The sequence below is a fragment of the Oncorhynchus gorbuscha genome, linkage group LG01, assembly GCF_021184085.1.
Source record: "Oncorhynchus gorbuscha isolate QuinsamMale2020 ecotype Even-year linkage group LG01, OgorEven_v1.0, whole genome shotgun sequence".
Lineage (NCBI taxonomy): Eukaryota > Metazoa > Chordata > Actinopteri > Salmoniformes > Salmonidae > Oncorhynchus > Oncorhynchus gorbuscha.
This window is the reverse complement of record NC_060173.1, coordinates 92,468,225-92,539,990: the sequence shown is the minus strand read 5'-3', so window position 1 is coordinate 92,539,990 and position 71,766 is coordinate 92,468,225. Positions and strand designations below refer to the sequence as shown.

The 71,766-nt window shown below is 43.6% G+C and overlaps 3 protein-coding genes and 1 long non-coding RNA gene across 7 annotated transcripts; 2 read left to right on the top strand and 2 right to left on the bottom strand.

Annotated features, from left to right (window-relative positions):
- Nucleotides 1-13,929: 13,929 nt before the first annotated feature.
- LOC124024813 (V-set domain-containing T-cell activation inhibitor 1-like) lies at nt 13,930-20,338 on the bottom strand. The gene is made up of 5 exons (XM_046338611.1): nt 20,218-20,338; nt 19,971-20,035; nt 15,861-16,235; nt 15,509-15,763; nt 13,930-14,353 (listed from the first exon to the last, which is right to left on the bottom strand). Exons 1-5 carry the CDS (start codon nt 20,247-20,249, stop codon nt 14,226-14,228), a joined length of 855 nt encoding a protein of 284 aa, XP_046194567.1. The 5' UTR covers nt 20,250-20,338; the 3' UTR covers nt 13,930-14,225.
- A 6,463-nt stretch (nt 20,339-26,801) lies between these two features.
- Nucleotides 26,802-57,501, bottom strand: parp4 (poly (ADP-ribose) polymerase family, member 4). 4 transcript variants are annotated; one of them, XM_046365868.1, is made up of 34 exons: nt 57,148-57,501; nt 46,667-46,794; nt 46,322-46,535; nt 45,571-45,679; nt 45,166-45,244; nt 39,588-39,695; nt 39,290-39,448; nt 38,925-39,062; nt 38,628-38,813; nt 38,284-38,432; nt 36,615-36,746; nt 36,438-36,536; nt 36,094-36,277; nt 35,819-35,969; nt 35,286-35,431; nt 35,030-35,161; nt 34,856-34,942; nt 34,444-34,608; nt 34,312-34,355; nt 33,900-33,981; nt 33,678-33,815; nt 33,353-33,557; nt 33,137-33,207; nt 32,635-32,922; nt 32,323-32,493; nt 32,139-32,219; nt 31,826-31,906; nt 31,314-31,409; nt 30,757-31,212; nt 29,313-30,658; nt 29,099-29,195; nt 28,716-28,818; nt 27,860-28,001; nt 26,802-27,656 (listed from the first exon to the last, which is right to left on the bottom strand). In XM_046365868.1, the coding sequence occupies exons 1-34, from the start codon at nt 57,188-57,190 to the stop codon at nt 27,458-27,460; spliced, it is 6,009 nt and encodes a 2,002-aa protein (XP_046221824.1). In that variant the 5' UTR covers nt 57,191-57,501; the 3' UTR covers nt 26,802-27,457. The 4 variants fall into 4 exon arrangements, with proteins under 4 accessions (XP_046221824.1, XP_046221796.1, XP_046221806.1 ...); XM_046365840.1 differs by having other exon boundaries at nt 29,099-30,658; XM_046365850.1 differs by lacking the exon at nt 57,148-57,501 and adding an exon at nt 48,699-48,851 and having other exon boundaries at nt 29,099-30,658.
- On the top strand, nt 47,460-50,980 carry LOC124046000. Its single transcript, XR_006840939.1, has 2 exons — nt 47,460-48,284; nt 49,295-50,980. It is a non-coding gene; the product is annotated as an uncharacterized LOC124046000 (long non-coding RNA).
- Nucleotides 57,475-70,803, top strand: LOC124045991 (centromere protein J-like). The gene is made up of 18 exons (XM_046365878.1): nt 57,475-57,915; nt 58,449-58,876; nt 59,015-59,141; nt 59,261-59,455; nt 59,536-59,707; nt 59,834-59,939; nt 60,121-60,813; nt 64,385-65,222; nt 65,337-65,466; nt 66,052-66,217; nt 66,288-66,575; nt 66,708-66,795; nt 69,070-69,215; nt 69,407-69,490; nt 69,664-69,804; nt 69,930-70,014; nt 70,129-70,249; nt 70,409-70,803. The coding sequence occupies exons 2-18, from the start codon at nt 58,469-58,471 to the stop codon at nt 70,599-70,601; spliced, it is 3,981 nt and encodes a 1,326-aa protein (XP_046221834.1). The 5' UTR covers nt 57,475-57,915; nt 58,449-58,468; the 3' UTR covers nt 70,602-70,803.
- The last annotated feature ends 963 nt before the right edge of the window (nt 70,804-71,766 follow it).

Here is a 71,766-nt window from a genome sequence, read left to right as displayed (position 1 = left end):
TGTTTCAACATTTGCAATGATGAAGAACTTGTGGTTCATCTCTTGGAGCCCTGAGATGAAGAGCCTATCAGCGTATGACGTCATTCACAGGGTTGTCGTGGCGATATGTTGTAGCAAGCTCTTTACAGGAAGGATAAAGATGGAGTTATCACCTCACACACACATATATGCAAAGGATCGATGAGTGATGGTCACAGCTCAGCACACCAACAGAAAGGGGGAGAGTCCATGAATGAACCAGGTAGATTCTTTGTGACAGAAGGAATAAAAATACAAGGAGGAAGACAAAGGAGCGGAATGAGGGAGTGTGAGACAAATGATTGTCCATCACATTTTTCTGTTATGTTGTATTAGAAGAGGTTTTTAAGCTTACAAGACACGTTGTCTCAGTTTCCAATCATGGGTTTAAAGCGTTTATGTAGGACATAAACCTCTTCTCTCCCAGGTCCATTCCGCAGACAATGCTTTAATGTGTTGTAATGTGTAATTGTAATGTGATTTCAACACTTGTGTTCTCAAGATCAGGTAACAGAGGTTAGTATTTGAGTCATCCACCCACTCAACATCATCATTTCATCACCTCCCTGCTCCCACCCAACAACTCTACAGAGGAGGGTCAGCTACCTCAGGGAAGTTGAGAGTGTGTTTGTTTGTTTAGTCTAACACAATGATACCAGTAGTACAACAGCTTTTCAACCAACATGTAGTGGTACAGCTTCCACGTAAGCAACATCAACAACTGTACAACAAACTAAACATGATAAGGGTGATTACATTATTACTCAATTACAATACAGTGTAATTAGATAGGTATCACGCTTGATTTGCCACTGTCCCCACTAATAAGTATTCTCTAAGGCGCTCATGTGTAATGGAATATTTCCATTAAAATAGTATGATGGGCTGAAGTTGACGTGAATAGCACACTACTGTCATCAAGTGGTGGAGAATGGAACTGCAGTGACAACAACCTTTCAGCTTATTATTCTAAACCATGACTACATTTATTATGAATGTTATGCTTTGTATTCAGGACGGAAATGATATAACTGTTGCTAATATTGTACCAACACATCAAGGGATTTTTTTAAGATGAAAGAGAATGGTCTTTCAATTACATTCATTCTCCCTTTTATCCCCAACTGTACCACTTCTTTCCCACTATTTCGTTAATCATCTGAAATGGTTGATTTGTAGACCCATGACTGGTGGTGTTAGGGGTGTCCTGGTCCTCAGAGCTGCACTGTCCTCAGATGGCCCCGAGGCGAGCCCGACCCAGTTGTTTACAGAGAGATTATTTAACTTATTTAACACTGTCACAATTCAAGTGGGTCAGAAGTTTACATACACTAAGTTGACTATGCCTTTAAACAGCTTGGAAAATTCCAGAAAATTATGTTATAGCTTTAGAAGCTTCTAATTGACATCATTTGAGTCAATTGGAGGTGTACCTGTGGATGTATTTCAAGGCCTACCTTCAAACTCAGTGCGTCTTTGCTTGACATCATGGGAAAATCAAAAGAAATCAGCCAGGACCTCGTAAAAAAAATGGTAGACCTCCACAAGTCTGGTTCATCCTTGGGAGCAATTTCCAAACACTGAAGGTACCACTTTCATCTGTACAAACAATAGTATGCAAGTATAAACACCATGGAACCATGCAACCGTCATACCGCACAGGAAGGAGACACGTTCTGTCTCCTAAAGATGAATGTACTTTGGTGCGAAAAGTGCAGAACAACAGCAAAGGACCTTGTGAAGATACTGGAGGAAGCAGGTGCAAAAGAAATGTCATCTGGTCTGATGAAACAAAAATAGAACTGTTTGGTCATAATGACCATCGTTATGTTTGGTGGAAAAAGGGGAAGGCTTGCAAGCCGAAGAACACCATCCCAAACGTGAAGCACGGGGTTGGCAGCATCATGTTGTGGGGGTGCTTTGCTGCAGAAGTGACTGGTGCATTTTACAAAATAGATGGCATCATGAGGGTGGAAAATTATGTGGATATATTGAAGCAACATCAAGACATTAGCCAGGAAGTTAAAGCTTGGTTGCAAATGGGTCTTCTAAATGGACAATGACCCCAAGCATACTTCCAAAGTTGTGGCAAAATGGCTTAAGGACAACAAAGTCAAGGTATTGGAGTAGCCACCACAAAGCCCTGACCTCAATCCTATAGAAAATGTGTGGGCAGAACTGAAAAAGTGTGTGCGAGCAAGGAAGCCTACAAACCTGATTCAGTTACACCAGATCTGTCAGGAGGAATGGGCCAAAATTCACCTAACTTATTGTGGGAAGCTTGTGGAAGGCTACCCGAAACGTTTGACCCAAGTTAAACAAATTATAGGAAATGCTACCAAATACTAATTGAGTGCATGTAAACTTCTGACCCACTGGGAATGTGATGAAAGAAATAAAAGCTAAATAAATAAATATCTCTCCTATTATTCTGACATTTCACATTCTTAAAATAAAGTGGTGATTCTAACTGACCTAAGACAGGGAATGTTTACTAGGATTAAATGTCAGGAATAGTGTAAAACTGAGTTCAAATGTATTTGGCTAAGGTGTATGTAAACTTCCAACTTCAGCTGTACCTAGCATTCTGCTCCTGTAGTAGCCTTTACTCTGCTGCACCTACTTGGCACACTTCCCATAGAGGACATACTGTTATGCAGGTGAGTGAGGACCCAAAAGCGATATAACGGAAACAGTCTTTTAATGTCCAAACAGGGAAAACATAAATCCTCAATCATTACAGGGGAAGTCCAAACAGGGAAAACACAAATCCTCTAGTTAAACAGGAGAGTCCCCCTTCTAGTTGTTGAGGAGAGTTGCAGGGCTAGCGGCAACAGACTGCAGGTCCCTTCGGGTAGGCGCGGGCCGTAGAGGATAGACACACCTGCTCACACGTAGTATCTGATGACGAGGCAGAATACAACTGGACGGAACAAAAGCAAAGCAAACAGCAAACAAGAATCCGACAAGGACAGAAGCAGAAACAGAGAGAGAAATAGAGACTTAAGAGGGCAAAATAGGGGACAGGTGTGAAAGAGTAAACGAGGTCGTTAGGAGAATGAGGAACAGCTGGGAGCAGGAACGGAACGATAGAGAGAGGAATAGAGAGAGAGAGAAAGAAACCTAATAAGACCAGCAGGGGGAAACGAAGAGAAGAGAAAGCACAGGGACAAGACATGACAATACAATACATGACACATACCTAGCATTGTCCCTACACCAGTACTAGATGTGGCCTCGCCATTGAGTTCCATAGATAAGTATATACAATATTTCCCATTTCAAACATACCTAGCCAAATACTCTAGTCTGCTGTACCTACCTGGCATGGTGCCGGTACAACCATAGCGCGCCTCCTTAGAACCCCCACTGGAACAGAAAGAACATCAGTGGAACGTTCCACAGTGCCACTGGACCTTTCTCTTCACATTTAGGACCAAAGGGGAAACCTGGCTTAGAAAGGAAGTGAAAATAAATTAATGACAGAAATGAGAGTAAGAATAATTGAATACAAAATGGAAATACAGGGCCATGCTGACCCCTGACCCAGGGTTGGTCCCACACAGAGTAGGACCCTGGCTCTACAGGGGTGTAGGAGATGGAATACGAGCCATCACTGTTATCCACCACCGCCACCTCCAATCTGCTGCAGAGAACACAAGTAACCCTTTTCTTAACACCAACAGATATAATGTATTATGATGTAGTTATAAGGAACAGTAAAACGTTCAAACCTTGTATGACCCCTTTATTAAAGCATAAGCAGACTCCTTTACTCACATGTACATTCACACACATGTATACACCCATACTCACAAACACACACACTCACAGCCAACGCTGCTGTCCCATGTACACAGAGACTACAAAGCACAACCCCTTTTTGCCCTCAGAACAGCCTCAATTCATCGGGGCACGGACACTACATCAGTGTCGAAAGCTTCCACAGGGATGCTGGCCCATGTTGACTCCAATGCTTCCCACGGTTGTGTCAAGTTGGCTAAATGTCCATTGGGTGATGGACCATTCTTGATACACATGGGAAACTGGTTAAGCGTGAAAAGCCCAGCAGCATTGCAGTTCTTTACACAAACCGGTGCGCCTGGCACCTACCATACATACCCTGCTCAAAGACACTTCAATCTTTTTTCTTGCCCATTCACCCCCTGAATAGCACACACATACAATCCATGTCTAAATTGTCTCAAGGCTTAAAAATCCTTCTTTAACCTGTCTCATCCCCTTCATCCATACGGATTGAGGTGGGTTTAAAAAGTGACATCAATAAGTGATCATAACTTTCAACTGGATTCACCTGGTCAGTCTATGTCATGGAAAGAGCAGGAGTTCATAATGTTTTGTACACTCAGTGTGTATAAAGACATTAATCACTGGACACGTCCTGTTTCTTTTATACTATTTTTCACACTGTGTATTCAAATACAGTGCCTTCAGAAAGTATTCATACCCCTTGACTTATTCCTTATTGTTGTGTTACAGCCTGAATTCAAAATGGATTAAATATCCCCCCCCCCATCTACATACAATACCCCAGAATGACAAAGTCATAACATGTTTTTAGAAATTGAGGCAAATTAATTGTAAATTAAATACAGAACATTCACTGTCTTCATAAGTATTCCCACCTTTGAGTCAATACTTTGTAGAAGCAGCGTTGGCAGCGATTAAAGGTGTGTCTTTCTGGGTAAGTCTCTAAGAGCTTTCCACACCTGGATTATGCAACAGTTGTCCATTATTATTTAAAACATTCTTCAAGCTCTGTCAAATTGGTTGTTGATCATTGCTAGGCAACCATTTTCAGGTCTTGCCATAGATTTTAATGTAGATTTAAGTCAAAACTGTTACTTGGCCACTCAGGAACATTAACTGTCTTCTTGGTAAGCAACTCCAGTGTAGATTAGGCCTTGTATTTAGGTTATTGTCCTGCTGAAAGGTGAATTCATCTCCCAATTTGGCCTGTGCTTAGCACCATTACGTTTCTTTTTTGTCCTGAAAAACCTCCTAGTCCTTAACTATTACAGGCATACCCATAATTTCATGCAGCCACCACTGTGCTTGAAAATATGGAGAATGGTACTCAGTAATGTGTTGTTTTGGATTTGCCCCAAACATAACACGTTGTATTCAGGACAAAGTTCATTGCTTTGCCAAATTGTTTGCAGTATTACTTAAGATTCTTACTGCAAACAGGATGAAAGTTTTGGAATATTTTTATTCTATACAGGCTTCCTTCTTTTCACTCTGTCATTTCAGATAGTATTGTTGTGTAACTAAAATGCTATTGATCCATCCTCAGTTCTCTCCTATCATAGCCATTAAACTCTGTAACTGTTTTAAAGCCACTGCATGGTGAAATCCCAGAGCGGTTTCCTTCCTCTCCGGCAACTGAGTTAGGAAGGACATCTGTATCTTGTATTGTTGTGATGTCTCTCTTGTCGTGATGTGTTTTTTGTCCTATATTTATATTTGATTTCATTTACATTTTTAATCCCAGCTCCCATCCCTGCAGGAGGCCTTTTGCCTTTTGGTAGGCCGTCATTGTAAATAAGAATTAGTTTTTAACTGACTTGCCTAGTTAAAAGGTTAAATTGTCACGCCCTGGTCGAAGTATTTTGTGTTTATCTTCATGTATTGGGTCAGGCCAGGGTGTGGCATGGGGTTTTTGTATTGTGGTGTGTTTTGGTGTGTATGTATTGGGATTGTAGCTAGTGGGGTGATCTAGCAAAGTCTATGGCTGTCTGGAGTGGTTCTCAATCAGAGGCAGGTGTTTATCGTTGTCTCTGATTGGGAACCATATTTAGGCAGCCATATTCTTTGAGTTTGTCGTGGGTGATTCTGTAACGGTTTTCTAGGTGTGGTGAAGGAGAGTCGGACCAAACTGCAGCGTGTAGATTGCGATCCATGTTTAATGAACAAAAAACGTAACACGAATCTAAAACACAAACACTACAAAACAAAGAACGTAACGAAAACGGAAACAGCCTATACTAGTGAAAACTAACATAGACAGGAACAAGGACACTAAGGACAATCACCCACGACAAACTCAAAGAATATGGCTGTGTTGGCCAGTGACGAAAAATCCAAATCTAAATTGAAAACATTTTAAGTAAATTGAATACATTTTAAGTAAGACAACAAAATGTGGAAAAAGTTAAGGAGTCTGAATACTTTCTGAAGGCACTGTACTGTTTTCTTACACAGCTCATTCTAATTTATCTGTACATTACATTTTAGTTACACTGTTTATATACACCACATATTTATATACACTATTATTGACATGGCTCACTGTAATATAACTACTGCTGTACATATTTTTTTTTATTTAACCAGGCAAGTCAGTTATAAACAAATTCATATTTACAATGACGGCCTAGGAACAGTGGGTTAACTGCCTTGTTCAGGGGCAGAACGACAGATTTTTACCTTGTCAACTCTGCGATTCGATCTAGCAACATGATTTTGATTCTATTTTTTATCACATCATGATCGTGACTAAATAGCACCTACTGGAATAATCAAGACCTTGATTAACTCAATCAGATGTGTTAGCTGGGATGGAACAAAACCCTGCACACCCAGTACTACAGAAAAAGAGGTAGATGTGCATGCTGCAGATCAGATGGTTCCTCACCTGACTTTCTTCTCCTTGTGGACCATACTGACCAGGACCTGCCGATGAAAAACATACCCACACCATGATGCTGCCAACACCATGCTTCACTGTGGGGATGGTCTTCTCAGGGTGATGAAAAGTGTTGGGTTTCCGCCAGACATAGCGTTTTTCTTGATGGCCAAAAAGCTCCATTTTAGTCTCATCTAACCAGAGTACCTTCTCCCATATTTTTGGGGAGTCTCCCTCATGCCTTTCAGTGAACACCAAATGGGTTTGCTTATTTGTTTCTTTAAGCAATGACTTTTTTCTGGTCACTCTTCTGTAAAGCCCAGCTCTGTGGGGTGTGCAACTTAAAGTGGTCCTATTGACAGATACTCCAATCTCTGCTGTGGAGCTTTGTAGGGTTATCTTTGGTCTCTTTGTTGCCCCTCTGATTAATGCCCTCCTTACCTGGTCTGTGAATTTTGGTGGGCGGCCCTCTCTTGGCAGGTTTTCTGTGGTGCCACATTATTTCCATTTTTTAATAATGGATTTAATGGTGCGCCGTGGGATGTTCAAAGTTTATTTTAAAAAATTATAACCCAACCTTGATCTGTACTTCTCCACAACTTTGTTCCTGACCTGTTTGGAGAGCTCCTTGGTCATCATGGTGCCGCTTGCTTAATGGTGTCGTAGACTCTGGGGCCTTTCAGAACAGGTGTAAATATACTGAGATCATGTGACACTTAGATTGCACACAGGTGGACTTTATTTCACTATTTACGTGACTTCTGAAGGTAATTGGTTGCACCAGATCTTATTTAGGAGCTTCATAGCAAAGGGGGTGAATACAAATGCACGCACCACTTTTCCATTTTTTATTTTTTTGAAACAAGTTATTTTTTAAAATTTCACTTCAACAATTTGGAATATTTGGTGTATGTCCATTACATAAAATCCAAATAAAAATCTATTTAAATTACAGTTTGTAATGCAACAAAAGAGGAAAAATGCCAAGGGGGTGAATACTTCTGCAAGGCACTGTATACCCACAGTCTAGTCTATGGTCTCTAGAGACACTGGCCGTGTGTGCTCCAGTAAAAGCTGTGCACCGTGGCTGTCACACTGCACCAGCACCTGTTGCTCTTAACACAGTTTACTGCTTCACCTGTCCTATAGGCCTACTAGAGTGGGCCAAACCGCTGACTTAAATCTCTTATCCCAGAGCCTGTGTAGTATTCACAGACATGAACAAAGGCACACATTTACAAATATGTTTGATAGGAATGGCTTAAGCCTGGATTTTCTGATGTGTCGATACTAAAGCCTTGTGTAATTTTCAGCCAAACGTTAAACATGGGCACTAATCCTAAAACAGCCTTACTCTCAGGCACAAGAACTTGGAAAGTAAAGAAACAGTGACCTGGGCTGCAGGTTCTTTCTCCAACCTTATAACAAACAGTCTTCAAGCTCTGTGACAGGCAGAAAGACAAAACACACACACCTGCATTATGTATTAACATTACATGAATACGACGAAGGTCAGTTTACTTTGACACAGAGAGATGGTTTCTCAGAAGCCTCTATTTGCTATAGCCCTGCATCCCCAGCTCAGCTCAACAGGCAACCGTTAGTCACAGCAGAGAATAGCTGTTTGCATTATCACAGTGGGCATGCTGCTACAGAGTGGTGTGTGAGTCTCAAATACCTGTCATCTGACAAAGGAAATGCCTGCCACTTTAAATGTTTCCATAGAGACAAGGAATGTCACCAGGTAGTTATCCATTTACATTTACATTTAAGTCATTTAGCAGACGCTCTTATCCAGAGCGACTTACAAATTGGTGCATTCACCTTATGACATCCAGTGGAACAGCCACTTTACAATAGTGCATCTACATATTTTAAGGGGGGTGAGAAGGATTACTTTATCCTATCCTAGGTATTCCTTAAAGAGGTGGGGTTTCAGGTGTCTCCGGAAGGTGGTGATTGACTCCGCTGTCCTGGCGTCGTGAGGGAGTTTGTTCCACCATTGGGGAGCCAGAGCAGCGAACAGTTTTGACTGGGCTGAGCGGGAACTGTACTTCCTCAGTGGTAGGGAGGCGAGCAGGCCAGAGGTGGATGAACGCAGTGCCCTTATTTGGGTGTAGGGCCTGATCAGAGCCTGGAGGTACTGAGGTGCCGTTCCCCTCACAGCTCCGTAGGCAAGCACCATGGTCTTGTAGCGGATGCGAGCTTCAACTGGAAGCCAGTGGAGAGAGCGGAGGAGCGGGGTGACGTGGAGAGAACTTGGGAAGGTTGAACACCAGACGGGCTGCGGCGTTCTGGATGAGTTGTAGGGGTTTAATGGCACAGGCAGGGAGCCCAGCCAACAGCGAGTTGCAGTAATCCAGACGGGAGATGACAAGTGCCTGGATTAGGACCTGTGCCGCTTCCTGTGTGAGGCAGGGTCGTACTCTGCGGATGTTGTAGAGCATGAACCTACAGGAACGGGCCACTGCCTTGATGTTAGTTGAGAACGACAGGGTGTTGTCCAGGATCACGCCAAGGTTCTTAGCGCTCTGGGAGGAGGACACAATGGAGTTGTCAACCGTGATGGCGAGATCATGGAACGGGCAGTCCTTCCCGGGAGGAAGAGCAGCTCCGTCTTGCCGAAGTTCAGCTTGAGGTGGTGATCCGTCATCCACACTGATATGTCTGCCAGACATGCAGAGATGCGATTCGCCACCTGGTCATCAGAAGGGGGAAAGGAGAAGATTAATTGTGTGTCGTCTGCATAGCAATGATAGGAGAGACCATGTGAGGTTATGACAGAGCCAAGTGACTTGGTGTATAGCGAGAATAGGAGAGGGCCTAGAACAGAGCCCTGGGGGACACCAGTGGTGAGAGCGCATGGTGAGGAGACAGATTCTCGCCACGCCACCTGGTAGGAGCGACCTGTCAGGTAGGACGCAATCCAAGCGTGGGCCACGCCGGAGATGCCCAACTCGGAGAGGGTGGAGAGGAGGATCTGATGGTTCACAGTATCGAAGGCAGCCGATAGGTCTAGAAGGATGAGAGCAGAGGAGAGAGAGTTAGCTTTAGAGGTGAGGAGCGCCTCCGTGATACAGAGAAGAGCAGTCTCAGTTGAATGACTAGTCTTGAAACCTGACTGATTTGGATCAAGAAGGTCATTCTGAGAGACATAGCGGGAGAGCTGACCAAGGACGGCACGTTCAAGAGTTTTGGAGAGAAAAGAAAGAAGGGATACTGGTCTGTAGTTGTTGACATCGGAGGGATCGAGTGTAGGTTTTTTCAGAAGGGGTGCAACTCTCGCTCTCTTGAAGACGGAAGGGACGTAGCCAGCGGTCAGGGATAAGTTGATGAGCGAGGTGAGGTAAGGGAGAAGGTCTCCGGAAATGGTCTGGAGAAGAGAGGAGGGGATAGGGTCAAGCGGGCAGGTTGTTGGGCGGCCGGCCGTCACAAGACGCGAGATTTCATCTGGAGAGAGAGGGGAGAAAGAGGTCAGAGCACAGGGTAGGGCACTGTGAGCAGAACCAGCGGTGTCGTTTGACTTAGCAAACGAGGATCGGATGTCGTCGACCTTCTTTTCAAAATGGTTGACGAAGTCATCTGCAGAGAGGGAGGAGGGGGAGGGGGAGGAGGATTCAGGAGGGAGGAGAAGGTGGCAAAGAGCTTCCTAGGGTTAGAGGCAGATGCTTGGAATTTAGAGTGGTAGAAAGTGGCTTTAGCAGCAGAGACAGAGGAGGAAAATGTAGAGAGGAGGGAGTGAAAGGATGCCAGGTCCGCAGGGAGGCGAGTTTTCCTCCATTTCCGCTCGGCTGCCCGGAGCCCTGTTCTGTGAGCTCGCAATGAGTCGTCAAGCCACGGAGCGGGAGGGGAGGACCGAGCCGGCCTGGAAGATAGGGGACATAGAGAGTCAAAGGATGCAGAAAGGGAGGAGAGGAGGGTTGAGGAGGCAGAATCAGGAGATAGGTTGGAGAAGGTTTGAGCAGAGGGAAGAGATGATAGGATGGAAGAGGAGAGAGTAGCGGGGGAGAGAGAGCGAAGGTTGGGACGGCGCGATACCATCCGAGTAGGGGCAGTGTGGGAAGTGTTGGATGAGAGCGAGAGGGAAAAGGATACAAGGTAGTGGTCGGAGACTTGGAGGGGAGTTGCAATGAGGTTAGTGGAAAAACAGCATCTAGTAAAGATGAGGTCAAGCGTATTGCCTGCCTTGTGAGTAGGGGGAAGGTGAGAGGGTGAGGTCAAAAGAGGAGAGGAGTGGAAAGAAGGAGGCAGAGAGGAATGAGTCAAAGGTAGACGTGGGGAGGTTAAAGTCGCCCAGAACTGTGAGAGGTGAGCCATCCTCAGGAAAGGAGCTTATCAAGGCATCAAGCTCATTGATGAACTCTCCGAGGGGACCTGGAGGGCGATAAATGATAAGGATGTTAAGCTTGAAAGGGCTGGTAACTGTGACAGCATGAAATTCAAAGGAGGCGATAGACAGATGGGTAAGGGGAGAAAGAGAGAATGACCACTTGGGAGAGATAAGGATCCCGATGCCACCACCCCGCTGACCAGAAGCTCTCGGGGTGTGCGAGAACACGTGGGCGGACGAAGAGAGAGCAGTAGGAGTAGCAGTGTTATCTGTGGTGATCCATGTTTCTGTCAGTGCCAAGAAGTCGAGGGACTGGAGGGAGGCATAGGCTGAGATGAACTCTGGCTTGTTGGCTGCAGATCGGCAGTTCCAGAGGCTACCGGAGACCTGGAACTCCACGTGGGTCGTGCGCGCTGGGATCACCAGATTAGGGTGGCAGCGGCCACGCGGTGTGGAGCGTTTGTATGGTCTGTGCAGAGAGGAGAGAACAGGGATAGACAGACACATAGTTGACAGGCTACAGAAGAGGCTACGCTAATGCAAGGAGATTGGAATGACAAGTGGACTACACGTCTCAAATGTTCAGAAAGTTAAGCTTACGTAGCAAGAATCTTATTGACTAAAATGATTAAAATGATACAGTACTGCTGAAGTAGGCTAGCTGGCAGTGGCTGCGTTGTTGACTTTGTAGGCTAGCTGGCAGTGGCTGCGTTGTTGACACTACACTAATCAAGTTGTTCCCTACATACCATTGCCTCAGGGCGCTGTTTGAGTGTGTGTGTGTGTGTGTGTGTGTGTGTGTGTGTGTGTGTGTGTGTGTGTGTGTGTGTGTGTGTGTGTGTGTGTGTGTGTGTGTGTGTGTGTGTGTGTGTGTGTGTGTGTGTGTGTGTGTGTGTGTGTGTGTGTGTGTGTGTGTGTGTGTGCACGTAGGTCTGTGGAAAAAAAGCATCAACTGAACATTTTACCCCCAAGAAATGTCTGAACTCAAGCCCCAAGCCTCTGTAACCAGTCTGGGGTCAAGAATTAGGAATCATTCCCTCACCCCAATAGTTTCTACTAGAAGTCCATAGAAAACAGAGAGGATAGTATGAAGAGAAAATTGACTATAGTTAAAGAGATAAATTCATGGCTATTAAAAGTGGGACAGTGGAACTGTCTCGGAAGTAGGGGCTAAGGGAAATAGGGTGTAGGAGGCGGGGCTAAGGGTTGTTTCAGGACAAAGCCTTGGTCTAGGTCTCACCTTCCCCCTCGATGGTACACCTGCTGAGCTCCAGTGTCTTTGCGTGATCACCTCCACCACCGAGTACCCCCCCACCTTCCCTGCACTCTCACGTGGCAGGAAGCAGATACTGCTACCGTTATCGGGGGCGATGGTTGCTGGGTGGGGGTCGTAGTCAGTCTCCACCAGGTTGTCCAGCCTGCGGAGGGTCACGCCCTTGGCGCTCAGGTTCTCTGAGTCCGACCCGCACATCAGCAACCGCTCTGTGAATGCCATCCCCCCACAGGCGTCTGACAGGGCCTGCTGTAGCTGAGCCCTTTGTAGGTGGGTTCTGGTTCCTGCACTGCAGACGCAGCTCCACTAAACACTGTAGCAGCGACAGGCAGTGTGACTCCACAGCACTAGCGTAGCCCCTCGCAAAGGAACGCACCTCATCCGCCGTCGCATCTATCCTGGCCTGCAAGACCTCCTGGGATAGGTCCACCTTCCGCAGCGACTCCTCCAGCCGGTCCAGCCGTGACAGCAGGAGCCTGGTAACCAGCTACCGGATACAGTCCCCATGGCGGTCGATGACGTCAAGTGTCGGGAGGCAGTAGTGGTCACGGTGGAAGGTGGCGGCACACACCAGGCAGATGGGCAGGTCGCAGATCTCACAGAAGAGACGCAGCTCCTGACCGGGGTGGAGGGAACACAGGACGGGCCGAGAGAGACAATCCTGGGTCTTCAGGTCCTCCAGACATTCGACTGTGTGAGTCGACGTTCTCTTCTGTCTCCTGGGGAAGATAGGAAGATGGATATGGTGAACTCATATGGTAGGTCACAATAAACCACACAAATTATAATAATTTCAAAGCTAAAACGAACCCCATTAAAGCCCTTTTTATTAGTTAACTTGCAACAAATTGGACATTGGTCATGACTCATGAGTTTGGCCTACAAATTATTGCACTCACCTTTGTGCTTGACAACAGAACTCACAAAGGTTGACACAGCAAACCTCACAATGTTTCTCTGTGTCCCAGTCGCTGCACAGGTCGCATACCACAGAGTTTACAATCATCAGCGTCTCCAGAAACACTTCATCCAGGGCCAAGTGGTCAGTGGTCAGCCATTCTACCCCGGACAACGGGATGTCCACCTCAGAGTCACACTCGGGACAGAGACCTTTGACGGCAGAGGAGGGCGACTCGCCTTCCAGATGTACCGCTTTGCCATTGTGTACACCAGACGACACCGAAAACGGTTCCAGTTGACGAACGCAGCCTGCGCAAAAAGTGTGTAAACACAGCAGAATTTTAGGCTCACGATATCAACGTCTACAAACGCTGCACGCTGCCCTCGCATTGACCACCACGCCCCCCTTATCTCCGTTGTTAGAGCTCGAGTTTGTGGTCGGGGTTGGCGGGGAATCCACATGGTCCTTCTCCAACTTTTTGTCTGTAGGTGACATGATCTTTTTATAGTCTTGTCTTGTTGTTTTCAAAACACTTTGTACAGGTTTTGTTGAAGAATTTACCGGTGTCCGAAATCGACCAAGCCTATTTGAAAAAAAGCTGGCTTGCCCCACCACCACAGAAAGCATTGAGCTAGGCTGAAGCACCTGCATTTGGGAGCTGCCTTAGTCAAGAAAAAAGAGACCATGTTTGTATGCAGCTTTAATAACTCAATTATATATATTTTTTTTACATTGTTTGCAAACTGATATGTGACACGTAATGCCAAAATAACATGCAAAACAGGCAAGCCTCCCCCAAAAAATTTTTGCTACAAATGTAGGGCTCAAAACAGGTGGGGTACTGCCCCACCTGCCCTGAATGCCGGGTCGCCACTGAGCCACACACACACACATACACAGTTTGTCGCCACTTCTTAATCCAACACAAAATCCATCAGACTCCAGGCAGACCAAGGCAAGTGGAAAGTCATCAGACCAGTTCACTTCACCACAGACAGTAGTTTTAGTCATCTTGCCTGTAGGCTATGAAGAGTACTTTGTGTGCATGTGTTAATCAGGTTAGTTGGTAGATCCAGAAAAAGAAACTGGTTGTAGCTGCTAGGATGTGCCGTTGGGGTAGTAGTATGGGCGGTGCAGCTGCAGTAGAGAAGGAGAAGAAAGTCGTCGTTGATATCTCTATATCTGTAATAAAAAGGAAATATGCTGACTATACAGTAGGCACACTACCAAACGCAGGGTTGGGCAGAACATGTAAACAAACAAAAAAATAAACTTTAACTAATCAGTTACATTACCAGCAAAAATATTGTAATCAGATTACAGATCCTTTTGCAAAACTAGATGATTACTTTTAAATCTAGATGATTACTTCTTAGATTACTTTTACATTTTGGTAGGATGTTTGTTAAAAAGACATTGACACCTTTCTGTTTTCTCAATGACATTCAATTCAGCATTGAAAAAAGGTGTATGTTTACATTTGTTCCACTTGAGTGAGTCTTGAGTGAGTTAGAGACCACTATTATGACACACCAAATGCGTTTGTTGGATCCTTTTTGTTTTCTTCTAATGCCTCTTAAGGGGAAAGAAATCCAAAAGTAACTGAAAGTAATCAGATTACATTACTGAGTTTGGGTAATCCAAAAGTTAGGTTGTGTTACTGATTACAATTTTGGACAGGTAACTAGTGACTGGCCGTGACTGAATATCCATACCAGCGCACTAAATAGTATGTGACAAAAGAATGTTTCATAGTATGTGAAATAGTACTCCAAAAATAGTACTCCGAATGCATCATGTAACGCACGATTGTGTTGACCCCCGCCATTAGTTTATTTTGGTACAGCGTGTCAATTTATCTGATTATCAGCTGTTGTCAAGCACATGAGTCGGAAAAGATGAGTGAATTTTACTAAATCAAATGCCGAAATTAGTATGCAGTTTAAGTGTGTAGTAGTACTCTAGTATGGGTATTTGGACATGTAACGGATTACATTTAGAAAGTCACCTACCAAACCCTGGCCACCAGTCATTATTTGTCACTTTATTTTTTGTTTAGCTGTCCTGGTTGGTCAGGTAGTCATGGTGATATAGACTGAAGAGACTGTAGGGTTAAATGCCACATCAATTGTCACTTTATTTTTTGTTTAGCTGTCACGGTTGGCCAGGTTGTCATGGTTAGACTGAAGAGGATGTAGGTGTCATCACTTGAGGGAGTGACTTCACTTGTGTAAATGTTTTTAAACTGGGAGAGAGTCGTCTAACATGCCCTTCTCATCCAGATATTTGTTCAGTATAAAATACTATTTTCTTTGCCCCGAACGGTGCTTACTGGACCTTTGATGGTTGCCCGGGAGACAGCCTTCACCAGATGGTTTTGGATGATGCAGGTGTAGCTGTCATTCAATGTCATTTGCTGAAGGGAGCTGATGAATCGGGTTATCCCGGCGGAGTTGTTGAAAAAGCTACTTTCACTCTCGTTTAGGACGTTGTCATTGACGTCCAACCAGAGGACATCTGGTTTTGGGAACCATCTCTCTCCCTCTGCCGTCAGGGTAGCGTTGACCCACTTAAATTTGGGGGCCGAGAAAGCTGAAATTAAGCATATTTTAAGAGAAAGCTACTTTGTGTGTAGTTCTACAAATGTGAATTGTGAAATATTGAGAATGCCTAAGACTTGTCTTCTTACCTGCAACTCTGAGGTTAACAATGTCAGTCCCTGAGCCACTAGGGGCATTCACACTGCAGTAGTACACCCCCTCATCTTTCATTTTCACGTTCCTCAGCAACATAGAGGCATTGCCTCCACCTATGGCGTCTGAGAACAGCTGGGTTCTATCTTTAAACTGGGGGTTCTGCTCCGTCAGCTGGACTGCTCCTTTATTGTAACTGTACACCACTTCGCTGAGTCCCTTCTTCCATGTGATTGACACCTGACTGGTCGATTCCCCGCTGTTAGTTGAAGTCTTGAACTTGCAGCTCAGGATGACATCCTCCCCCAGGTTCCCGATGGGCCACTTGTTATTGCTATGCACAGTGCCCTGGGAACCCCCTAAACCCTGAACTAAAGGACAGCACACAGCAAAAGAGAACACAACATACAGGAGGTTTGATTAACACAGAGATACTGTGTGCAGTTCATAGAGACTTTTGTTACCCACATACACTGGCACACACACACAGACAGGTATGCATGCACTCACGTATGCTCAAATGCATGTTACATGTTTACAGAGACATGACATGGATATTGACAATGAGGATGACACAATTATGTACACAGTATTTTAAAAATAAAGGTAAAAAAATAAAATAATAATAATATATGGGTTTTTCTATAAACTATTGTACCAGTGAGCATATCTTGTAGTAGACAACTGTTTGGAGCTGTTACAAAGTCATTAAGAATCATTTGTATTTTTTTTCATGTGAATAAATTAAGATATAAAGGGGGAACATACATTCAATAGAATTGATAACTTGAATCAAAACCTATGATTAAACCCATTCTCGTGCTTGGAGTCTTCACAAAACTAGTGTGACAAAACAACCTTTTTTTCCTTACATGTATGATACTGTTGTTTGATGTTATATCATATAGTAAGCAGCATTTAACTATTTAATCACACATTGACATTGATCCTGTGAAATTCATGGATATTGCTGTCAGACACTTTTTATATGTCTATCTCAAAGTGTACTGTAACCTAACATTTCGTATCTCCGTATGTTACGGTGTGAATACAGTTTTCATATCCAAAATAATGTATGTGATTGCAAAATCCAATGTTTCAAACAGAGAGAAACTTTAACATGATTAATAAAACAAAAATGTATACTGTGTTTAACAGGGTTCTTCAATAATAATGGATAGTTGTTTGATGCGCGTCTGATGTCTATCTGTTTAATTATGTGAAGACATTATTAAACAACATCTGCTGATTCAGGAAATAATTTACTGAATGACAGCCAATTGACAAGAGCATGTGTGATTCTACAAGCGATTTAACAACAGCCAACGAGCGGGAATTAATGCTGATCTCAAGCCTTGGCCGAACATTTTGGGGTGTATGTTGTTATGGTGGCCAAGAAAAATAGCCTACTTCCCGGACAACATTAAATCAAGATTCCTGAGGTATCGTGCTGAGCGATTAACCGACATTTCGATTATTTTTTGTTTTTTTAAACAACTAATTGACATTGCTTCAATTATTTGAATTATATGTTGTTACGTGTTTTTATGTGATTTCAACCGCACATTGCACAGTTTCTATACGTATGTCAGATCCAGCCAGAACACTGTGAAGCAGGGTGTTGTAGTTTCCAACAGACCAATATTGTACATAGCTTTAGCGCATAAAACGTGATAATTAACTACAATGACCATAATCCCTCGGCATCTACTTGTCTGGTCTCTTTTTACTTTGCCTGCAATGAAAGAGGCAGAGTAATGCGCGATCGTGAGGGGATATAGAGAGCAGCTGTTGCTTCGAGAGGTAAAGCTACCTGAAAATGCATGATCTAATTGATTGATAAAAATTGATAAAAATATGCCTTATTTACTTTGAATAACTCCAAAATAATGATCTTGTCAGACAGCATAAGCAGCAACTCTATATAGATGAAATGATGACTTGGAGTGAAATAATGAAGTCATCAAATAAATATAATATACATAACTGAAATATATATTTTTAAAGTAATGTGAATAAATAATGGTTAATAAGTGATCAGCAGTAATGGGCATTCACTACCATCATGGGACTTGTATTAATTGTTTTATTCTGCGTTGTTACAGCATTCAACCCACATGATATATAGTGCATTTAATGTTTTTTTATTTATTATTGAAATCGAAAACCGTCATTATTTTTTTTTAGAATCTTACCGAAACTGAACCGACCTCAAAAAGCACGAATTGCTCAGAAGTACTGAGGTAAAATTACGGTCCGTTTGTTTTCTGAATTAAAACGGAGCAATCTGGAATTTGAAACTTCCATATTTATTTGTTTTTTAATAGAAAATATAAAAATATTTTTTGGGTTTATGCATATAACACCCCAAAACAACTTGATATTTCAATGTTCAAATGTGGGTGGGGTAAAGTGTGGAATGCCTGTTCAAGTGCACAGCCAACACTTCCTGTCCTTTCAAAGTAGGAGGTCACCCTTCTAACTCCATTATATGAATCTATGAAAATATGATCTATTAATTAATTGATTAATAACTTCCCATACCGTACCACAGTGCCAAGATAAGGTAAGATTAAAACATTTCTGCACTAGATTTAGTGTACATTGACTTATTAATGAACTGCTTTTCCTGTAAATAGTTAGCTGACTGATATATCCTGGCTACCTAGCTAACCATTGGTAATCTTATTAAATGATGCTATACAACCAAAACAACAGTACATATTACTCGACTAGAGATATGCCCTAGCTATAGTTAGTCAGTGGTTGCACATCTAACTAACTGGAATGAAACAAATAGTAGACATGTAAATAGACCTGTCTGATCAGCCTGACAGGGTGCTGTGGGTGTGTCCAGTTTACACCTGTGCACATCTGTGTGTGTATAGCAATGGAATTAAACATCGAACCAATGCCTCAAGTGTCATGTTGCAGGTCCACCACTGACCCCAACGGTTGTAGGGTCCTGTCCATAAACAACCCCTAGCCCCTACCCCTACTCTTAAACATTTGTGGAGATCTGAGAAAATTGGACATTTGTAAGCAATACTGCCAAAATTCCACCAAGCCTATCAGAGGGTAAGGTGGAGCTTTCACCATGTCACCACTCATCAATCCCTCTCAGATCTCCACAAGTGTCTAGAATGGGCAGTACGGACTAGGAGTGGTTTCTGGACAGGCCATGGGGATTATGGTTGTTCAGTCAGTCAGTCAGTCTGGCACTGTCAAAAACATTTCATATCTATCAAATACTTGCTTCCTCTGTCCTTGGGAGAATCTCATTTGCATTTCGCTGATTCATTGCATCCTCTCACCTCGTCTTCTCCCCTCATCCAATGGCTATTGAGAAGGAGGCAAGGAGAGAGGATGTTAGGAATGAAGGAAATGCAATTGAGGTTCTCCTCTTGTTTCATCCATTCCTCACCTCCCTCTCAAAGCACATTGGGGAAGAGGAGGGAAGGTTCCTCCGCTCCTGCTCCAATCCAATTTGCAAATAAATTCATAAAAAATCTTACAATGTGATTTTCTGGATTTTTTTCCCTAATTTTGTCTGTCATAGTTGAAGTGTACCTATGATGAAAATTACAGGCCTCTCTCAACTCTTTAAGTGGGAGAACTTGCACAATTGGTGGCTGACTAAATACTTTTTTTGCCTCACTGTAGCTTGAAAAGTTTACTGATAATAAGGATTCCATTATTAGTTATTGTCCATGATTTTGTTGACAGAACCCATTGTATTCTATTTTTATACTGGAATAAACTCTTTAAAAAATATAGAAATGCTGTTATTTAACTTTTTCTTTCTTCTGGAATGTTTAGCATGGATTATACATTAGAGATAAGTTGACTAAAGCACAAACAGACCTGGCTAGTAGGCATGACAAAGAAACATGCAATCTCCATGTTTCATGTGACATTTTGAATGACATGTAGATGTTCTGTTGTTGCTAGGAGTTATGGTCTCATTTTCCCTATATACTATTATCCCTGTAACTACAAATGTGAAGCTGCTAGAAAATCTTATTTAAATGTATATCAAACCATTTAGAAATGTTGACCCCGATGGCCCCTTTGTTTGTAGAAATATCCATATGTTCACTACATACCTGCAAATGACACAGACAAGATGAGGATGATGAGTCCAGCGGCCACAAAGATCATGACTATCATCCTGGAAATGTAGATGAAAAAAAATCAAGCAAGATCTAGCAAGGACCTTCCAAGTCAATTGAACATCACAATATCCAATGATAAGTTCAACTGACTATGCACTTGTTGGTGATATGAAGCAAAGCTGTTGCTGGCCTCCAACCACCATATTTTTTAGAAAGACATATTGAATAGAGGCCTCACCCCCAGAAGATGATCTGTCCAAGGGAGGCCATGGCTCCTTGGTAGCTGTGTCTTTATTTACAGGGTTATGATAGTTCCAGCTGCTCCCTTGACCAGAGTCCACATACAGTACCATATGATGTGTTGTCTACCGCAGCTACATATGAGATTGACAGAAGCTCCACACCCACCGTAAGGTATTAATGCAATATCAAACATTGAACTCTTCTTGAGTCAATATTGTCACTGTTAGTTACTAGTTACTTGTCCACAATTGTAATCAGTAACCTAACTTGGATTACCCAAACGCAGTAATGTAATCTGATTACTTTCAGTTACTTGTGAATTACTTTCCCCTTATTAAGAGGCATTAGAAGACAAAAAAGGAACCATCAAATGTAGTTGGTGTGTCATAGTGGTCTTTGACTTGTGTTCAGACTCGCTCAGGAGGAACAAACTCAAACTTGCGCCTTTTTTAGATGATGAATTTAATGTCATTGAGAAAACAAAAAGGTGTCGTTTTTTTTCAGTTTTTTTCTCACAAGCATCCTTTCTGAATTTAACAGTAATCCAATAACTAATTATCTAGTTTTTCAAAAGTATCTAATCTGATTACAGTATTTTTGCTGATAACGTAACTGATTACAGTTACAGTATTTTGGTATCAGATTACATATAATTTATTACATGCTCATCAGAGGCTGCGGTCATAGTGGCTGGGGACTTTATGGCCAGGGACTTTAATGCAGGGAAACTTCAATCCATTTTTACCTCATTTCTACCAGCATGTTGAACGTGCAACCAGAGGGGGAAAAAACTTGACCACCTTTACTCCACACAGAGAGACGCATACAAAGCTCTCCCTCGCCCTCCATTTTGCAAATCTGACCATAATTCTGTCCTCCTGATTCCTGCTTACAAGCAAAAACTAAAGAAGGAAGCACCAGTAACTCGGTCAATAAAAAAGTGGTCAAAGGAAACAGATGCTAAGCAACATGACTGTTTTGCTAACACAGACTGGAATATGTTCTGGAATTCTTCCGATGGGATTGAGGGGTACACCACCAGTCACTGGCTTCATCAATAAGTGCATCGATGACTTCGTCCCAACAGTGACTGTATGTACATACCCCAACCAGAAGCCATGGATTACAGGCAACATCCGCACTGAGCTAAAAGGTAGAGATGCTGCTTTCAAGGAGCTGGACTCTAACCCGGAAGCTTATATGAAATCCCGCTATGCCCTCCGACGAACCATCAAACAGGCAAAGCATCAATACAGGACTAAGATAGAACTACACCGGCTCCGATGCTCGTCGGATGTGACAGGGCTTGCAAAGTATTACAGACTACAAAGGGAAGGACAGCTGCGGGCTGCCCAGTGACACAAGCCTACCAGACAAGCTAAATTACTTCTATGCTCACTTCGAGGCAAGTAACACTGAAACTGTCATGTTTTGTCTTATATTGTCTTGTCATTATGCTTTCCCTTCTGTTTGTTTCCCCCTGCTGGTCTTATTAGGTTCGTTCCCTTTTTCTCTCTCCCTCCCTCTCTCTCCTCTCTCTATCGTTCCGTTCCTGCTCCCAGCTGTTCCTATTCTCCTACTCAATCATCTAGTCTTTTCACACCTGTTCCCTATCTTGTCCTCTGATTAGAGTCCCTATTTCTCCCCTTGTTTTCCGTTTCTGTCCTGTCGGATCCTTGTATGATGTTCGCCGTGCTGTGTCTCTGTCTCGCCCTGTCGTGTCTTGTTTCCCTCAGATGCAGCGTGTGAGCAGGTGTCTGAGTCTGCTACGGTCGGTGCCTTCCCGAGGCAACCTACAGTTAATGGTCGAGTCTCCAGTCTGTCCTCGTCACTACGAGTGGAATTAAGTTTTTTATGTTTTGTTTTCTGCTCTGATTGTCCAGGAGTATTGCCTATTTCCTTTACTGGAATAAAGACTCTGTTTTCGCCAAAGTCGCTTTTGGGTCCTCATTCACCTGCATAACAGAAACATGCATGAGAGCATCAGCTGCTCCGGACTACTGTGTGATCACGTTCTACATAGCATGTTAGTAAGACCTTTAAACAGGTCAACATTCACAAGGCCGCAGGGCCAGACAGATTACCAGGACGTGTACTCTGAGCATGCGCTGACCAACTGGCAAGTGTCTTCAATGACATTTTCAACTTGTCCCTAACTGAGTCTGTAATACCAACATGTTTCAAGCAGTAACCGTAAGGTTGCAACTTCAAACCCCCGAGCTAACACGGTAAAAATCTGTCGTTCTGCCCCTGAACAGGCAGTTAACCCACTGTTCCCAGGCCGTCATTGAAAATAAGAATTTGTTCTTAACTGACTTGCCTAGTTGAATAAAGGTAAAAAATTAAATAAATAGAAAATGACTACTGACCCGTAGCACTCAAATCTGTAGCCATGAAGTGCTTTGAAAAACTGGTCATGGCTCACATCAACACCATTATCCCATAAACCCTAGACACACTCAATTTGCATACCGCCCCAAAAGATACATAGATGATGCAATCTCTATTGCACTCAACGCTGCCCTTTCCCACCTCGACAAAAGGAACACCTATATGAGAATGCTATTCATTGACTACAACTCAGCGTTCAACACCATAGTGCCCTCAAAGCTTATCACTAAGCTAAGGACCCTGATACTAAACACCTCCCTCTAATACTGGATCCTGGACTTCCTGACAGGCCGCCCCCAGGTGGTAAGGGTAGGTAACAACACATTCACTATGCTGATCCTCAAAATGTGGGACCCTCGGGGGTGCGTGCTCAGTCCCTCCTGTACTCCCTGTTCCCTCATGACTGCATGGCCAGGCACGACTCCAATCCCATCATCAAGTTTGCCGATGACACAACAGTGGTAGGCCTGATCACCAACAACGATGAGACAGCCTACAGGGAGGAGGTCAGAGACCTGGCTATGTGGTGCCATGACAACAACCTCACCCTCAACGTGATCACGACAAAGGAGATGATTGTGGACTACAGGAAAAGGAGGATCGAACACGCCCCCATTCTCATCGACGGGGCTGTAGTGAAGCAGGTTGAGAGCTTCATGTTCCTTTGTGTCCAAATCACCAACAAACTAACATGGTCCAAGCACACCAAGACAGTCATGAAGAGGGTACGACAAAGCCTTTTCCCCCTCAGGAGACTGAAATCATTTGGCATGGGTCCTCCGATCCTCAAAAGTTTCCACAGCTGCACCAAAGAGCATTCTGACTGGTTGCATCACTGCCTGATATGGAAACAGGTCGGCCTCTGACCGCAAGGCACTACAGAGGGTAGTGCGTATGGCCCAGTACATCGCTGGGGCCAGGCTTCCTGCTATCCAGGACCTCTATACCAGGCGGTGTCAGAGGAAGGCCCAAAAAATGGTCAAAGACTCCAGACACATAAATCATAGACTGTTCTCTCTGCTACCGCACGGCAAGCAGTACCAGAGCGCCAAGTCTATGTCCAAAAGGCTTCTTAACAGCTTCTACCCCCAAACCATAAGACTCCTGAACAGCTAATCAACAGGTTACCCAGACTGTTTGTATTGCTCCCCCTCTTTTACGCTGCTGCTACTCTCTGTTTATTATCTATGCAGTCACTTTAACTCTACCTACATGTACATATTACCTCAATTACCTCAACTAACCGATGCCCCCGCACATTGACTCTGTACCGGTACCCCCTGTATATAGCCTCACAATTGTTATTTTACTGCTGCTGTTTAATGTGACAATTTTTGGGGGATTTGATGCAATCACTTACTCCCAAACCCTGGATATATGGATACAATCAGACTTACCCTTGAATCCATAGACACATAGGCCTTTGACGAATGTCCATCTCCCTTAGTTTGGGCGAGCAATTTTTTCCAGGTTGCACTAGTTTAGGCCGCTCTCTTGTCATTTCTGCCTGGACATCTCTCCTCCAAAGATTTCTGGGTCGACCCCTTCTTCTTCCCCCCTGGGGGTTCCATTTCAGGGTGTATACAATCCAACAACACCTCTTTTTATTTGTAGTTTAATGGGTTCCAGTTCAGTTCCCCTTTAGAGGACTCGGTTCGACATCTTTGTTATCGTCTGTTTGTTTAATCTCCATGTTTCTGATCCATACATCACCTGTTTCACATTGGAGTTGATGACTCCAGTTCTTTCAATTCAGAAAGTAGCCAAAACTGGAATCCCAATTCCAATTTTCCTCAATGCTTCTCTACGAGGAAAATGTGGAATTGTTTTATTTTCTGAATTGACTGTTACATTTGATTTCAATCACTTTTTGACCGCACACCTTTTGATTTGAATGAAACTTTCTTTACATTGTATTTATACAATTTAATGTGTTATCACTATGCTTCTTCTAATAGCTTAACCAAATGACCTGGATTGCAGTTGAGATAACATTAAAAGTAATTGATATGTTGGATTCACATCTCCATCTCAACCAAGAATCAAAGTTAAAGAACAGGACAAAATCAAATCAAGATGTGGAACTGCTGCTCCATGTGGGATTATGGTATCATGTGGACAGTGCATGTAAAGTGTTTATGCACTTCACTAAGATAATGTACTTAGACTTTATTTGATTGTGATTAGATGTAATTCATTTTATTGTGAGATAGACTGAACCTGATTGTGACTTCACTTTGCTGTGACATCACCCTAATTTATCTTATTTGATATTTTACACTTTGACAGAATGAGCAACCACAAATTAGTTTTGTGTGCTGTGCTGGCTTTATTTCCGCCAGGCTACACAAGATATCGCTATTTAAGAGTGTCACACCCTGATCTGTTTCACCTGTCTTTGTTCTTGTCTTCACCCCCCTCCAGGTTTCACCAATCTTTCCCATTCTCCCCAGTGCATTTATACCTGTGTTCTGTTTGTCTGCCAGTCTGTTTTGTTTTGTGAAACCTACTACCGTTTTTCCCCTTGCTCCTGTCTGTTCTAGTTCCTAGTTTTGCCCATTCTGCCTACCCTGAGCTTGCCTGCCATTCTGTACCTTGCCACACCACACTCGATTATTGACCCCTGCCTGTTCTGACCCTGAGCCTGCCCTGACCCTGACTGCCAATCTGGACCTTGCCACACCACACTGGATTATTGACCCCTGCCTGCACTGACCCTGAGCCTTCCTGCCATTCTGGACCTTGCCACACCACACTGGATTATTGAACCCTGCCTGCTCTGACCCTGAGCCTGCCTGCTCTGACACTGAGCCTGCCTGCCATTCTGGACCTTGCCACACCACACTGGATTATTGACCCCTGCCTGCTCTGACCCTGAGCCTGCCTGCCATTCTGGACCTTGCCACACCACACTGGATTATTGTCCCCTGTCTGCTCTGACCCTGAGCCTGCCTGCCATTCTGGACCTTTTTCACCCCATCTGGATTACTGACCTCTGCCTGCCCTTGACCTGTTTTTTTTCCTGCCCCCTGTTCTAGTAATACACTTTTGTTACTTCGACACTGTCTGCATATGAGTCTTACCTGAAACGTGATCAAGAGAGCCTCAATAATATAACACATCAGCCCAGAAGAGAGCAATATATTTTCTCCTTTGAACATCTGCAAATCCAGTAATTCCTTCTCAGACCATCTGCAGAACTACAATACTCTTTATCAAATATTCAGGGAATCAACAAAACTGTCCCTCAGACCTTCATAGAATCAAACTACTATTTTGAATAATTCTTTGTAGAATTGTGACTTTTTTTCAGCCACCATGGCAAATTTTCAGTTTTGACATTCCTTAGACTTGTCTCCCTGTTGACCAAAGCTGCCAATGTTTTAGTTTTCCTGTTTGTCTTCATTTTGGAGTACATTTTGAACCTTCCGTGCATCTTCAAGCCTGCATGGTACAGCATACAACCCATAGGCCCTCATGGCATAGTGCACATGCTGTGTCCACCTATTATAATAACTTGTGTTATCATGCTAATTGTTAAGATCTAGCAGAAGATGTTTTGCCGCAAGAGATGCAGTGTGTGTTTCAGGAATTATAGCTGCTGCAATTGCTTCTGTTCATCTACCAAACTTGTGATCACATTTCTGACTTTAGTACTCATCTGGATAGGTACTCTCGTAAACTGAGACTGGTTTGTGTGCTATAAGACCAACAACCACCGCAAACATATGGGACTTCCCAGTAGAACAAACCTGACCTCTGAAGAGAGACTTGTCATCACTGAATACAAGACGGACTCAGTTGTGACAATTTATATTATGTTCAGAATGTTGTTTTTTTATAAAGGTTGTACGAGGAAATTCTGTCAAAAGAAGTGAACAATCATTTGAAGACAAAACTGGACAAAATAGCCATAGAGAAGGCCAAGGGGATCTTCCTCTGACATCTTCAGGTCATCAGGGGTCAGAAGAGACAACAGGAAGGGGGACTGACAGTGATATGGATGTTGTGGAATCATGGCAAGCTAACTCAGATTTTTTGTTGTTGTTGTCAGAATATTAAAGTTATGGAGTTTCAGCAGCTAGTGGATCCAGAACACAGAGGGTCTTACTCAACCAGCTATCTGTTGTGTAGTACTGTATGTAGTAACTGAAGACCTTACTCAGTAATAGAGTCCAGGCTGAAAGGTAAGATGAATGTGACTTTACTGTATGGCGTAGGCATCCATCTTATTCTTCTCCCAGTATGCATTGATTTACATCTTTATTAATAGTCATTAACCTTGACCTTTCTTATAGGGACACCTTGTGGTGAACACAACACTAGCGAGTCGGATTCTTTTGGATTTGACTTTCGTGCTGTAACACACACAGATTCAAGCTGACTATGTTTATATATTGTGAAACAGACACTTTAAATCAAACCATTCTTTTAGAAAGGCTTTAAGGTGTGTGTGTAAAGGATCGAATAGGAACCCGAGTGACCAATAGCATGACCACATTACCCTGCTGTTCTGCTTATCCATCAGAGGATTATTTCAGTCAGACAAAGAAAACAGAAAGAACATTGGAGCAAGGTCTGAAATCACACAATGACAGCTGTATGGATATAGAACATGGCCATAGATTGAGGAGTATCAATACATTTTTAGAAATGATTGCTGTTGTATTTTGAGAAAACATAAAATCACACCTTTAAATGCAAAGATTTGTAATTACAAAACTGATTTGATCACTGAAATGGTTATCAGTATAGCATAGTACCTTAACCTCATAATAAGTGAAATAGTAAAAGCAATAGCTGCAGATGTATATACTGGTCATACACCTTTATCCTTCTGGAGGTCATTGGGCCCTCACTCCCCCTGTGGTCCCGAGGAGGATGAGGGGAGAGAGGGGGTGCGGGGGGTCGATGCCCAGGAGCTGCCGTGTGGACGACTCCCAGTCCCAGCCAAACTCCAGCCTGCTGCACACACACGGGTACTCCCTGTCTGCCCAACACACCCAGTCCACCGCCCTCCTCACCGCCTCCCAGCGCTCACACCTGGGGGAACACACACAGTAACCATATTTAGTGCATGCGTGCACACACACGCATCAAGAAATGCACCAAACAAAAACAAAACATATATACCCTTATCCCAAGAGAAACACAGACACATGAACTGAACTGCCCTCAAACCTTGTAGATAGAACAGAGTGCTTGGGGTGTTATATAGTGGAGCAGAGAGAGGAGACCCACTGTACCTGGGCTGAGGAGGAGAGTGGTCCAGGTCCAGACGGAACAGGCTGAGCAGCAGCTTCCCCTCATCTAGCTTCCTCACCCTCATCAGTTGCAGCACCAGCAGACTGGCCACCAGCCTCAGGATGTCAGCATGGGCCCTCACACCTGACACACATCAAATCCATTTTTATTTGTCAAATGCGCTGAATACAACAAGTGTAGACCTTACCGTGAAATGCTTACTAACAAGCCCTTCAACAACAATACAGTTATAAATATTTACTAAAATAACTAAAGTTTTTTATTTTTAAAGTAACAATAAAATGAGGCTATATTGTATATAGAGGGGGTACCGGTAACGAGTCAATGGGCAGGAGACAGGTTAGTTGAGTCATTTGTAAATGTAGGTAGGGGTAAAGTGAATATGGATAGATAATAAAAGGTGAATAGCAGCAGTGTAAAAAAGGGGGGGGGGGGGGGGGGGGTCAAAGTAAACAGTTTGAGTGGCCATTTGATGAATTGTTCAGCAGTCTTATGGCTTGGGAGTAGAAGCTGTTAAGGAGCCTTTTGGACCTTGACGTGGCGCTCTGGTACTGCTTGCCACGTAGTAGCAGAGAGAACAGTCTATGACTTAGGTGACTGGAGTCTTTGACAATTTTTTGTGCCTTCGTCTTACATCACCTAGTATATAGGTCCTGGATGGCAGGAAGTTTGGCCCCAGTGATATACTGGGCGTACGCACTGCCCTCTGTAGCGCCTGGATGACATGCCCACACAATATTTTTGACATTTTTCTTACTGCTCAAAAACAGCCCAAACTGAATGTTCATAGACTCCCAGACAAACAGTTCTCTAGTATCAGTCTGTAGTGTAGCCTACCTAGAGAGCTGATGCCTCTATTCTTCAGGAAGACATTTGCAAAGTAGTCCACATCCACACCGAGGAGGTAGCCCAGGCTGGCAGAGCACTCCCAGTAACCTTCCTGGAACAAAAAAAACATGTTATTAGCCTTTTAGCACAAAATGGTTCCCATTGCTCATTGGCAAATGGTGCCACACATTGGTATCGATGAAGTGAGTTCCCCATACAATGCTTTGAGTATCTGGAAAATCTGGTTCTGAATTCAATCCATGCTCCTGCACTATCAATAAACAATAGAATGTATATACAGAGATATGATTAGTTCATATTTTCTATCAATAATAGTATTTTCTATGCAGATGAGACGGGCCTTTAGAAAAGGGAAGGTTTACTGTACTTACCGAGTGCTGGAGGGCAAAAATCTCTGTCCATTTTACTACATCAAGAGTATTCTTCCTGAATTCAAGACCTCTCTTCCTGAATTCAAGACCTCCCCTCCTGAAATCAAAACCTACCTCATTAGGATACCACAGAGCTACACATAACAATATATGTCTCCAATAGAGGTCACACACAGACAGACAAAGTGACGGACGAACGGACGCTGACACATACCTTTCACTGTCTCCGACAAGTTTTTGTACGTTTTTTTTCATATCCAGAGGTTTTTGTGCTTGTGGTAGTACATTATGTTGTTGTAGTGCACTGAGAGAGCTACCAAACTGAGAGGATCCAACTAAGGCCCCTAAAGATTGGGTCAGATAGGCGCCATGAGTGGTAGGTGAAAGGGAACTGAGGTGTCCGCCAGTAAGTGGTGCCTCAAAACTTAACCCCATTGATCTGGCTGAGCCTCCAAGAGGTGGTCCGCCTGCTGAAGAACCCTCATATAAACCTGGAATGTAACATGCACTGGCTGTGGCCCCAAACAAAGAGCTGTGAGGTTGTCTGCTTTGAGAACCTGCCCTTCCGCCCCCGAAACCAAACCCTGGCGGGGGCACAGAGGCAGGGACAACAGAAGGTTGCCAGTGGTCCATTTCCACTAGTCCACAAATCTTATCATCGGATAAGCTATTATCCAAGGTCCACATTTTGCTAGTCTCACATATTGACGACAGTTCCACAGGATAGGGCTCTCGGGGTTTGGAAAGTAGCAGGTCCCCACTGGCTCGCAGTTTCGGGAAGGTTGCAGTATGGGAGATAGCCTCAACTCCAGGTCTGGCATTAACTCCCATCTCGTATCTAATCGCTCGAAACTCATTGGAGACAAGAGTAGAGGGAGGAGGAAGAGAACCTGAACCTCCGGCAGAGAAAGACTGCAGTCGAAATGGAGGAGGACCAGGAGAACTGAGGACAGAAGCAGGGGGTGGAAGAGGAGGAAGAGAATCTGAAATTGCGGCAGAGAAAGACTCAGGTCGAAATGGAGGAGGACAAGGAGAACAGAGGACAGGAGCAGGGGGTGGAGGAGGAGGAGGAAGAGAATCTGAAACTGCGGCAGAGAAAGACTGAGGTCGAAATGGAGGAGGACAAGGAGAACTGAGGGCAGAAGCAGGGGGTGGAGGAGGAAGAGCATCAGCAACAACGCAAGACTTGATCTGAAGATGAACAGAGGGAGGAGGACGAGGCACATCAGCAACAGAGAGAGACTTCTTCTGTGTCTCTACAGGGTCAAATGCCGGACCGTCACAAACCTTCCTGTGTCTGTCCGCCCGTCTAAAGTCTCCCTTTATACTCTTCGCACGCTTCATTATCTTTGGGAGAGAGTAGAAGGTCTCAGACAGCTCAGGGATGAAATCCGTCTTCATAGCCATAGGCACCATAGTGGTAGTAAGGTATGGGGTGCCTGGAATGCATTGGCTGCCTGAAAGCGTGTGGAGAGTTGGAGAGGAAGAAGAGGACAGAGCCTCACTATGCATGATTACTGAGGCACAAAGGGGGTGTTCAGATTCCTGTAAATCAAAGTCCTGTAAAACAAAGACAAGAACAGTTCAGTGATTAAACTATGAATTGACAGGAATAATTTTTCTTTATAGTTAACAGCAAGAAATAAGCAGATCACTACCATGTCATCAAAGCACTCCATCTCTTCTTCCGTCACAGCTCCTTCACTCTTCAAAGTCATATCTAGAGGTTCGGTAGCAGCGGACAAGGTCACTGGGCTGGCTGAGACCATAGAGCCCATGAAGTAAGAGGAATTAAGTCTCCTACCAAGAAGCACCTCATCCGTAGCCCTCTGATTGAGAAATTTGGAATGTAAGTTCACAGATCCTTCCCATGATTCGTCATCCATCTGGAGTTGAACCATCGATTCATACTCCTCCCCCATCCCCCTCTCCTCTAGACAGGTATTTCTGCATAAAACATGCCCTGGCCCACTAATCAGCAAGTTTGACATTGAGTCCATCCCATCTCCCTCGTATTCCTCCTGCTGCCAGCTAAGGTAAGGTAAGAAGTCAACGTCCTCGTCTGAGATCAGTTTGGGAACATCTGTGAAGCCCACGTCAGGCTGCTCTGAGTTCTGGGAGAGAAAGAACACATCAGAACATTGTATTTTTCTACATTTGTATTGAAGTATTGTCGATGTGTGTGCGCACACACACTAGCGTTTGGCAGACGTACCCTCTCCTCGATGGCAACAAAGCTGGTGAACTGAGAAAGGATGGAGAACTCTTTACTCAGCTCAATGATGAAGGACTTCATCACCAATTTCTTCCCCTGAGAGAATTGATACTATATATATAAAACAAAAACTTTCCGTACACACAGAATAGGTACAGTGTACACACTCCATACTAGGGTTGTCATGACACCAGTACCGCAATACTAGGAAGGAAGGAAGGAAGGAAGGAAGGAAGGAAGGAAGGAAGGAAGGAAGGAAAACAAAACATGAAGCAGCCTTAATTTCCAGAGGAAAACACTCCTAATGTTGGTCAAAAACAGCCTTATGTTGTCACCCAGAGTCACATTTCTTTTCCAAGCTATAGCACACAATATTTTACATAAAGTAGGTGTTTAAAGGACCATTAGCCTGCTTTGTGTTTTCTATTTTGGTAAGAAAAATCTGGTGTTGTAGTATAGTGATACTGGTTGTGACAACACTACTCCATTCACAATCTAATGTTCACACACACCTCATGTTCAGCCTCGTTGGTGTGAAGACTGCCATCCTCATAGTCTCTGATAACGGCCCTCGCTGTGAGCTTATGAAGGAACTGAAACACATGCGCGTGCGTACACACACACACACACACACACACACACACACACACACACACACACACACACACACACACACACACACACACACACACACACACACACACACACACACACACACACACACACACACACACACACACACACACACACACACACACACACACACATTATAGGTGTGACTGAGACAGTATAAACAGTAAGGTGATGTGAGTGTGGTGATCTCACCGTGCCCCTGGTTTTCTGTAGCTCAGTGGTGGACACCATTGTCTCAATGTTCTGACCACTCAGGTCTCCAAGAAGAGTGGCCTACGGAACCCGACACATGGACAAGTTAGTCTCACAGGGCTTTGTGATCTGGGCATGTCATGTTCACACACGCACACACAAACACGCCTCTGTGACAGTATACCTGTGTACAGTGTGGCACGAAGCCATAGACCAGGGTGTGGCAGTCAGTGAAGAGTGCGTGGAGCTGAGAGGGCGCCTGAACAGGGGGGGGAGCTGAGGGGTTAAACTGCTGCCACTTCACAGACACAGAGCTGCAGCCTGGAGACACGATGCGCTTCACCTGGCACGCCACCTGAGACACACACAGAAAAACATCTGTTTAAAGGGATAGTTCGCCCAAGTTGACCACATGTTATGTGGTTGTGTTGGAACCAAAGATAATATACAGACATCTAAAGACATAGGAGAGGTCGCTGTAAAAGTGTGCTGGTACCTTCTCTTGCCAGGTGTGCTTTGTCTTTGTGTCAAAGAACTCATAGGCCCCTCCCCCTGCCTGGGCCAGGGCCCGCAACATATGCCGATTCGCTGTTGGGCTGAGGCCGCAGGTGAAGAGGCGGCTGTGCTGGGCATGCTGTCTCACCAGCTGCAGGGTCAGGGCTTGGTTCTGGACGTGACCGTCTGATAGCAGCAGCAGGTTCCTTACGCCCTGCGACGGAGGCAACAGACTCAGGCTGCGCAGGGGCCTCCACAGCTCAGTGTTGCCCCCAACAGGTGAGGAAGACTAACAACAACAGGGGAAAGGATCATTCAGAAAATGAGAATTTGATCAAGGACAACATTTACATGCACATAATACTCCAATGATTGTGAATATTCCATTAAAAGATTCTGAGTGAGCTTTGTATATGCTCAAAAAAATGTATGTTTGCCTAATATTCTAGAGACTAATGATAAAAGATTGTGATTGGCCCCTGGGCCTGTCTGTCAGCACTCACCATGATGAACTTCTTGGCTGGTTGGAGGGCCTCGACTAGAGGGTTGGCAGAGAGAAAAGCATCCTTCTGGTCTATGAGACAAAACCACAGTCAGACAGATGAGTATGGGGAAAATGTTACAGTGTCTTACTGTCTAACTCATCAGTCTGAAGTAAGCAACAACAAAAATCCACCACTAACAAAGCGAATGCAAACGACATGATACATGAAGTTGACCTGAGCCAAAGGAGATGACATTGAATCGAATGCTGTGGTGGTCCAGGGTATTCAGAAGCTGCAGGGCGATTCTCCTGGCGTTCTGGAGAGCTTCTCCTCTCATGGACTCAGACGAGTCCAACAGCAGGATCACCTCACTGGAGCCGGACATGGGGCTGGAGGTGGGGCAGGGCTCAAAGTCTGGGTAAAATACCAGCATACAGGCCTGGAAGGGGGAGAAACGTAAAGAGATGCATATGATTAGACAGAGAGAAGGAAGGAAAGATGGAGAGAAAGGGATACAGACCAGGCCGTATTTAAGAGAGACAGAAGGAGAGATACTGACCTGGCTGTCTTTATCTGGGTGTTTCTCCACCCACATCCTGGGTAGGTGGATCTGAGCCAGACTGAAGCAGAGCAGGAACCCATCTGGACCCAGAGTCTCACCTGGACATGTCCTCACCACCGCCTTACAGTCGGTCCTCTGGGGTTAACACAACACACACCATGTTACAAACACGCACACACAAGGAAGCATGCACATACATTGCTCCGTCTGCTGTGTTACCTTGATCTTGACTTTGTGTGTGAGACAGTGCAGGTTGATGATCTCGTTGGGCATCTCAATGGACATATCCAGACTGAACTCCCTAAGGAGAGACAGACACACACTACAGGTCAGTATGAGGAGAGAGACACACACTACAGGTCAGTATGAAGAGAGAGAGACAGACATACACTACAGGTCAGTATGAGGAGAGAGAGACAGACACACACTACAGGTCAGTATGAGGAGAGAGACAGCACACACTACAGGTCAGTATGAGGAGAGAGAGACACTACAGGTCAGAACGAGGAGAGACAGACACGACAGGTCAATATGAAGACAAGGGATTATTAGGGAATATCAGAACTAATGATAAGGATTACAGGAATGGTGTACCCATCCATCTACAGAGCTGGTTAAGAGGAACACTCACCCTTGGGAATCCAGGTTGGTCACACACACCTTTTCCAAAGTCACCTACAGACACACACAATGGCACACACATGACGCAAACCTAAACCCATCATTAATAACATATAAAATCAATCAATCTAGTCCCTCCTACCTGAGTCCTCTGGTTGAGTGCTGAGCTCTGTTGCCATGGCGCCACACTACCGGGCAATGAGAAGTTGATCAAGCCATCCATGACAACCAGCTCGGTGACAAAGGTAACTTTGATAAGGACGGTGGCACCGGCAGGCAGGTTCCCAACGCTGATGGTGAAAACATCCTGAGGGAACGCAAAGATGACATCACAGTCATGACGCAAGACATGATAAGAGTGAAACCACAGATTATTTCAACCATAGGATCATCATTATCTGATTTTAAAATAATAATCTGAGAGTTCAACATATGACACACTGTCTGTACTAAAGATAGCATGTTCACGTTTGACACATTCTATTTCCTGTTCAATGTAAAGTGACAAAGTGTGTCTGCAGAGAGGTAAGGAGGTATGGAGAGGAGAGACTTACAGGTGCATCCTGGTCCATTAGGTAAGCTCCATGGCCTCTCTCTATGGCCTGTTTATACTCTTTACGCGCCTGCTGCTTCTCCTTCACCTGGGAAACAACACAACAGCTCACAACACAATACTACACATGCATAACTGATCACCATGTGCTGCTGAGAGGGTGAGGGTGAATTACCTGTCCCATTACATGTTTCCCATTGATGAAGGCCTCAAAACCACACACAGCAGCAGAATCATCCAATGGGAAGACGTACTTGGCTTCGATGGGGGCGGTGCTCTGATTGGTGTATGTCTGGAAGATGATGACCTGGTAGCCAATAGGAGAGAGGCCTGTTACTTAAGGACTGATGTCCAGTCAAGTATGGTACAGTCCAGTATAGTCGAGTTTAGACTGGACTGAAATTGACTAATCTTCTCCAGTCCAGTTGTACCTGGGAGAGCAGATCCATCAGCCTGGCCCTGACATGAACGGCCTGTAGGGGGAGTGGTTGTCCAGAGCAGTCCAACAGGCCTGCAGTCACCTCCTCTAGAGGGTTCTTACAGCTCCCAACATCCTCCTCAGCCTCACCACAGGACACTACACACAGGTCATCAATAAAAGCCTCAGAGCAAGCAAATGTACTTATTTTAAGTCTTATCTATTTTTTTAAATTAAAAAATAGGGGACATCAGCAGTTGTTACATCCATTTTTGGACATATAAATTAATTATATGTATAACCTCAAAACATGGTTAAATCTATACCTTTGATATCATGGCTGGCCAGTTCTTGAATGCATAGCTCTGTTTATGAATTTGAGAGGGTTACATTTATCCAGCCCCATCCATCAGCTTTTTACCAAAACAGGGTTGGAGAGAATGCTTTGTTACTGTTTCTATTGGGTCAGCTTTACGTATAGAGTATATTATAGAGTTTGGTTGTAAGTTTACAATAAAGATGTATTTAATTGAACTGAGTTCTTACAGAGGTCAGACGGAGAGACAGGAAGCGGAAGCTCGGTAGAAGAAGTATCTATGGTGGGCTGGAAGTTCTTCAGCTGGTCCTCCTCCAGTCTGAACTGTACCACATATTGCAGCCTCACCTGCTCCGGGCTGTACACCACATACTCATCATCCTGGAATACACACCCATATCAGAAACACAAACACGTAGGGAACCGGACGCACACAATCTGAACATTACAATGTCAGCATTAGCACTGAACAAACGCAGGTACAGATTTTTTTTTAAAGGGTTACGTCAAACTCTGAGGGTTTCTTGGGGGTGTGGCGAACCCCGTGTACACTGTGGTATCCCTCAGGGGAGTGAGTCAGGCTGCTGTCCCTCTTCTGGAGGTCAGTACAGCGCCCCAACGCCACGTCACACACCAGCAGCAGCCGACTGCCGTCCGTCACACTGGGCTTAGAGTACTTCAAACTGGTACTGAGGATACACATAGAGAGTATATTGACAATATTTCATACTGCTGCTGATAAACAGAGAATATATTACATTATTTCAAACTAGTGCTGTTCATATACAAACAGAATATATTTGCATTGTTTCAATATCATTTATTTGGCATATAATGTTGTCGACTGACCTGATTGCATCACTGAAGTAGATGCCACAGCCCAAGTTCCCAATGTCTGTTCTCTCAATCCCATGATGCTCCACTCCAACTCTGGGCAGCAACAGACCCCTATAGACAGAGAATTGGCAACATATCACATCAGTCATGTACAATATGTCAATCATTGGTGTGCGTGTGTGTGCTCACCGAGACAGGATCCCCACAAAGCTGCTGGGGCTGGAGGAGTGGAGGAGGGGCTTAACGTTCCCCAGCTCCTCCCTAAACATCTGCAGCTCTACCCCTCTGTTTACTCTCAGCACCTGCAAGATCTGCACCTGTCTGTAGGAGAGAGATGGAGAGTTAAACACACAAGCACGTACACACACACTGGAGTGTAGGGCATAAAATGAAAAATGAACTGTCACCCATGGATAGATTTAGGTACTGGTGTGTAAGAATGTCAATTTCACCAGCCACGTTGGCGGGTGGTCAATTTGCAGGGCTCTACAATCCGAGCATTACATCCGCAAATAGAAAGTAAAAAGTCAAGTATGAGCACATGTGCGAGTTGGGTTAGAAAAATGCTTCAGTAGCTTTTTTCAAAGTATTTCTGCAGATTGGTTTCATAACTGCTAATTGCTAATTGCAGAAATAGGAATCCTATATTCTACCTCACGCAGCAAAACTGCCTGGCAGGGGAGCTGTGCGCACTGAGTGAAGTGCTGATAGATACATTGTTGGAGGCGCTGCGCACACGCATAAAAGTTGGTCTAATTTACTCAAAAGTTTACAAAGTTAGACTTTGTCCTCATGTTTCTTGGCTATTTACATGGTTTTGTTCACAAGCTGGGTTGTTTTTCACACACACACACACACACACACACACACACACACACACACACACACACACACACACACACACACACACACACACACACACACACACACACACACACACACACACACACACACACACACACACACACACGTCATGACTCGAGTGGCCCCATTACCACAGTAACCTCCCTCTCTTAAAAGGGCAGCTGAAAATTTTGACTCAGGTCACAAAAAAATGTAATGAAATTGAGCAATATACCACATAGCTTCTTAACAATACATTTATTGCTATAGAAACATTACAAAGCATGGTCATCTTGAAAGAGGTTCACCTAGGGGACATGATAGGGGCTGTACCAAATGTTTGATGTATTATAATAATTGATAACGCTTATGTTGTATTAATAGAAGGGGAGGAGTTATAAGACCCCTCCCTCCTTACATTTATAGGGTCCTTGACTACAGATTACCAATATATATACATTATGAGGTTTCATATGGTTCCACAGTACTTTTCTAGTCTCTCTGCCTATTATGAAGAAACTGTCTGAGAAATGTGTGACTGTGAAGAAAGAACTCTGCAGGGAGTGTAAGAGATTAGTCAGACATTCCACTATAAATCAACTTGGACATTTACTGCTAAGCTTTTAGATAGCTATATAAACAAGAGTTTTAGTGTTGCGTAGACATGGTTTTGGTCTCATAAGTAGAAAATAATGACGTAGGCAGTGACATCACTAGGGCTGGACTTCGGGTTTAATAAAATAAAAACCTTTTCTTTGATGCAGAACTTACTCGGAAACATGTGTTATGTTCCTGTTGTCAACTTCTGTCTGCAATTGCATTAATAAAGAATTTTTAATGATTTAATTAAAGATATTGTCATAATGAGCGCCAAGGAAACGAATCCCCACAATCTGTTTTTGATGTTTAAAAAAAATGTAATTATGGATGTGACTGAAAGATTTGTTCATCAACCTTCCACAGTGGCTGGTGGACCAAAAAGTACATTTTAGGCCCTGTTTGAGTGGGTCAGTACCTGTCCTGTAGAAGTTCGGTGACATACAGAAATTCAGGACCAGGGGGAACTCTTTCAATGCTACACCTCAGGGCGCGGTACTTCCCCAGACAAGAAGGGATGGGGCTTCTCAGTGTTGCCTCGCTCACATTCAGCACGTCTCTGATCAACTACAACAAAGATCCATGTTAGTGTTCATTTAATTGTGTGAGATATATATATAGACACACACACACACACACGATATGGGCTAGGACTATATATATGTAGAGGGGAGAAAGTCAATAAGTGGTTGGGGTGGGACTGGATCCCAGGTCATTTAAACTGTGTTCATTCTGATAAAAAATAACAGTGTTGTGTGTTACCTGGCAGAGGTCCAGTTGCGATGAGATGAGTTTAGTGTGGAGAGGGAGATGGGACAGATCAGTTTTGTGTGGCAGGAGGGTGTAGACCTCCTCCATTAGAGAAGCCACCTCAGTGTCTGGCCCCTCCCCCTGTCTCGCCCTCAGCTTCCTCTGGACCTGTAGCAGCAGCCCCTCAGCCCTGCTCACCTACACAACGATGATACAGCTTTAATGAGCACAAGTACTCAGAGACCAACAGACAGACAGACTAATACAGTATGCATCATGAACACTGCGAGCCAACCACAGCTCACTTACGTCATTGAGACTGAGGCTGGTGATTGGAACCTTGAGGACGTTGTCCAGACAACCAAGGGCCTCTGCCCAGAGCAGCTCCACGAACACGCCCACTTCCTGTGATAGGCTGCTGCAACTCAGCTTCTCCTCCAACAGCAGCTGTCAATCATACAATACATGTCAATCAACCCCTGACTGGCACCCACAGCATTGATTACTGTATTGCTGTACAGAATCACATAGAATCCAAATCTTACAGTGGAGTGCCAACATATATTAGAATATTTCTCAGGTGATGGGTAAAAAGGGGCAAATCTGATATAATATGTTGTGTCCATCTGTATTTTAAGAAACTATGTGTCTATACATAAGGGGGGGTGTCTGACCTGCTGCAGGCTGGCAGAGCCCAGATCCGGAGCCTCTGGAGGGAGGGTGGTCCTCAGTGTGAGTCCTCTGACCTGCAGCTCCTTCCTGAGAGTCTGGTAGACCTCCACAGCCTCCTCTGACATGGAGAGGAACACCTGCTTGTCCTGCACAGCTGCTGACTGACAGACAAGGCAGCAGACCAAACAGGGAGTAGGGATAGTCCACCCAAATAGGGATAGTAGGGTTCATCCTAACGACATAATAACTAGCCAAGAATCCATGGATCCTGTGAATCAGTGACTAAAGACATGAGCTCACCTTAGCACCATGGTCCTCTCTCCAGTACCTCACCACACGGTACTGCTGCTGTCCCCCCTCTGTGCTGCCACTCTGCAGCTCCAACACCGACCATGTGCTGCTGTTAGCCTGGAAAACACATAGGTACACACACTGCATAGTATGATACACGTATATATGTGTATGTATATGTGTATATACAGTTGAAGTCAGAAGTTTACATACACCTAAGCCAAATACATTTCAACTCAGTTTCACAATTCCTGACATTTAATCAAAGTAAAAATTCCCTGTCTTAGGTCAGTTAGGATCACCACTTTATTTTGAGAATATGAAATGTCAGAATAATTGTAGAGAGAATGATTTATTTCAGCTTTGATTTCTTTCATCACATTTCCAGTGGGTCAGAAGTTTACATACACTCAATTAGTATTTGGTAGCATTGCCATTAAATTGTTTAACTTGGGTCAAATGTTTCTGGTAGCCTTCCACAATAAGTTGGGTGAATTTTGGCCCATTCCTCCTGACAGAGCTGGTGTAACTGAGTCAGGTTTGTAGGCCTCCTTGCTCACACACACTTTTTCAGTTCTGCCCACAAATTGTCTGTAGGATTGAGGTCAGGGCTTTGTAATGGCCAGTCCAATACCTAGACTTTGTTGTCCTTTTTGCCACAACTTTGGAAGTATGCTTGGGGTCATTATCCATTTGGAAGACCCATTTGCGTCCAACCTTTAACTTCCTGACTGATGTCTATTTTGTGACGTGCCCCAGTCCCTCCTGCAGCAAAGCACCCCTACAACATGATGCTGCCACCCCGTGCTTCACGGTTGGGATGGTGTTCTTCGGCTTGCAATCCTCCCCCTTTTTCCTCCAAACATAACAACGATCATTATGGCCAAACAATTATATTTTTGTTTCATTAGACCAGAGGACATTTCTCCAAAAGGTACAATCTTTGTCCCCATGTGCAATTGCAAACCGTAGTCTGGCTTTTTTTATGGCGGCCTTTCAGGTTAAGTCCATATAGGACTCGTTTTACTGTGGATATAGATACGTTTGTACCTGTTTCCTCCAACATCTTCACAAGATGTTGTTCTGGGATTGATTTGCACTTTTCGCACCAAAGTACGTTCATCTCTAGAAGACAGAACACGTCTCCTTCCTGAGCAGTATGACGGATGAGTGGTCCCATGGTGTTTATACTTGCATACTATTGTTTGAACAGATGAACGTGGTACCTTCATGCATTTGGAAATTGCTCCCAAGGATGAACCAGACTTGTGGAGGTATACAATTATTTTTCTGAGGTCTTGGCTGATTTCTTTTGATTTTCCCTTGATGCCAAGCAAAGAGGCACTGAGTTTGAAGGTAGGCCTTGAAATACATCCACAGGTACACCTCCAATTGACTCAAATGATGTCACTTAGCCTATCAGAAGATTCTAAAGCCATGACATCATTTTCTGGAATTTTACAAGCTGTTTAGAGGCAGTCAACTTAGTGCATGTAAACTTCTGACCCACTGGTCAGTAAACAATTGTTGGAAAAATGACTTGTGTCATGCACAAAGTAGATGTCCTAACCGACTTGCCAAAACTATAGTTTGTTAACAAGAAATTTGTGGTTGAAAAACGGGTTTTAATGACTTCAACCTAATGTATCAACCTAGTGTATGTAAACTTCCGACTTCAACTGTATATGATATATACACTGCTCAAAAAAATAAAGGGAACACTTAAACAACACAATGTAACGCCAAGTCAATCACAGTTCTGTGAAATCAAACTGTCCACTTAGGAAGCAACACTGATTGACAATAAGTGGAGGAGGCCATAGGAGGGCAACAACCCAGCAGCAGGACCGCTACCTCTGCCTTTGTGCAAGGAGGAGCAGGAGGAGCACTTCCAGAGCCCTGCAAAATGACCTCCAGCAGGCCACAAATGGGCATGTGTCTGCTCAAACGGTCAGAAACAGACACCATGAGGGTGGTATGAGGGCCCGATGTCCACAGGTGGGGGTTGTGCTTACAGCCCAACACCCTGCAGGACGTTTGGCATTTGCCAGAGAACACCAAGGTTGGCAAATTCGCAACTGGCGCCCTGTGCTCTTCAAAGATGAAAGCAGGTTCACACTGAGCACGTGACAGACGTGACAGAGTCTGGAGATGCCGTGGAGGACGTTCTGCTGCCTGCAACATCTTCCAGCATGACCGGTTTGGCGGTGGGTCAGTCATTGTGTGGGGTGGCATTTACATCAAAGTTGGATCAGCCTGTAGTGTGGTTTTCCACTTTAATTTTGAGTGTCACTCCAAATCCAGACCTCCATGGGTTGATACATTTGATTTCCATTGATAATTTGTGTGATTTTGTTGTCAGCACATTCAACTACGTAAAGAAAAAAGTATTTAATAAGAATATTTAATTCATTCAGATCTAGGAGGTGTTATTTTAGCTTTCCCTTTATTTTTTTGAGCAGTGTATATATAAACTCAGCAAAAAAAAGAAACGTCCCATTTTCTGTACCCTGTCTATCAAAGATAATTTGCAAAAATCTAAATAACTTCAAAGATGTTCATTGTAAAGGGTTTAAACACGGTTTCCCATGCTTGTTCAATGAACCATAAATAATTAATGAACATGCAGCTGTGGAATGGTCGTTAATTAAGAAACAGTTTACAGACGGTAGGCAATTATGGTCACAGTTATGAAAACTTAGGACACTAAAGAGGCCTTTCTACTGACTCTGAAAAACACCAAAAGAAAGATGAGCAGGGACCCTGGGCATCTGTGTGAATGTGCCTTAGGCATGCTGCAAGGAGGCATGAGGACTGCAGATGGGGGCAGGGCAATAAATTGCTATGTCCTTACTGTGAGACGTCTAAGACAGCGCTACAGGGAGACAGGGCGGACAGCTGATCGTCCTCGCAGTGGCAGACCACATGTAACAACACCTACACAGGATAGGTACATCCGAACATCACACCTGCGGGACAGCTACGTGATACAACAACAACTGCCCGACAACTGCCCGAGTTACACCGGGAATGCAATCCCTCCATCAGTGCTCAGACTGTCCGCAATAGGCTGAGAGAGGCTGGACTGAGAGCTTGTAGGCCTGTTGTAAAGGCAAGTCTTCACCAGACATCACCGGCAACAAGGTTGCCTAAGGGCACAAACCCATCTTTGCTGGACCAGACAGGAGATGGTGGACCAGACAGGACTGGCAAAAAGTGCTCTTCGCTGACGAGTCACGGTTTTGTCTCACCAGGGGTGATGGTCGGATTCGCGTTTATTGTCGAAGGAATGAGTGTTACACGGAGGAGTACTCTGGAGCGGGATCGATTTGGAGGTGGACGGTCTGTCATGGTCTGGGGCGGTGTTTCACATCATCGGACTGAGCTTGTTGTCATTGCAGGCAATCTCAGCGCTGTGCGTAACAGCCAAGACATCCTCCTCCCTCATATGGCACCCTTCCTGTAGGCTCATCCTGAAATGACCCTCCAGCATGACAATGCCACCAGCCATACTGCTCGTTCTGTGCGTGATTTCCTACGACACAGAAATGTCAGTGTTCTGCCATGGCCAGCGAAGAGCCCGGATCTCGATCCCATTGAGCACGTCTGGGACCTGTTGGATCGGAGGGTGAGGGCTAGGGCCATTCCCTCCAGAAATGTCTGGGAACTTGCAGGTGCCTTGGTGGAAGAGTGGGGTAACATTTCACGGCAAGAACTGGCAAATCTGGTGCAGTCCTTGAGGAAGAGATGCACTGCAGTACTTAATGCAGCTGGTGGCCACACCAGATACTCACTGTTACATTTGAATTTGACCCCTCCTTTATTCAGGGACACATTATTCCATTTCTGTTAGTCACATGTCTGTGGAACTTGTTCAGTTTATATGTCTCAGTTGTTGAATCTTGTTATGTTCATACAAATATTTACACGTTAAGTTTGCTGAAAATAACTTCTTTTTTTTTGTTGCTGAGTTTAAATACATACACATTTATATACGTACAGTGGCAAGGAAAAGTATGTGAACCCTTTGGAATTACCCGGATTTTTGCATAAATTTGACTTAGATGAAGATCAGATAACATTTTAAGTCACAACAATAGACAAACACAGTGCGCTTAAACTAATAACCCACACATTATTGTATTTGTATTGTCTGTATTGAATACATCATTTAAACATTCACAGTTTAGGTTGGAAAAAGTATGTGAACCCCTAGGCTAATGACTTCTTCAAAAGCTAATTGGAGTCAAGAGTCAACTAACCTGGAGTCAAATCAATGAGACGAGATTGGAGATTTTGGTTAGAGCTGCCCTGCCCCATAAAAAACATTTATAAAATGTGCATTTGCTATTCACAAATAGCATTGCCTGAGTAGAACCATGCCTCGAACAAAAGAGAGCTAAGAATTGTTGCCTTGCATAACGCTGGAAAACAGCAGAGGTGTATTTGGAGGGCAAGTTGGTCAGGATAATGTCTATGAGGGTGCCCATGTTTACAGATTTAGGGTTGTACCTGTTGGGTTCCTTGTTGATTTGTGTGAGATTGAGGGCATCTAGCTTAGATTGTAGGACTGCTGGGGTGTTAAGCATATCCCAGTTTAGGTGACCTAACAGAACGAACTCTGAAGCTAGACGGGGGGGCGATCAATTCACAAATGGTGTCCAGGGCACAGCTGGGAGCAGAGGGGGGTCAATAGCAGGCGGCAACAGTGAAAGACTTATTTCTGGAGAGGTTAATTTTTAAAATAAATTAGAAGTTCAAACTGTTTGGGTATAGACCTGGAAAGTATGACAGATCTTTGCAGGCTCTCTCTGCAGTAGATTGCAACTCCTCCCCCTTTGGCAGTTCTATCTTGACAGAAAATGTTGTAGCTGGGTATGGAGATCTCAGAATTGTTGGTGGCCTTCCTAAGCCAGGGTTCAGACATAGCTGGGACATCAGGGTTGGCCGAGTGTGCTAAAGCAGTGAATAAAACAAACTTAGGGAGGAGGCTTCTAATGTTAACATGCATGAAACCAAGGATTTTTTGATCACAGAAGTCAACAAATGAGGGTGCCTGGGGACACGCAGGGCTCAACACGACTGAGATGCTGTAGCATGACCTCAAAAGAGCAGTTCACACCAGACATCCCAAGAATATTGTGGAACTGAAACAGTTTTGTAAAGAAAAATGGTCCAAAATTCCTCCTGACCGTTGTGCAGGTCTGATCCGCAACTACAGAAAACATTTGGTTGAGGTTATTGCTGCAAAAAGAGGGTCAACCTTTTATATAATCCAAGGGTTCACATACTTTTTCCAACCTGCACTGTGAATGTTTACATGGTGTGCTCAATAAAAACATGAACAATTATTTGTGTGTTAATAGTTTAAGCAGACAGTGTTTGCCTATTGTTGTGACTTAGATGAAGATCAGATAACATTTTATTACCAATTTATGCACAAATGCAGGTAATTCTAAAGGGTTCACATACTTTTTCTTGCCACACACACACACACACAAAGTAAAGACAGGTGTGTCAATCAACAGGATCAACAAGTAAAGCTGACGTGAGATAAATAAACTGTACTGCCTATGGGTGGGCTTACCTTTCCAAAAATGGAGTATTTGGCCACTTGGAAATTTGTTGGATATGTTGGTAGATCATTGTCACTTTCAGTATACACTCTAAAAGAAAAAAAAAAGAAAACACAAACGAGTCATGTAGCTTGGTTACTACACTATGGGTGGGCCGTCATTGTAAATAAGGATTTGTTCTTAACTGACTTGCCTAGTTAAATAAAGGTTAAATAAATAAATACATACATTATTGCAGGGCAATTACATAAGTTGCATACAACAATTACATAACCTAGGTTATTCAACTGGTTAGTACTCTGGTATAAGACCTGTGTCATTGAATGTGGGGCCATGACCAGGTTAAAGTCAGGAAGGAAAAGTATGACATCTAGTCAGGCAGTGATTGACAGGTAAGTGGTACAGTAGGTACACACCTGAATTTGCCCAGGTAAGTACTCTCCTGATTCCCTGCCCTCTCGGCTTGATTTACAGCATTCACTGTCTGGGTCTGAACTTCAGCCGGCTGGCTCGTCCCCTTCAACACTAACACACATAACACGCACACAAACACACCCTATGTCAAAGTCCAATTCTATTCAAAACATCCATATATTACACATACACCCCTTTGTAAAAAAGGCATCGTTCTTCAAACACAGAAAAGTGTGATGAAACACACCCATAGTGAGCACACAGTGCCTTTGTCAGTTAAAGACAACTGTAGGGAAAAAAACAGCCTCATGACTGATTAACTCAAAAGAACACACTGGGTGAATGAGTCAACATGCTGGGAACAGAGCGAGAGACACCACCCACTGTGATTGTGTCAGAGGAGAATGCTCAAAGATGACAAACCCTTGCTCTGCTTGCTGAATGTGCAAGAAGCTTTTCATTGGAAATACACACATGTAAAAGCCTGCATGCAAAGAGAATGGTGATGCCTGAAACTGACAGTGATGAAGAAGCGGAGTTGTATTATTACTTAGGGATTACTTATAGTTAAAGCATAGATGAGAAAGATAAAGCATCTATTCATTACTGAGTCTATTTACTTGCCTATTTACTTGCGTGACAACTGCTTTGGCAACATTGTTGTGTAACATTGTATATTTTAATCACCAATAAAGCATATTTAAATTTGGGAAAGATTGTATTTGACTGAAAGGGGAAAGGTTTGGCTTGTACCTGACTGAGATGGCAAGGGAGAGGCAGGCCTGGGTGGGATGAGAGAGGTAGAGGGAGGGGGGGGCAGGCAGTAGTCCTCTACAGGCAGCAGGACTCCCTTCTCCAGGCAGAGTGACACATACTCCACCCCTACTACTGGAGTCTGATGCTTCTTCATGCTCCGCACCCGACTGGAGCTCAGACTGGACATACTGCTCGTCACTACGAGAGTACACTGTGGGGATGACAGAAAGAGAGCGATATATCAAGAGAGAAAGAGAGCAAGAAAGACAGATCATCAATATCGCCAACATGTTTGAATCTAGCCTATGAATTCAAAATAGTTTGTGTTAATGTGCACCTGACCTGCTTATTGATCACATAGGAAATGCTGCCCCCATTCTCTGTTATTGCCAGCTTCAGCCTATTCTTCTCCTTATAAGGCAAATTCTTCAGCTCCAAAACCACAAAACAGTTGTCAAACAGAGCCATAGCTGTTGAAGGAGAGAAAAACCTTTATGACATTGTCTTATCAAACACACCGGACGGGTCTCAGAGCATTTCATATTATTCTGTCTGTAAATCCAAGACACTCCATTAACCCTTTAAGCTAATCCTTCCCCTAACCCATCTCCTTAATTGAACTCTAACCTTAATCCTAATGTTAGCCACCTAGCTTGAATTCGTAACATATCATACATTTTGCAAATTTGTAAAATATTGTACGTTTTTAGAAAATCGGAACATATAATACAAATTGCAGTTCGTAACTTATCATACAAAATCGGTGATGAACATCAACAAATTAATATATACCATACGAAACATAACATACTAAGTGGAGTCTCTTGACGTACGTACAGAATAATACGAAATGCTCTGAGACCAGTTTGAACACACACACACACACACACACACACACACACACACACACACACACACACACACACACACACACACACACACACACACACACACACACACACACACACACACACACACACACACACACACACCTGATTTCAAATTCCAAACACTTAACAGACTAACCTTATCCCCTCAAACTAAGTGGACACTTCTGATGATGTACCATGACGTCTGACGAGTATACACTTGCAGGGCAAGGGAGGAAGGAATGTGTTTTTTAAAAGGACCGCCCTTGACCGGAAATTCGTCACTCCTTCATTCCGCAATGATTGTTTTCAGCCACTGGTAGCTTGTAGATGCTTTATATGCTCTACAGTCAATTATGATTGCATGTCTACTTATAGTAACTATATAATTATTAATATACGCCTACTGTATTATAGCTAGAAAATGAATTAGCTAACGTTATCCTGCCTAGCTGGAACTTCTGAAGGAAAATGTGTTATTTCTACAATTAACGCAGCTTAACAGCCCTCGGCCCTAAAAGTTTTACATCGTCACATCAGTGTACCTCGAATCCCCCTTGCCCAAGCGAGGGAGCGTGATGATCAGAGATGCAACGTCATTGGTGGAAATCTTGAAGTTGAGTTTAAAAACAACTAACCTAAAGCTATTAATGTACCTAGGAAGCTAACGTATCTAGCTCGCTACAGTTACCTAGAGCTGGCTAGCTAGTTTTATAGTTTGGTAATTTATTCCAATACATTTCAGAATTGCAAACAAATGTTTATGAACGGAGCAACGTTTTATAAGCTGCTCACTACGAGACTAAGCCAATTTGCCAACGCTAAAAACAGTGTGTGTATATAAGCTAGCGTCATACTTTTTTCTGACATGCCGAAAATGCAGCCTTGTTGATTACATTTGACACTTCACCGCCACCAATGTGACTTGTTTGCATTGAAGTGTGGGTCATAACAACCCCGCAAGTGACAAAAGTTGTTCACTCGCTCCCTCGAGCTAAATCTAGTGAATTGGGCCTCCATTTAGGATGGCAATCGAACTGCATCCGGTTTCAACGTGGATTCCCGAGAGAAAGTGGCAGCGCAAGGGCAGTGTGGGTAAAAAATAACATGTTTGGACTGTTACAGATGCGGAAGTGCGAGTGTAACAACAGATATTTTAGCTTTTTGTCAGGTTGAAAATGTGTGTTCTCGCTACCTGGATAATTAATACATCAATCAGCTATCAATCAAATGTATACAAATACATGGATGTGAGCACATAAAAACGAAACAGTAATAAGCCCCTGTCGTAGACAGCTATGCAACTAGCTGACTAAACTCCACTCCATGGGGAAGGAAGTTTCTGATGAACTTGGGTGAAGTTCAGTCAGCTACCTGAAATTAAAATCAGTGCATAACCAGTTGATTAAAATAGCCCACTTGTCGACAGTAGTCACAGTAAAATCAAAATCTTTGGAAAAATGCTATATTTTCAAACCTACAAAGAAAATATGTAACTGTTTTACCGTAAGTAGGTGTCCGTTACTGTGGCTGTCTTACAGTGAAGATAACTTTACATGATATGTTACAGGTGGCTGTAACTGTACTCATGTATTTTGCTACTGTACGACAATTTTTACTAGCAACTGTAAACTTCCTTGTATAGAAGAATAACACGACTACGCCCCATTAACACGCCACGCCCTTCTACAATGTTGTGTTGCCTTCTATTGGCTTAAATTCGGGAACCACAGGCTAATAGGGATTTCTTTCTCTCTCTTTGCTCTCATCAGAATGAAACTTGACTAGTGGAAAGTATACATAAATACAAGACATTATTGTATTACAAGATTAATTTATTTAAAAAATATATATATATATGCAAATGAGGCAACCCGTCCTTAAATATGCGCTAATTTACATATTACCATCTGTTTTTCAACACGTTGCTTCAAGGTAGAATGTTATTTTATTTTTAATTGTGATCAGACACTTAATGGTCAGACTTTTTTTACAGATCAGCTCATCAAAACTGTAAACTAGTCAACTGTGAACTCCATGTAAACTAGTGTTCTGTACTGTAATTGACTATTCTAACAGTAATTTTTTATTGAAGGTGCAGAATGCCGTGTATGGAGGATTGACAGGGATGTACAGATGAGCAATGCCAGTGGAATTGGGGACACAGTGGAATTTAGCTCCAAAAAGGTTGAGCGAGATCTTTTGAGTTCTCTGACAGCACCCCAGCCTCTTCACCATCTCTACCTGCAACCCCTGCGTACCACTCCCACAACGTACTTAAGAAGAGTTTAGAAGGGGCCAATGTTCCACTTGGAGCCTTCTGAAATAGTGCATCAAAGCTAAACCGAACAGTCATCATGTTCCAACAGCAGCCACACAGTGAACACGGCATCAACACAGTATCAGAAATGCTTGTTTTGGCCTTTCTAGGGAGTTTTTCCTAGCCACCGTGCTTTTACACCTGCATTGTTTGCTGTTTGGGGTTTTAGGCTGGGTTTCTGTACAGCACTTTGAGATATCAGCTGATGTACGAAGGGCTATATAAATAAATTTGATTTGATTTGTAATTTTATGACTTTTATGTTAAGCTGGAGGAGTGTAAATGTGCCAGCTTGGATGAGGTTACCAAAGCACAGAGTGCCTCCTATGCATGGTATGACACACTTATATTTCAGATCACTGCAAGCTCAGTAAAGAATGTTCCTGTGCGCACCTCAACAAATCCTAACCACTTTGTGCAGGAGCATCTCTTCCCCAGGTTCCATGGAAACTCAGAAACCACATATGGCAAGAAAAACGAGCAGGTGGCCTACACATGGATGGAGAGCTGTGGGTTTAGTTTGGAGTGTAGAGGCACAGTAGTGTGTCAAGGAGCCATGTCTTTCTGCAAGCCCACAGATGGAGTGTTAAACTCTCAAGAACTTCTAGAAAATGTTCTGTTCTGAGTGAAGTGTGAGTCTCTGGCAAACTCCTCAACGTTAAGCTGGTGGATGGAGTTCCTCAGCTGCAACATAATGGAGCCTGTGGGTACTACGTGCAGGAGCAATTGGGCATGTTCTGCACAGGACTGGAGATATGCAAACTGTTGTCTGGGCTCTGTCCGAGCTGGTTGTTATTGATGTGCCTATTGATGTGAAGTTCTGTGCTGATGTTATCCCTAAACTGAAGGCATTCATTTCCTACATATGCTGCCACGGGTAGTATATGAGTTCCAGTTAGGCAGACTGTGTGCTCAAAATATGTTAATCTATGTGGTTTCTAGGCTAATACTTTGTTTTGAAATAGTTCTTATATTTTGTGCCTTGTAAATATCTCTCTGTTAGCTCTACCTTATTATCTAGGCATAACTCTTGGTGTTTTTTGTTGTCTTGCACAGTTCTCTTCATATGCACATTTACCTGATTGATATTTGCATAATTCTTCTTGGTGTTTTTTTATGTCTTGCCTTGTACAGCTCTCTTCATACATGTTTATCTAATGCTTAAGGATAACTCCTTATGATTTATGAATATATTAATTGTACCTTGTATAGCTCTTTATTTTCATTTGGCACTTCATTAACTTATCTAAGCATACCATAACGCATCTTGCACTTGTGAAATGATGGCGTGAAATTTTCTTTGATACTTAACACATTTCTTCCTGAATTTCAAAATGTTTTTCAGTTTGATTCTGAGTTTAGTTTTCAAGGGCACAAATTAAGAAAAGAGTGGCACTTGATAAACAGTTGTCTTCCTTCTTGGTCTGTTAGATATTTTGGTGTTGAATAAATTTGATTTTAAATGGATTTAAAAAGGAATTATAGCAGCACCTAGTAGATGCCTCTAATTTTCAGGAACAGGCAAAGTTACAGTACATTTCAAATATAGGAACAAAATATTCAGATTACTCAGGAAATATATATACACTGCTCAAAAAAATAAAAGGGAACACTAAAATAACACATCCTAGATCTGAATGAATTAAATATTCTTATTAAATACTTTTTTCTTTACATAGTTGAATGTGCTGACAACAAAATCACACAAAAATTACAAATGGAAATCAAATTTATCAACACATGGAGGTCTGGATTTAAGTGGAAAACCACACTACAGGCTGATCCAACTTTGATGTAATGTCCTTAAAACAAGTCAAAATGAGGCTCGGTAGTGTGTGTGGCCTCCACATGCCTGTATGACCTCTCCCTACAATGCCTGGGCATGCTCCTGATGAGGTGGCGGATGGTCTCCTGAGGGATCTCCTCCCAGACCTGGACTAAAGCATCCGTAAACTCCTGGACAGTCTGTGGTGCAACGTGGCGTTGGTGGATGGAGCGAGACATGATGTCCCAGATGTGCTCAATTGGATTCAGGTCTGGGGAATGGACGGGCCAGTCCATAGCATCAATGCCTTCCTCTTGCAGGAACTGCTGACACACTCCAGCCACATGAGGTCTAGCATTGTCTTGCATTAGGAGGAACCCAGGGCCAACCACACAAGCATATGGTCTCACAAGGGGTCTGAGGATCTCATCTCGGGTACCTAATGGCAGTCAGGCTACCTCTGGCGAGCACATGGAGGGCTGTGTGGCCCCCCAAAGAAATGCCACCCCACACCATGACTGAGGCAGCATGCAGGCAGCAGAACGTTCTCCACGGCATCTCCAGACTCTGTCACATGTGCTCAGTGTGAATCTTCTTTCATCTGTGAAGAGCACAGGGCGCCAGTGGCGAATTTGCCAATCTTGGTGTTCTTTGGCAAATGCCAAACGTCCTGCACGGTGATGGGCTGTAAGCACAACCCCCACCTGTGGATGTTTAACTTGGGTCAAACGTTTGGGTAGCCTTCCTCAAGCTTCCCACAAGAAGTTTGGTGAATTTTGGCCCATTCCACCTGACAGAGTGGATTGAGGTCAGGGCTTTGTGATGGCCACTCCAATACCTTGACTTTCTTGTAATTAAGCCATTTTGCCACAACTTTGGAAGTATGCTTGGGGTCATTCTCCATTTGGAAGACCCATTTACGACTAAGCTTTAACTTCCTGACTGATGTCTTTGAGATGTTGCTTCAATTTATCCCCATAATTTTCCACCCTCATGATGCCATCTATTTTGTGAAGTGCACCAGTCCCTCCTGCAGCAAAGCACCCTCACATCATGATGCTGCCACACCCGTGCTTCACGGTTGGGATGGTGTTCTTCGGCTTGAAAGCATCCCCCCTTTTTCCTCCAAGCATAACGACGGTCATTATGGCCAAATAGTTATATTTTTGTTTCATCAGACCAGAGGACATTTCTCCAAAAAGTACAAGCTGTGTCCCCGTATGCAGTTGCAAACCGTAGACTGGCTTTTTTTTAATGGGGGTTTTGGAGCAGTGGCTTCTTCCTTGCTGGGTGGCCTTTCAGGTTATGTCGATATAGGACTCATTTTACTGTGGATATAGATACTTTTGTACCCGTTTCCTCCAGCATCTTCACAAGGTCCTTTGCTGTTGTTCTGGGATTGATTTGCACTTTTCACACCAAAGTACGTTCATCTCTAGGAGAAAGAACGCGTCTCCTTCCTGAGCGGTATGACGGCTGCGTGGACCCATGGTGTTTATACTTGCATACTATTGTTTGTACAGATGAACGTGGTACCTCCAGGCATTTGGTAATTGCTCCCAAGGATGAACTAGACTTGTGGGGGTCTTGGCTGATATTGTTTTTATTTTCCCATGAAGTCAAGCAAAGAGGCACTGAGTTTGAAGGTAGGCCTTGAAATACATCCACAGGTGCACCTCCAATTGACTCAAATGATGTCAATTCGCCTATCAGAAGCTTCTAAAGCCATGACATAATTTTCTGGAATTGTCCAAGCTGTTTAAAGACATAGTCAACTTAGTGTATGTAAACTTCTGACCCACTTGAATTGTGACACAGTGAATTATAAGTGAAATAATCTGTCTGTAAACAATGGTTGGAAAAATGACTTGTGTCATGCACAAAGTAACCGACTTGCCAAAACTATAGTTTGTTAACAAGAAATTTGTGGAGTGGTTGAAAAACTCCAACCTAAGTGTATGTAAACTTCGGACTTCAACTGTATTTAGATTTGTTTAACACTTTTTTAATTACTACATGATTCCATGTGTTATTTCATAGTTTTGATGTCTTCACTATTATTCTACAATGTAGAAAATAATAAAAATTAAGAGAAATATGAGTAGGTGTGTCCAAAGTTTTGACTGGTACTATATAGTATATACACACTGAACAAAAATATAAAAGCAACAATTTCAAAGATTTGACTAAATTACAGTTCGTAAGGAAATCAATCAATTTAAATAAATGTATTAGGCCCTAATCTATGGATTGCACATGACTGAGAACACAGATATACATCTGTTGGTCACAGATACCTTTGAAAAAAGGTAGGGGCGAGGGCATGAAAACCAGTCAAGTCAGTATCCGGTGTGACCACCATTTGCATCATGCAGTGTGACATGTCCGCATAGAGTCAATCAGACTTTTGATTGTGGAATGTTGTTCCACTCCACTTCAAGTTGCTGCGAAGTTGCTGGATATTGGTGGGAACTGGAACACGCAGTCATACACCTCAATCCAGAGCATCCTAAACATGCTCAATGGGTGTCTTGTCTGGTGAGTATGCAGGCCATGGAAGAACTGGGACATTTTCAGCTTCCAGGAATTGTGTACAGATCCTTGCAACATGGGGCTGTGCATTATGATGCTAAAATATGAGGTGATGGTGGCGGATCAATGGCACGACAATGGGCCTCAGGATCTCATCACGGTGTCTTTGTGCATTCAAATTGCCATAAATAAAATGCAATTGTGTTCATTGTCTGTAACATATGCCTGCCCATACCATAACCTCACCGCCACCATGGGGCACTCTGTTCACAACATTGACATCAGTAAAACACTTGCTCACACAACACCATACACGTTGTCTGCCATCTGCTCAGTACAGTTGAAATTATGATTCCTCCGTGAAGAGCAGACTTATTCAGCGTGCCAGTGGCCATCGAAGGTGAGCCTTGGCCCACTGAAGTTGCTTACGACGCTGAACTGCAGTCAGGTCAAGACCGTGCTGAGGACAACGATCACGCAGATGATGTTCCCAGAGACGGTTTCTGACAGTATGTGCAGAAATTCTTTGGTTGTACAAACCCACAGTCTCAGACGATCCCGCAGGTGAAGAAGCCGGATGTGGAGGTCCTGGGCTGGCGTGGTTACGCGTGGTCTACGATTGTGAGGCCAGTTAGACGTACTGCCAAATTCTCTAAAACGACATTGGTAAAGAAATGAACATGAAATTGACTAGCAACAGATCTGGTGGACATTCCTGCAGTCAACATGCCAATTGTGCAAACCCTCAAAACTTGTGACATCTGTGGCGTGGTGTTGTGTGACAAAATTGCTCATTTTAGAGTGGCCTTTTATTGTCCACAGCACAAGGTGCACCAGTGTAATGATCATTCTGTTTAATCAGCTTCTTTATATGCCACACCTGTCAGATGGATGGATTATCTTGGCAAAGGAAAAATGCTCACTATAGGATGGTAAAGAAAAATGTGCACAAAATGAGATAAGCTTTTTGTATGTATGGAACATTTCAGGGACATTTTACTTCAGCACATGAAACATGGGACCAACACTTTATATGTTGCATTTATATTTTTTTCTGTATAAATTAGATATTTCTATATTTCATTTTCAATAAATTTGCAAAAATGTCTAAAATCATGTTTTCAGTTTGTCATTATGGGACATTTGTGTGTACTGTAGATGGGTGAGAAAAAATATATTGAATTCAGGCACACCTGTATTTGGGGGAGTTTCTCCCATTCTTCTTCAACAGTCAAGAGGTATGAATACTTTCTGAATGAACTGTATAGAATTCATAAAATATGGTTACGCTTCATTTGCTCTGATAAACCTACTCTTTGAAATGACTTTGATAGCAGTGAATCCATTGTTGTGGAAATTCTACACAGGGACACTCAAAGTCAATATTAAATATTAATATGAATCATTATTTATTATTAGCACGCTGGACTGGTTCCAACCAACTCAATGCACCAAGTGCACATGTCAATCAGGAGCTCTTTCGGGGCAGTCCCGTTAGATGTATTATATGCAGACAAGTTATAATTGCATCATTTAGCTTATTCATAATTAATTCATCATTAACGTTTGCTTCATTCATGTGACTGACCATTACTGGCTCTTGCATGTGACCAGTGGCAATTTTAGCATGTAAATCTTGGTGGGGCAACAAAATATGTATGCATGCCAGCAAAGCCACAACACAACACAACACTACACTAAACAATACAGTAATTGCACTATAACGGTGACAAACAGTGCCCAGAAACTGTTAGGGCCTACATAAATTTGTCCCAACAGCAGTCCCAACAGCTTACCACTGCTACACCTGGCTATCAGCGGAGCCTTGTCTGGCGGCAAAACAGTTAATTCAGCCTCATTTACTGCCTTTAAAAAAACATAGCTGATATGGCTGACGTGCTTAAACAAACACGGTTTCTAATGACAATTGAGATGCACAAACTATGGCATAAGGGGACGACAAGCGGATAAGAGTCCATTCATAATTTCAATGTACATATTAATAAGTGACCTAGGACGGACGTAGTCAATATAACAATTTGTTTAGCACTTTTGAAATGTATAGGGACACAGAAATCAGAACATGGGTCATTCTTACAGTGTTCTCCCTGTACACCAAGTCAGAACTAATAAATAAAGGGGGCATATAAGCTGACAATGAAAGCTCTTACAATATTCAATGATTACATTTCTCTAAAACAGATTATAGGCTACATGTCCACCACCAACTCAGAACAGTAGGCAAAATTAAGAGGGGCAAATAGACCAAATTACCAGGGTGAGGCACATGGGCTACTAACATCGTACTACACAACATACATTTAATACCCGCAAAACACCAGTCTTAACGTCAAAAGTGAAGAGGCAACTCCGGGATTCTGGCCTTCTAGGCAGAGTTACAAAGAAAAAGCCATATCTCAGACTGGCCAATAAAAATAAAATATTAAGATGGGCAAAATAACATAGACACTAGACAGAGGAACTCTGCCTAGAAGTTGCCTCTTCACTGTTGACGTTGAGACTGGTGTTGTGTGGGTACTATTTAATGAGGCTGCCAGTTGAGGACTTGTGAAGACACTAATGTACTAGTCCTCTTACTCAGTTGTGCACCGGGGCCTCCCACTCCTCTTTCTATTCTGGTTAAAGCCAGTTTGCACTGTTCTGTGAAGGGAGTAGTACACAGCGTTGTACGAGATCTTCAGTTTCTTCTCAATTTCTTGCATGAAATAGCCTTAATTTATCAGAACAAGAATAGACTGACGAGTTTCAGAAGAAAGGTCTTTGTTTCTGGCTATTTTGAGCCTGTAATCGAACCCACAAATGCTGATGCTCCAGATACTCAAGTCTAAAGAAGGCCAGTTTAATTGCTTCTTTAGTCAGAGCAACAGTTTTCAGCTGTGCTAACATAATTGCAAAAGGGTTTTCCAATGATCAATTAGCCTTTTAAAATGATAAACTTGGATTAGGTAACACAATGTGCCATTGGAATAAAGGAGTGATGGTTGCTGATATATTTTCTGATCAATTTGATGTTATTTTAATGGACAAAAAGGTGCTTTTCTTTAAAAAATAAGGACATTTCTAACTGATGCCTAACTTTTGAACGGTAGTGGGTACTTAAGGCAGGACCAAATCGGAGAGATAGGTAGGAGTGAGTCCATGTAATGCTTTGTAGGTTTGCAGTAAAACCTTGAAATTCTACATATTTTATACAAGGTTTCTCTGTTGAAAATTGGTTACCATGATGACATAATCCTGGGGTTAAAATTTAATCTATGACTTTTTGCAAATCCAATATATGTAAAACATACAAGAGTATACAAAATATTAAGAACACCTGCTCTTTCCATGACAGACTGTGTGTAGAGGGCGGTTGACATCACTTTGGTGCTCTCGTGGGTGTCCTGGAAAAGATCGGAGGAGAATCTGCTCCAGTTGAGTACAGAGTTGCTTTGGGGTCGGGCCGAGGGATCGGAGGAGGCATAGGGCTCAATCTCATCTCAATAGATGCTCCTCCAGGGAGAGGGATATCCCATCCCCCTGCTGCTCTGACTGATCCAGTGTCTTTGAATTAGATACAAAGAGAACGGAAGGTTAAGACAGATACAACTGACCCAGAGTCTGTGGCGCAAAACACACAGAAGGAAGAGCTGGAGGGAAAAAAATTAACTGAAAACACAATCATCATGGGATGAACGAGTGACGAATTTCCGGGTAAGGGCGGTCCATTTCAAATTAATTCCTTCCTCCCTCGCCATGCAAGCGTATACTCGTCAGACGTCATGGTACGTCATCAGAAGTGTCCACGTAATTTGAGGGCTGAGGGTCTTTTAAGTGTTTGGACTGCTAGTTGGGACTCCAGTACATCCTCCAGAAATGCATTTGAACGTCTTGAAATGCCCTATTGACGAATGGCAATTGTTTGAAAACCATTTCCTGGTCTTGGATTTCAACGCCATGTACTACATTACCCAAAATGCAACGTGTCCTATTTTTCTCCCTCGCGGGCTTTGTTTTGGGATGGCGGTATACTTTGAATCTCCCATTTGTTGTCTTCAAACACTGAAAATACATTGAATACGTAAATTCGTTGTCTGTAAACAAGGTACGTTATGTATGTTAGCTATGTGTCTATCATTATAATATCAAAGCATAACTTTTGTCTTACTCTCCTGCAATGGTAAAACTTTGTTGCAAGATTGCTAGTTTGCAACTAGTTAACGTTAGTTAGCCAAACCAAGGCGTTGTCAATACAATGACTGTTAACGTTTGCCTGCTAATGTATCTGTTTTTGAGTAGTTTAACACTATAAACTATGTCATTATTTGACAATATGTCATATTACTAGCTAGTTACGGGTACTTTACTATTCAGGGATGTACAACTTCTTGTGACTAACGTTACTCTGTAAATTGTCATGATGTGGAAATGCACTGTTAACAAACTACAGTACAGATATTAAACTGTTGCTAACAACTGTCCTTTTAAACTGTACATTTCTGTAGGCAAAGCATAACCACACTGTGACGTGGTATAATTAGCTAAATTAGGTAACCAGGCACTTGATCTGGCATGCTGAATGGGTCACACTATTTTACTCTTGACCTGTCTCTAAAATCTGCTCTAATCTCGGATTAGCCCTGTCTGAAGAGCAAGTCATGTCATCTCCAGCTGGGTTGCAGGCTCAGCAGTCCGATGGACTAACGAGCAACTCCTGTGCCGGGGTTATCCTGAACCCCTCCCCAGACCTGGCTGAGTCTCTTCGACACAGCTCTGTCTGGAGATCCCGGGATGTGAATGACTCCTTCGCCTCTCAGTTTGTTCCCCTCCCGGTCTCCAGTAGCAGCAGTTGCCTCAGTATCAGTTCCCTCGTCCATGATGCTGAGTCCGGGACAGAATTGAGCAAACAGAATCAGCTACCAGTGGATAGGACTTTGTCTGACAGACAATTTGCAGGACTGCAGACAGTGGCGTCTCAAGGGTTGACATTACCTGGAGAGATGGACAGTATGGAGAAGTTTGTAGATCAGTCTCAGGACCTACCCCTAATGCTCAAACTTGAACGGGTAAGAAACCAGTATTGAATGGCTCCATAAAATATTTGAGGTCATGATGACTTTGGAATGGCTTGTCACTTCCAGATAGGTAGGCCTACGTCTAATGTTGTAGCGGTGCTTATGGGTACTGTATGTGCTGTGTTACAGCTGAGGCAGTGGCAGCAGCACATGCAGGAGCAGCTGAAAGCCCACCAGCTAGAGGAACTTGTCAGTCTCCAGGAGGAGCAACAAAGGTTACTGGGCATGGTGCATGTGGCTCAGCAGGATGGAGCAGGTACTGAAAAACACACTCCACTCACTGTGTTATTGCTCAGCAGGCTGTATGGAGCAGGTAGCTCCAGTTATTGAATTTGACACCCCTGATTTAGACAAGACCTGTGCGATTTCTCACAGATTACATAGAGATCTCCAAGTTGACGGGAGAGAACACTCTTTTGGGGGGCTACCCCCTCTCTCACAGACCCCCAGCAGCCAAGAGTTTCCCTATAGGCCCCCCACAAGGGCCTGCGTCTTCCCAGCTCTGGAGACGGGGGCCTACATTCCAGCAGCCTCCAAGGGGCCAGGAGCAGGAAAAGAACCAAACACTGGGTAGGAAAAGTGCTCCGGTGCCTAAACGCATTTAAAGGGGCTTTTACATGATTGACTTAATCTCTGTTGTACTCAAACAGGGACAGAAGCATGGAGCAATCCACACAAATGTCATCAGCTGAATGGGGATGCTGATGATAGGGGTGGTGATGAGGATGAGGAAGTCACATTATCTTCCCATTCTGCTCCCTCCATGACTGAAGACTACAAAGCATACAGAGGAGATGACTTTGAACTAGATTCACAGGACAGGTACATGTTTAACTTCATATTTGAGATGTCTAAACATGATTTATTTCACTATTCTCAGTTAACTGACAGCATAGAATACAAATCATTGATTTGGCTGTGTGCTCCCGTGTCTATGGTCATCTCCAGGCCCATTAAACCAGGGATAGGGGGGCAGAAGCAGACCTTTGAGGCGCTCCTGGAGGAACAGCTGAGACTGGAGGAACAGAGACTGAAGACCACCCAGCAGCAGCAGGTCAGAGACCAACCCTATTTTTGCTACACTACACAAAAAAATGGGCTGTAGATCAAATAAAATAGTAGCTCAACCAAATGACAAGTTGAGTTTGATTAAGGTATGGTGGTCTTTGGAGCGGCAGTACCATTCCCTTTGTTTTGCATGGAACATTGCTAATGCTAAGCTGTCTCTCCAACAGAGCCCAGAGGCAGCTGAGGGAGCCAGTCCGAAAGCTAATACCAAGAGAGCCTTCCTGAGGCGAGGGGAGGGCCTCTCCAGATTTACCAACCGAAGTAAAGCCCCTATGCCCAACAGAGGGGGACCCCAAAAAGATCCCCAGGCCAAGGTCAGCACCCGTTGGACCTCAGAGCCCACCCAGAAGGTCAGTCAGCGCCCCCCCGTACAGCGCAAGACTGCTGTGCTCAACAAGGAGAACAGACCAAGAGACCCGTACTCACCTCTTCTGGACAGTGTCAGACCAGAAGGCAAGACAGACAAGCTGGCCGCAGCGAGGCCCAGAGTCCTGGGCAGTCATCAGAGACAGAACATTGAGATGACTAACTGTCTAAGGCCAATGGAGGTGATTAGTAACAAGGTGGGCGGGACTTCTCAACCTCTGAGTAGAACTCCTGCAGCTGTAACTAAACAGTTTGGGCTTGAGGAGAGGACTGGAGCACTGCAGAGGAATGGAAGTGGTCCATCGAGACCGGATGGAGCAGCAGAGGGAAAATCAGGTGTTCCAGAGTATTCCTTTGAGCTGTCATTCCAGGAGAAGCTGCAGCACTGGGACTGTGACCGTCAGAAGGAGAGTGTGGAGCTGGGGGAGTTTGAGCTGCTGGAGCAGGCAGCCGAGGAACTCTCCTTCTCCTCCAACTCATCCTTTGTCATGAAGGTTTGTGATGCTTTTTTTACCTGTCTTTTTTATAATGAATTGCATAACATTTTAGGGGGTAGCTTAGTGGTTAGAGCATTGGACTAGTAACCGTAAGGTTGCAAGTTCAAATCCCCGAGCTGACAAGGTACAAAATCTGTCGTTCTGCTCCTGAACAGGCAGTTAACCCACTGTTCCTAGGCCGTCATTGAAAATAAGAATTTGTTCTTAACTGACTTGCCTAGTAAAATAAAGGTAAAATAAAATAAAACATGCACTCAGTGGCCAGTTTTAGGTACTGGGCGGACCCCACCTTGCCTCCAGAACAGGCTGACCTAATGTGTGCCAGGAAAACATCCCCCACACCATTACACCACCAGCCTGTACTGTCGACACTAGACGTCGACTGATTAATCGAAATGGCCGATTTTAATTAGGGCCGATTTCAAGTTTTCATAACAATTGGTAATCAGCATTTTTGGACACCGATCATGGCTGATTACATTGCACTCCACGAGGAGTCTGCGAGGCAGGCTGACTACCTGTTATGCGAGTGCAGCAAGGAGCCAAGATAAGGTGCTAGCTAGCATTAAACATGTCTTATAAAAAACAATCAATCTTAACATAATCACTAGTTAACTACACATGGTTGATGATATTACTAGTTTATCTAGCTTGTCCTGCGTTGCATATAATTGATGTGGTGCCTGTTCATTTATCATTGAATCACAGCCTACTTTGCCAAACGGGTGATTTAACAAGCGCATTTGCGGAAAAAAAAGCACGGTCGTTGCACAAATGTGTACCTAAACATAAACCAGCCTTTCTTAAAATCAATACACAAGTATATATTTTTAAACCTGCATATTTAGTTAATATTGCCTGCTAACATGAATTTATTTTAACAAGGGAAATTGTCACTTCTCTTGAGTTCGTTGCACACAGAGTCAGGGTATATGCAACAGTTTGAGCCACTTGGCTCGTTGCGAACTAATATGCCAGAATTTTACGTAATTATGACTTAACATTGAAGGTTGTGCAATATTTAGACTTATGGATGCCACCTGTTAGATAAAATATGGAACGGTTCTGTATTTCACTGAAAGAATAAACGTTTTCGAAATGATCGTTTCCGGATTTAACCATATTAATAACCTCAGGCTCATATTTGTATTATTATAATTAAGCCTATGATTTGATATTGCAGTCTGACTGATCGGTGGTAGGCAGCAGCAGGCTCGTAAGCATTCATTCAAACAGCACTTTACTGCGTTTGCTAGCAGCTCTTCGCTGTGCTTCAAGCAATGCGCTGTTTATGACTTCAAGCCTATCAACTAGGCTGGCAATACCAAAGTACCTATTAGAACATCCAATAGTCAAAGGTATATGAAATACAAATGGTATAGAGAGAAATAGTCCTAAAATAGCTACAACTTAAAACTTCTTACCTGGGAATATTGAAGACTCATGTTAAAAGGAACCACCAGCTTTCATATGTTCTCATGTTCTGAGCAAGGAACTTAAACATTAGCTTTTTTACATGGCACATATTGCACTTTTACTTTCTTCTCCAACACTTTGTTTTTGCATTACTTAAACAAAATTAAACATGTTTCATTATTTATTTGAGACTCAATTGATTTTATTTCTATGTATTAAGTTAAAATAAGTGTTCATTGTTCATTCTGTATTGTTGTAATTGCCATTATTACAAATATATATATATCTGCCAATTAATTGGTATCGGCTTTTTTTTGGTCCTCCAATAATCGCTATCGGTGTTGAAAAAGTATAATAGGTCGACCTCTAGTTGACACCAGGCAGGATGGGGCCATGGACTCATGCTGCTTACACCAAATCCTGATTCAGCCATCAGCATGATTCAACGGACCAGGCAATGTTTTCCACTCTTCAATTGTCCAGTGTTTGTTATCTCGTGCCTACTGGAGCCGCTTCTTGTTTTTAGCTGATAGGAGTGGAACCCGGTGTGGTCATCTGCTGCAATAGCCCATCCATGACAAGGACCGACGAGTTGTGTGTTCCGAGATGCCGTTCTGCACACTGTTGTACTGCGCCGTTATTTGCCTGTTTGTGGCCCACCTGTTAGCGTGCACGATTCTTGCCATTCTCATTCGACCTCTCATCAACAAGCTGTTGTCATCCACAGGAATGCCGCTGACTGATGTTTTGTTTGTCGCACCATTCTCTGTAATCCCTAGACACTGTTGTGCGTGGATTGCCCAGGAGGCCGGATGTTTGTGAGATACTGGAACTGGCACGCCTGGCACCGATGATCATACCACGCTCAAAGTTGCTTATGTCACTCGTTTTGCCCATTCTGAAGTTCAATCGAACAGTAACTGAATGCCTCTGCCTGTCAGACTTCTTTATATTATATAGCAAGCCATGTGACTCACTGTCTGTAGGAGCAAACCATTTTTGTGAAACAAGGTCGTGTACCTAAAACTGGCCCAGTGTTTCCTCTGGGAAAAAATTGTAGGTTGTTGAGGGAAGGGGGGGGCATTCTACGCCAAAATGAAAGTAAAAGTATGCTAACTGACACCTAAAATATACATTTGCACCTCCAGAATGAGCCCAATAACACATTTGTAAAATTGTGTTGAAATATTTTAGCATATTGGGCCATGTGTGTGTGTGTGTATATATATATATATATATATATATGTGTATACAGCCTATGCATGGTCCATGTTATCAGGTATGCCATTAGCAAAAAACATGTACCTGTAGCTCAACAGATGCCGCAAAGTGCAAATAAATAGGCTGAAGCATGGGGTTGCCTATCTGCTTTTACCCTATTGGGCTAATCATTAGCCAGATCCCAAATGTGATCTTTTAACTAATTATTATCCTATTGATGAATTATATGTCCCAAAAAACATGCATAAACACAGTGTATATAATGTAGTTTTATATCTGTTGAGAACTTGCCACCTGGTGTAATATGTCCCCTGCCTGGACTTCTCACAAACTTCATATCACCATTTCTCCCCCTTGTTGCCACTACTCTTGCTCAACTAAAAATATTATCTGTTTCACCAGTGTTACATTTAGCTCCAGTCTTCCCTATGGACTCACTGCTAATTGCGTAGAGGTAACAGGCATAACCATGCCACTGCTAAAAACTCTGGGTTTAAAATGGTTCACCCTCTTTTAGAAAAATGGCAATAAAACCTTAGTTTTCGATTGCAAAAATTGTTGCCGTTTCCCTCCCTATGGCAATTGCAAGATGAATGCGCCACGAGATAAATATTTATCTCGCATATAACACACAACAAGCCAACTAGATAAATAGATAAAATCTGACACCATAAGAATACTTTTCTATAAATGACTTGTTTTGTTTGCAGAGGAAAAGTAAAAAAGTGTAGATAAAAAATATAAAAAATGAAATATGGACTGTTTTAGCATCTTCAAAGTGCGCCTCGGCAGAAATATTTTTTTGTGTGGTGTCAACGGTTTTGCCATGCTGCAGCTCCATAGCAAAATAATTGCAGTGGAAACATTGAACCGGCCACTGAGAGTATTTAGGCTACACTGTTGCTTAATACATTTAAATGTAAACCTACAGGTGCTGCAGCTGGATCAGCAACATCCCCTTCAGGGCAGCAGGGGGAGCCGTCCGCGACGCCTCTCCTCCACACCCATCAAATCCCCCTCGCTGCCTAACAGGGTTCACAGCTGGGGCACCAGTAGAAGTGGCCAAGGCACAGGGACCAGCTCATCTGAATCACCAGGAGTATCTGCTGTGAGGGCAAAGAGGGTAATGAGGGAAAACAGCAAAGCCACTGGTGAGGAAGATGAAGTGAGCGACGGCAAACATGAGGAAATCTCTGACCTCTTGTTCCGCAGCAGCTCTGAATTCGGGGATCAGGAGGAAGTAGCTCGACCGTCATACCAGACTACAGTTTCCAGCAACCTCTGGGAAAACCCGCTCCCTGCATCCAACCCTCCATACGACAAGAGGTCATATCAGGACAGAGAGGGAGGCTCAAGCCAGGCAGAGGAGGGCGGGCAGAGTGACCTTGACGACTCCACCCTTTTGGAGGACCGAGAAAATGGGGACCACGAGGGTCTGTTGGTGTTTGATGATGATGACACCTGGAACGACTTGGAGGAGGCTGGCAGCATCGTTGAGGACGACAGCAGAACAAGTGGCGCTGCAACAGGAAACCGACACACTTCCACAGCAACAGTGAATGACATTTCACCCTTAGAAAGGACACTGAAGAGAAAGGTGGCTGTGGCCAAAGGGACAGAGCTGGAGAGGATGTCTGTTATCACAGCAGCCAACCAGGAGCCAGATCCTCCTCCCGCTTCCCAGCTCATGGCCAGGCTGTTCCCCTCGCTAAAGCCCAAAACCCAGGCCCCTTCTCCACCAGAACCTAGAAAGACTGAGGACGGATCAGGTGAGACAGTGCATACACTCTTAACTCAATGGAGTACGTCAACAGCAGGGCTCTGACTTTTTCTCTAAAGTTGTTAGCACCAGCATAAAACTATTTTGTATTGTGTGTGGTCAGGCCAGCAGCAGTCCAGGCAGCTGAGGGAGAGGCTGGTGGAGCTGGAGCTGGAGATTGAACGTTTCAGGACAGAGAATGCTGCCTTGGCAAGACTCAGACAGGAGAACGAAAAGAACCAGGAGAAACTCCGGTAACAAGCATTTAGTCTGACCTGGAATGGGCAGGGTTTCCCTCAATAGACGGATTGCCTGACAACTTCACAAAAACAATGCGCACACATCGCAGAGGCAGAACGCATTGTGTTTTTATGATTCTGGAAGGGCAGATAGATGGCAACAACGACACGAGGCAGCCATATGGGGAATCGTAGGTGGCTTGTTTCACCTCGTTGCATCTTGTTATTGATACAATATCTTGTTTTGAGGTGCTTTGACTCTTTTTGCAAGAACAAATCGCTAGCTAGCTAACCAACTAACAAATGTAACAATGTATTTGAGACTCATTGTGCAAATGTATTTACATTTTCAATGAATATTTGGAGGAAACATTCGGAGTGGTGTTTTTTGGCTTGTGTACATAATTACATTATCCGACCGCCAGTAAAAGTAATCCCGTCCAAATAGGGCTTTAGCCAACCTAGTTTCTTTTCTACATTTTGTTGCTAAACAACCCACCCATCTATGGTTCTATACAAAGCATTGTTACAAAATTTATATTAAATGGATTCATCTAGGGTATGAAAGTGTCTGACAAACAGATTTTGTCTCTATTCCAGGAAGGAGTGTGCAGAGTTTGAGCAGCGCAAGGCTGAGGAGCTGGCCAAGTTTGAGGAGTTCAAGAGGGAGGAGACCAAGAAGCTGCAGAAGGAACGCAAGGTGTTTGAGAGGCATGCCTCTGCCGCCAGAGCCATACCAGACAAGAGGGAGCGTGACGAGATCCAGGTGAGACACTTTCCCCCTTTATTTTGAAGAGGTCTTATAACCCCCATTAACCCTGCCCTGTCGCCCTCAGGCCATGAAGAAGCAGCTGAGTTTCCTGCAGGAGGAGTTGAAGCGGAGAGAGAGCCGCTGGTCCACCACACATAACCGTCTCCGGCAGCAGATAGACTCCCTGAGCTCAGACAACAGCAACCTGAAAGACGAGGTCCGCACCATGGAGAAACTACGCCTCAGCACCTGGAGGAAGATTGGGACAGACAGCGAAAGAGAGAACGACAGGAGGGAGAAGGAGAGGGGGAGGGAGGGACCCAGGCCGTTGGACAGTTACATTGCTCTTGAAGCCAGGTGCCTCAAATTGGCAGTGAGTTTACAAATTCACTACTACCACTTTCATGTGATTTTTCCAGTTTGTTTGTTTGTGTTCTGGCGGTGGTTAAATTCTCTGTCCTGTGCTGGATAACAACCCTAACGCAGTGTGTATTTGTTTGTTCAGAGTCCTCCTGACACGGTGAGGAGCAGCCTACCACAGAGCAGCATCTCCTCTAAAGGCAGCCCATCAGGACACATCCCCAACACTCAAGGTACAAGGAAGGCAGCTGCATTATCAGGGATGCAAACTAGTCACCTTTCTGCGAAATTTTGCCATTTTTAATCCAAAATAGGTGACATTCCTGTAGGTCCGATGAGAACAGTTTGTGTGTGGGGGGGCTTTGGATGACTACTGGCTGTATCCGAACGAGTGATGCGCGTTTTGAGCAATACTGGCTGTATCCAAGGCTCAGCCAACCTTTGACATAACAGAATGCAGCACGTGACTGTAGAGAGAAAGGACAACCAATTTGCTAGTTACAGCATCAGTGCGCGCGCGCTCTGGAAAGAGGCATAGAAAAGCAGTTTGCCAGTTAATTTACAGTAGCGCGTCCCCTGAACATTAACGAAGAGGTAGGTGAGAAGCCTGACCATGGAGGTAGGTGAGAAGCCTGACCATGGAGGTAGGTGAGAAGCCTGACCATGGAGGTAGGTGAGAAGCCTGACCATGGAGGTAGGTGAGAAGCCTGACCATGGAGGTAGGTGAGAAGCCTGACCATGGAGGTAGGTGAGAAGCCTGACCATGGAGGTAGGTGAGAAGCCTGACCATGGAGGTAATAATAATAATAATAATAATATATGCCATTTAGCAGACGCTTTTATCCAAAGCGACTTACAGTCATGTGTGCATACATTCTATGTATGGGTGGTCCCGGGGATCGAACCCACTACCCTGGCGTTACAAGCGCCATGCTCTACCAACTGAGCTACACAGGTAGGTGAGAAGCCTGACCATGGAGGTAGGTGAGAAGCCTGACCATGGAGGTAGGTGAGAAGCCTGACCATGGAGGTAGGTGAGAAGCCTGACCATGGAGGTAGGTGAGAAGCCTGACCATGGAGGTAGGTGAGAAGCCTGACCATGGAGGTAGGTGAGAAGCATGACCATGGAGGTAGGTGAGAAGCATGACCATGGAGGTAGGTGAGAAGCCTGACCACGGAGGTAGGTGAGAAGGTGATGAAGCGTACTTAATGAGCTGTAACCGATAACTGGCATTTGGTTTGAGGTGATGAAGAAAGTGTGGTGGAACAAGTATTATTAAGTGTCTTGCTAGCTGCATCAAATGATCTGTTATAGCTTGCCAGAGAAATGTTGAGCAACATTAGCCAACTTAACTGATCAAATAATTGAGTTTGGGGTGAAAATTAGCTGGTTAATAAAGTTAGACAACTAACGTTTGCTAGCTAATGTCACAACATCAGATGAGCAAACGTTAGTAACCTAACATCACCAATTTGCTATAGTGTTAACTGGCAACGTTATACAACTCCCTGCCGTTCCTCAAGTTATAATGCGTTAGTAGCTTACTGGCAATCTGTGTGAAATGTTAACTAGCTAACGAACTAACTACTGTGAACTATTTTCCCTCTACAGAACACTAAGTTAATTTTCAGAATGACAGAATTAAGTGAAAATGAGGCATTGATTGTTAAACAGTTAAGTGTAGATAGTTGGGCCTGGTTTAAGCTGGATGCTACTATAGAGGTGAAAGAAACACCACACACTCTCTCTCAATATAGTGGATAAAAAGGGGTATGCGAGGTGTACTCTGCCTGAAAGAGACCCTTTGTTGGCATAATTGATATCATGCTCTGCTGGCACATTGTAGAACAGATGTCCACAGGCAGAAAGTGTACAATGTAATAATGTGCAGTGTAGCCCAAAGATGTTGCTTTTGTTGTGTTGAACTTGACAGTAACACTTGTGAGTGAGGGGGGATTAGCACATTCTTTTTACTCAGTGAATGTTATTTTTGCACACCTGTAGCCTTGCGTGCTTGATCGATGTCAACTATTGTGGCCACTATAATAGAGCAAAAATAGAATGCCTGTTTTCATTCTATTTCTACTTAAGTGCAATATTTAGATTGTGTGTGTGGTCACAAGCATTCTATTATAAAGACTGTCATGGCTAACAGCAATACTAGTGTATTGTTTTTTTCTCAAGACTTGAGTGTCATTTGCAGTGAAGTCTAGGCAACAAATAACATTGGAATGCTTCTCCTTACATTTTTTAGCAGTGAGTTAGGTTCACATTAACCACTATTTTACACACAGGCTGATCCTCATATTTGTTCAATTAGGTAAAACCTGCATTTCCCGCAAGCAGGGATTTTTTTTCATGTTTCAGTACAACAACAAAAGTGTCACCTTTTTGCATCCCTGAATATGGACTGATCATGAGATTTACTATGGATTCAACAAAGGGAGGTAAATATTTTGTATTTAGTTATAGGTAGAGATATTGTTCTACATTGTCTGTCTAACAGGAGGTATCAGGGGCATCCTGAAGAGGTCAGGCCCTACACCAGCACCCAGCCCCGCTCACAGTTACAGGTCAGAGGATAGACCAGAATCTTTGACCAGGAGCCACCACCCAGCACAGAGCCACGACCACTCAAACAACCTGTCCCCTGTGAGTTAAATCACTGGAGTATGATTATTTAATGAAAGCACTGCCATGACATGGCTCAACACTGCTATACACCCATATAATTATATATTAGAACTCTATTAGTAATTTAATAGGATCTGTGTGTATACACCACCTTTGTTGTTGAGGTATGCTGCAGTGTCTGAATGTAGACTGTCTGGCTTTACACACAGAGAGCTCGAGGTCTGCAGACTGAGACAGAGGTCAAAGAGCAACAAGAGCCAGGTCAAGATGTCCTCACCCACTCTGATGGAAAGGTGGGGGGGGACAAGAAGGATTGGGAAGAAATTCTGTGAAAATACTTAAGAATTCAGTTTGTCACTCAAAGCCGTTATTATCTCGCTAATAGATTGTATTTTTGGATTTTTACAGTGCTTTTCCAGGAGCTCAAAGTGCTTTCCATTGACTCGGGTATGTGTTATTCTCTTAGATGGAGAGGGTTCTGGCCTGTGGAGGGAGACTCATCATCTTTCCCAATGGGACCAGGAAGGAGGTGTCAGCGGACGGACTGACAGTCAAAGTCACCTTCTTCAACGGGGACATCAAGCAGGTCATGGCTGACCAGAGAGTGGTGAGTCATTGACAGTGACCCTTCTCTGGCAACACCTTTCATATTCAGTGGTGTTAATGGGATATTAGACTTGCATGAATCCCAGATATATGTGTACGTGTCAACTAATATAGTCCTCTTAACAGATCTACTACTATGCGGATGCCCAGACCACTCACACCACCTATCCTGACGGCATCGAGGTTCTGCAGTTCCCCAACAACCAGACTGGTGAGACTTGATTGCATTTATTTGACAGTAATGTTATTTTACTATTAAACGTAAATTATCCCCTTCATCACTGTGCTGCTTTAAACGTGTGTAAGTCCTCATTTCTTTCTGCAGAGAAGCATTTCCCTGATGGCCGGAAGGAGATCACATTCCCTGACCAGACAGTCAAGAACCTCTATCCAGATGGGAGGGAGGAGAGTGTCCTCACTGACGGGACCATCATACAAGTTAACTTGTAAGTCCACAGAGCTCACGCCTCTTGTCTATATATCTATCTATACGTCACCTACATACTCTAGCATGCATCTGATCAGATAAAAGCGCTTGATGAGGAGTGCCCAATCTTTATTTTCTGTCTTGTATCTTTCACCACTGTTCTCATGTTCTCCTCCAGGGATGGCAGTAAGGAGATCCAGTTCAACACAGGCCAGAAGGAGATCCACACAGCAGACTATAAGAGGAGGGAGTACCCAGATGGCACGTTGAAGACCGTCTATACCGATGGCAGACAGGAGACCCAATACCCCACCGGACGCCTCAGAATTAAAGACAAGGATGGTAACATTGTCATGGACAACAGGCCCTAGGATTGTTTACGCAATATGAGGTATCATGGGAACAAAAGCTGAAGCACAGTTGAACATTTCTTTTGGAGTGAGAGTTGTTTGACATAGGTTTTTAGTATGTTTGAGTTGAATGTAGTGATGAGTGACTTGTAAAAAATGTCTAATCCATATTTATTTTCTTAGTTGATTGTATTTTTTTTGGTAAAATAAATGTTCAACCAAATCAGTGAGTACATTCGGGTATTGTTTTTAAGAGTAAAACAGTGAAGCAGTTTAAAAACTAAACTAATACTTCTGTACCCTTCATACAGACAGTATTTCAGATGTAAAATATTTAGAAAAGTGGTCTGCCCTTTTTACACATTCAGCTAAAAAAACTAAACTTTAAATAAAATGTTTCACAAAGTACTTCATCTTTTTGGCAGCATAAATCTCAATGCACAACAAACAGGAAACGCCTGTGATGTGGACACGTTCTTCAGAACTCTGGCGAGGTCAAAGGAGAGAGAAGTGAGAGATACTGGATTTCATACGCAGACTACAGAAAGACTTGACATTGTTCAAGCTAGCAAACTGAGCAGTGTTCACATGTTAAACTTTCTTTGAAAAGCACTCCTAAGTGAGTGTCAAACCCATCTTTTGACTTTTGCTATAGTGCTAGCCAGTCCTTTCTCCACCAGAGGCAGGTAGACCAGAGCTGCATCCTCATACAGGAACACAGCCAGCTCAGTGGCCTGAGACAACACCATTATCATGAAAACTACACTTGCTTCATTGAGATGATTGGCTGAGATGACTAACTGCACCAAGATCTCACAATTACCTAATTGGCTGAATGGTATATGGTGAATAACCACAATACATAGACTTCTGCTGCTGCCATCACCCTGGTTGTACAGAGACCACCTTTGCCAGGGCATGCAAATAATCCACAATGTGTCATTGTATCCAGCTTGTTATGATATACACTGATATGACGGTGGTAACTAAGGCAGATCTTGCTCACTGTAACGGATGCGGTGGAGCAGGGTTCATGCTCCACTCTGGCCGGTAGGACAGGCGCTCCTTCTCTAGTTAGAGGCAGGGGTCTGAAGCCCGCCACTCACACCTTGATGGCCTTACAGGGAAATCTATACAGATGGGCCGGGATCTGACGCAGCCTGATGGGGAGATGAAGCAAGATGTT

Bases quoted from the DNA above. Each gene is read 5' to 3' on its own strand.
- LOC124045991 (XM_046365878.1), top strand. From the start codon at position 58,469: ATGTCATCTCCAGCTGGGTTGCAGGCTCAGCAGTCCGATGGACTAACG. The intron at 59,142-59,260 runs GTACTGAAAAAC...GATTTCTCACAG, and splicing joins GGCTCAGCAGGATGGAGCAG to ATTACATAGAGATCTCCAAG. The intron at 66,218-66,287 runs GTGAGACACTTT...TGTCGCCCTCAG, and splicing joins GGGAGCGTGACGAGATCCAG to GCCATGAAGAAGCAGCTGAG.
- parp4 (XM_046365840.1), bottom strand. From the start codon at position 57,190: ATGTCAACCGCCCTCTACACACAGTCTGTCATGGAAAGAGCAG. The intron at 39,449-39,587 runs GTGAGCTCATGT...CTTGTCTGTCAG, and splicing joins GAGAGGACCATGGTGCTAAG to TCAGCAGCTGTGCAGGACAA. The intron at 33,208-33,352 runs GTCAACTTCATG...TTTGTCTCATAG, and splicing joins TGTCATCTCCTTTGGCTCAG to ACCAGAAGGATGCTTTTCTC.
- LOC124024813 (XM_046338611.1), bottom strand. From the start codon at position 20,249: ATGGCCTCCCTTGGACAGATCATCTTCTGGGG. The intron at 16,236-19,970 runs GTATGTAGTGAA...GCTGTCCTTTAG, and splicing joins CTTGTCTGTGTCATTTGCAG to TTCAGGGTTTAGGGGGTTCC. The intron at 15,764-15,860 runs GTAAGAAGACAA...GCTTAATTTCAG, and splicing joins TGTTAACCTCAGAGTTGCAG to CTTTCTCGGCCCCCAAATTT.